Genomic DNA, 66,752 nt, shown 5'->3' with positions numbered 1-66,752 from the left:
AGGAAGCCGGAGTACCCGGAGAGAACCCACGCAAACACGGGGAGAACATGCAAACTCCACACAGAAAGACCCCGGCCTGATGGTGGAATTGAACTCAGGACCTTCTTACTGTGCGGCAACAGTGCTAACCACCGTGCCACCGTGCTGCCCTTGACAATCTTTATATTTAATTCTAATAAATACATGTATGTATTTTGGATTGCTGGTAAATGCCAACACCAGTAGGCGAAGTGTCTTGCCCAAGGACACAACGACCGAAACTGTCCAAGCTGGGGCTCGAACCGGCAACCTTCCGATTACAAGACGAACTGCCAACTCTTGAGCCAAGATCGCCCTTATTCTTAAAAACTAAAAAAAATCTCATATCTAAAGACTTTTAAACAACTGATAGCCAAAAAAAAGTACTGTACCATTAGAAACTGGGAAAAATTTGAAGTACTTGGATGACCAACTGTAAAATATGAATTAAACTAAACAGTGATTGATGACGTGTTGAATGTATAACAGTTGAAACCTAATCTTCAGGTATTAAAGCAACATACTGTGTGAACCTGATCTCTAAAAGTAGCAGAGCCACATCACATCCTGCAGCTCTCATAGACACGTTTATAAATGAGGCACTAAGTGGACTTCTCATTAGTGACATCAGTGACCATCTTCCAGTTTTTACAGTCTGTGAAGGTAATTACAAGATTAATAATTTGTACAGAAATAAAGATCACAGACGAGTAAGGACAGAGGAAACAATAAATGCTTTTAAAACGATTAAATAAATCAAAACTGGGTGAAATATATCAGAAACAAGATGTCAGTGTGTATGATGAATTCCTTAGAATATTTACATTATGATATAACACAAACTGCCCAATAAAGCAATATATTAGAAAACATAAATATATAGTGTGTCTATACATAATAAATGCATGTAAAAAGAAAAATGCACCAAACAGAAATGTCTTAAGACAGAAAACTGAAGAAGCTTAAAATGTTTATAAAAGATCCATCCATCCATCTTCATCCGCTTTATCCGGGGCCAGGTCGCGGGGGCAGCAGCCTAAGCAGAGAAGCCCAGACCTCCCTCTCCCCAGCCACCTCCTCCAGCTTATCCGGGGGAACACCAAGGCGTTCCCAGGCCAGCCGAGACATGTAATCTCTCCAGGGTGTCCTGGGTCTGCCCCAGGGCCTCCTCCAGGTGGGACATGCCCGGAACACCAACCCCAGGAGGCGCCCAGGAGGCATCCTTGTCAAATGCCCGAACCACCTCAGCTGGCTCCTTTCGATGTGGAGGAGCAGCGGCTCTACTTTGAGCCCCTCCCGGATGGCCGAACTTCTCACCCTATCTCTAAGGGAGAGGTCAGCCACCCTTCGGAGGAAGCTCATTTCCGCCGCTTGTATCCGCGATCTCGTTCTTTCGGTCACTACCCACAGCTCGTGACCATAGGTGAGGGTAGGGACATAGATCGACCGGTAAATTGAAAGCTTCGCTTTTACACTCAGCTCCCTCTTCACCACGACAGACCAGTGCAGCGTCCGCATCACTCCCGCCGCCGCACCATTCCGTCTGTCGATCTTCGGCTCCCTTCTCCCATCACTCGCGAACAAGACCCCGAGATACTTGAACTCCTCCACTTGAGGCAGGAACTCATCCCCGACCCGCAGTAGGCACTCCACCCTTTTCCGGCTGAGAACCATGGCCTCAGATTTGGAGGTGCTGATCCTCATTCCTGCTGCTTCACACTCGGCTGCGAACCGTTCCAGTGCGAGCTGGAGGCCTCCACCCGATGAAGCCAACAGAACCACATCATCTGCGAAAAGCAGAGATGAGATTCTGAGGCCACCGAAGTGAAAGCCCTCCGCCACTTGGCTGCGCCTAGAAATCCTGTCCATAAAAATTATCAACAGAATCGGTGACAAAGGGCAGCCCTGGCGGAGCCCATCACCCACCGGGAACGAGTCCGATTTATTGCCGGCAATGCGAACCAAGCTCTTGCAACGGTTGTATAGGGATCAAATGGCCTGTAGCAATGGGCCAGACACCCCATATTCCTGCAACACCTCCCACAGGACACCCCGAGGGACACGGTCGAATGCCTTCTCCAAGTCCACAAAACACATGTAGACTGGTTGGGCAAACTCCCATGCACCTTCAAGTATCCTCAAGAGGATAAAGAGCTGGTCCAGTGTTCCGCGACCGGGATGAAAACTGCATTGTTCCTCCTGTATCCGAGGTTCGACTAACGGACGAACTCTCCTTTCCAGCACCCTGGCATAGACTTTCCCAGGGAGGCTGAGGAGTGTGATCCCCCTGTAGTTGGAACACACCCTCCGGTCCCCCTTCTTAAAGATGGGGACCACCACCCCGGTCTGCTAGTCCAGGGGTACTGCCCCTGATCTCTACGCAAGATTGCAGAGGCGTGTCAACCAGGACAGCCCTACAACGTCCAGAGCCTTCAGGAACTCGGGGCGGACCTCATCAACACCAGGGGCTCTGCCACCAAGGAGTTGTTTAACTGCCTCAGTGACATTAAGGTGCAGGGAACAAACCCTCTCATCCACCGGGAAAAACCCCAACGTACCGGCAGCAAGCCGAGGGGATATTAGAATACCCACCCCAGCCCGCCGCCTCTCACCAGGGGCAACTCCAGACTGAGACAGAGTCCAGCCCCTCTCCAGGAGACTGGTTCCAGAGCCCAAGCCATGCGTAGAGGTGAGCCTGACTATATCTAGCCGGTACTTCTCAACCTCACGCACCAACTCAGGCTCCTTCCCCACCAGAGAGGTGACATTCCATGTCCCTATTGCCAGTCTTGGTAGCCGGGGATCAGTCCGCCAGGGCCTCCGCTCCTGGCCGCCGCCTGACACACAATGCACCCAACCCCTATGGCGCCTCCTGCGGGTGGTGGGCCTGCGGGAGGATGGGCCCATGTCTCCTCTTCTGGCTGTGCCCAGCCGGGCCCCATGGACTAAGGCCCGGCCACCAGATGCTCGCCCTCGGGCACCCTCCCCGGGCACCCTCCCCCGGCCTGGCTCCAGGGCGCGGCCCCGGTAACCCTATCCCGGACAGGGTAAACTGTTCCCTCGATGTTCTCTTCATAAGGGTCTTCCAACAGTGAATCTTCCTTCTTATATTCCAACAAAATGTGGTTCACTATAAAATAGGTGGGGTCTAAGACCCTTTAAAATATAATATTATATTTAGAAGATGCACATGTGCTGTTAAAAGAGGTCAGTGAAGAAGCAAATATACACTGAAAAAAATGCAATAGGGTGGTTGTTGAATTTGCATATAATTACTTCATATATCCAGCATGACTAATTTAAATTTTACATCTAAACATATTTTTGTCTTTTAATTTCCACATATTCTTTAAGGATATTCATTCTTTTAGAATAAATCATGTTGAGAAGAAACAAATTAGTCGTCTTTAATCCTCAAGCTTCGCCCCCTGGAAAGGTTATGGAGGAAAAATCGGCTGCACTCCCTCTCGCTTTGGAAAATCTACTACCATCTGGAGTTTTAAACTTGAAAGTAAATACGATTTTAAAGCATAAACACCAGTAAAAAAGAGTGTAGACCCTTTATATATGTGGACTTTTACTAGGGTGTTGTTATTTTACAGGTATGTTATTTAGCTCGTCAAATTCCAGCCACATAAATTCTTTTGTCCATGAAACCAAAGAAGCTGCGCTTTCTTTTTCCCTCATAGTCTGATTTGTCATAACTTTTCCGTTTTGTGGTAGGCTTTTCTTTGGCTGCCCCTTCTTCACCTTTACCTGTCTTGTTTGGCTCGGCAGAACTAAAATACCTGCATAAATCCATCTGCTCTTACACACATACTTACATAACGATCAGCAATTCTCTGCGCAATCAACCTCTATCACGTTTAAGCTTGCTGCAGGAGATGTTTGTCATGTCTGATAGTAAGCTAACGATTGATAAGACGATGCCAGAGGAATTGGTGCGCAATTAATCGTCACTCACCAATCAGTGCTGCCGCTCTCTACACACAGTTCGCACGATCGCAAAGTGAAAGTGAAAGCAAAAAACAAGCGCAAATTCAAACGCGATTTCAATGTGTCGCATATTGACAGTGGCTGATCGATGCCGATGACATAGTTACTCAGCTACATTTGCGAAAGAATGCAAAAGCATTGACATATCTTTCTTTCCTATGATAGCCCGACGGGCAGGGCTGAAATGGAAAAATCGCTAGAATCCATTTTTGTTCACCTAATGTGTTAATATTAACATTTTTTGGAATAGTGACACAGATTAAAATAAGATTTGGTATAATGTTCTTTGACCAGTGTTCTGTTGAATTAAATTTTGGAATTCTGCATTTTCTAGGCCACAGATGAAGCCATTATCCAACGATCTAATAAGGAAACAACCATGGGAATTTACATCATAAAGTCAAGAGATGCCAGCGGCAGCCCTGAGGACATTGGGATAGTCCTTGGAGGCCAGAGAGTCTTGCAGGATTTGGATAACTATACCCTAGCAGCTGCAATGCTGTTTGGATTAATGTACACTTTGAACCTCACCTACCCACTGGAAAAGTATACTTTCGAGGTATTATAGAAACTGGTTATGGAGCTCAAACGGAACAGCCTTTCAAAGAAGGCCCAGGTTTTCAGGACCAGACTGTACGATTGAACAGTTTTCCAGTTATGATGTGGGAAAAACTTTACAACAACCAAAGTAAAACAAATGACAGTATTAAAATATAAAACAAAGCTTAGACTTGTAGTTAAGTTTATCCAGTCTTTATTATAAGCACCGTGCTCATTCTTAACCAGCCTGCAAGTCCTGCATTTGGGTCCTCTTTCTCCATTTTCCACACAGTACACTGACAGAAGAACAACACCTGCTGCAAAGACACGAACTGGACCTAGTTGATGTCGACTTGTATGAGCGGCAGCAGACAGCACTCTTCTTTTTGGAAAAAGAGCTGAGGTGGAAGCCGTGGATCATCCTGTGCTCTAATGGGGTGATATGGTCATTAAGATAAGATGGGGCCTGATTATTTACGACCTTGTATGTGATGAGCAGGATTTTGAATTCAATTCTGGATTTAACAGGAAGCCAATGAGGGCCTGTCAGTACTCTTGCTGCAGCATTTTGGATTAACTGAAGACTTTCCTTCATGTAAATATTTAAAAAATTGTGTATGTTTCTGTTCTGTGTCTTGTGTACTGTTTGTATGTGTTTTTCTTGCTGCTGTTACACCCAAATTTCCCCCTGTGAGACAATTAAAGGATTTTTCTATTCTATTCTATTCTTTTCAGGGAATTTTTAGGACTTCCTGATAATAATGAATTACAGTCGTCCAGCCTGGAAGTAATAAATGCATGAACTAGTTTTTCAGCGTCACTCTGAGACAGGATATTTCTAATTTTAGAGATGTTGCGCTAATGGAAGAACGCAGTCTTACATATTTGCTTAATATGTGCATTGAAGGACATGTCCTGGTCAAAAATGACTCCAAGGTTCCTCACAGTGTTACCGGAGGCCAAGGTAATGCCATCCAGAGTAAGAATCTGGTTAGATACCATATTTCTAACATTTTCAGGGCCGAGTACAATGACCTCAATTTTATCTGAATTAAGAAGCAGAAAGTTAGCGGCCATCCAGGTCTTTATGTCTTTAAGACATTCCTGCAGTTTAACTAATTAGTGTGTGTTATCTGGCTCCATGGACAGATAGAGCTGGGTGTCATCCGCATAGCTGTGAAAATGTATGCTTTTGTCTTCTAATGATGCTGCCTAAGGGAAGCATGTATAATGTAAACAGAATTGGTCCTAGCACTGAACACTGTGGAACTAATTGACCACTGCAGTGCAGTACCTGTAATACCTACAGCATGTTTTAATCACTCTAATAGGATATTATGGTCAACAGTATCAAATGCAGCACTAAGGTCTAGCAGGCTGTTTCTGTGCTGTGATGAGCTCTGAAACCTGAGTGAAACTCTTCAAATAAACCATTCCTCTGCAGATGATCTGTTAGCTGTTTGACAACTATTCTTTCAAGGATGTTTGATATGAAAGGAAGGTTGGAGATTGGCCTATAATTAGCTAAGACTGCTGGGTCTAGAGATGGCTTTTTGAGTAAAGGTTTAACTACAGCTAGCTTGAAGGCCTGTGGTACATAGCCGATCATTAGAGATAGGTTGATCATATTTAAGATTGAAGAATTAATTAATGGCAGGACTTCTTTGGAGCAGTTTTGTGGGAATTTGGTCTAAAAGACACGATGATTTGGAGGAAAGTAATTATTGAAGTTAACTCAGAAAGATCAATTGGAGAAATTGGAGATAATATTACATCTGTGAGATTTCTCACAAAAGAGCTCTGACTTTTTGTCAGCCTGGCTACAGTGCTGAAGAGAAATCTAGGATGGTTCTTATTTTCTTCAATCAATGATGAATAGTGGGATGTTCTGGCTTTGCAGAGGGCTTTCTTATACAACAACAAACTTTTTCTCCAGGCTAAATGTGTCATGGTCCTGGGTCGTTTGACCCAGCATTTTGTGTTTAATATTATTATCTCATGTCCTACTTAATTCTGGTTTTGGTTTCCTGTGTCCTCCCCTTGTGCTCTCTTCGTGTCCCTGAGTTTGTGTTTGTGAATTTCCTATTTTCCTTTGAAGGTCCCGTGTCATGTTAGCGTATTCTGTTTTACTTCCTTGTCTTGCCTAATTAGGTTCAGCTGTGTTTCCCTCTGGTGTGTCATTCCCTCGTTATCTCATGTGTATTTATAGCGTGTGCCTGCCTATGTTCCTTGTCGCGTTGTCTGTGTAACTCTGCCTTCTCTATTCTCCATCCCATGTTCGTCCTGGGATATTATGGTTTCAGGTTTGTTCTCTAGTTTTCCCAGTTTAGGTTATGTTTTAGTTCTGTACTCGACACCCTCGCTTTTGTTGTTTTCACCTCTCATAACACTTAGAGCCCCGGAGAGCAGCCAGTTGGCTTTTCTACCATTAAAACCCTCCTACCAGCCAAATGGCTTTTAGCTAGGCTTTAGCTTCAGCCAAGTGGAAGCTAAATTGGCTAGTCATTCATATGTAAATTAGGTTGTTACCTGGGAATTCTGGAGGGAGGGGAGTGGGGGGTGTGAATGAGGGGGTGGGGGAGCTGCTAAAAGCTGTGAACTTCCTTTTGTGTTCGTCTTGATGCATTCTCAATCATCCAGGGAAATAAATCTCCAAAAGTCACCAACTTGGAGTGTTTCAGTTTGCCATCTTAGGGAGAAATCAACACACATGGGTGTATGTCCTTTGTTGCTGACATTTATTGATAAAAACAGTACAAAAAACCAACCATTTGTACACATATTTACAAATAATAATAAAAAGTGAGTGAGTACATTTCAACATTTTCAGCAATCACTCACAATCCTCAAACAATCCTCACAAGCGCCCCTCCAACGGCCAAACACATCTGTTCTCGATTGGATTATTACATTTGTGATTGACATGACATTGACCAATCAGATGAAAGGAAGAAAAATAGGGTCAAACTTCGTACTTGTAACTTGCAGGGTTTTTTTTTTTTTTTTTTTTTGGCTAAGTCCACACACAAATCTTTTTTACACATACAAATCCTGATTTAGTGTAGAAAATATTTATGACCACATTTTGAGCCCATACTTAAAGGGTTAAAGTACGCAGCCTTAACGGTCCACAAGGGCTGTGTACTCAAAGACCCCTAAGGCTGGGAGTGAGAGGCTTGTGAAATGGGACGGTCTAGCCTCCATCGCGCTGCCCAGGTTGCCTAGCAACCATTATACTAACAGCTGGAAACGTTTCATACAGCTTTGTTTGACAGAAATGAAGGAGAACATATCTTGTTCATTTGTTTGTTTCAACATGAGCTTTGTGTGATTAGCTGAGTATCTGAGGCTGAGACCTCGGGACTGTAATGGGATGAATGGGATGAATGTGCCTGATCCCATCTGCCGGTGGATCACTGACTTCCTGACGGACAGGAATTAGCATGTGAGGCTGGGAAAGAATGTCTCGGACTCCCGGACCATCAGCACCGGCTCCCCTCAGGGCTGTGTTCTTTCTCCTCTGCTCTTCTCCCTGTATACCAACTGGTGCACCTCCACCCACCAGTCTGTCAAGCTAATCAAGTTTGCAGATGACACCACCGTTATTGGACTCATCTCGGACGGGGATGAGTCTGCCTACAGGAGGGAGGTTGAACGTCTGGTGTCCTGGTGCAGCCACAACAACCTGGTGCTGAATGCCCAGAAGACAGTGGAGATTATTGTGGACTTCAGGAAGCACACAGCCCCACTCCCCCCCATCATCCTGACTGACACCCCCATCACCTCTGTGGACTCATTCCGCTTCCTGGGTACCACCATCACCCAGGACCTGAAGTGGGAGCCCACCATCACCTCCGTCATCAAGAAAGCCCAGCAGAGGATGTACTTCCTGAGGCAGCTGAAGAAATTCAACCTGCCAACACGGACGATGATGCAGTTCTACACTGCAATCATCGAGTCCATCCTCACCTCCTCCATCACCGTGTGGTACGCTGGAGCCACTATCAGGGACAAACAGAGACTGCAGCGTGTTGTGCGCTCTGCTGAGAAGGTGATTGGCTGCAGACTCCCATCTCTGCAGGACCTGCACACCTCCAGGACACTGGGGCGTGCAGCTCGGATCTCAGCTGACCCTTCTCACCCTGGACACAGTCTGTTTGACCTGCTCCCCTCAGGCAGGAGGCTCCGGTCCATTCGCACCAGAACCTCTCGCCATAAGAACAGTTTCTTCCCCTCTGCTGTCGGACACATGAACAATAACCATATGACTGTCCCCGCCACTAACACATGACCCTACGCTGTGTCACTGCATCATTCCATGTTTGGCACTGATCACCACCTGCACTCGTATATATCTTTCAACGTAGCACTTTTAATTCTTATTCTTACTTTTATTTTTTTTTCATGTCTATTTAAGTGCTATTTATGACACTATGTTTGCACTGAAGCACCGCAGCAATTTCCTAATGTTGTAAACCTGCTCAACATTTGGCAATAAACCCCTTTCTGATTCTGATTCTGATTCTGATTCTAAAACATGATTGTTGGGCTTCATTTCTGTGCTGAACAGGCATTTTAAGATCAGTTAGTAAATAACAATTAGCTAATGTTGTTCATGAGTTCAAAGTCATCTCACTTTGGTAATGAAAATATAATATGGCCAATATTATAGTTATTATAATAGTCATTATTAGTTATTGCAGCAGTGAACATGAACTCTGTGTCAAACACTGAGCTTCAGTAAAGATTCAAGTTGCAGCTATTTATATGTCTTATCACCTTAAATCTTCACTCAAAGACAAGTATCTTTGACAGTGTATATATAGGTGTATCATATATAAGAGACAAATGTTGTTCCTTCAGTATGTTGGCATTACTAAATTTGGCTCATTGCGTACATATATTTATAAAAAGAAAATGTACAAGCTGTGATAACTGTTTCTGATAGAATGAAGAGTAGACTGATAAACAAAATATTCCTTTATTGGGTGAGAAAATCAGACCATGTCATAACTGCTTTAAGTCACACAGAATAGACATCAGAGCCTTAAAAGCAAGAAATCAGATGGTTTACAGGAAGCCAAAGCTGAAGCTTTATGAGGGTCATTTACATGATTTATTAAGATAAGATAAGATAAGATAACCTTTATTAGTCCCACACGTGGGAAATTTGTTTTGTCACAGCAGGAAGTGGACAGTGCGAAAGTTATGAGGCAAAAATTAGAATACAGCAAAAATTAGAATACAATTATCACTTTATTTTACTGGAACTTTAACCTCCTAAGACCTGAACTCTTCCACAGCATATATTTTTAATTTCTCTTTGATATTTGGGCTGATTGGGACCCAATGAATATAAAAACAAAGAATTACCAAATTTGTTTTACCTGATTTTTCTTTCTAAAAAAATGAGAGCCAAATATCAATCAATCAATCTTTATTTATAAAGCACTTTTCATACAAAGATGTAGCACAAAGTGCTTTACATGGTTAAAAGCAGCCCACCCCACCCTCCAACTCACTCCCCACACTCTCATCAACATAAACATGAGGATATTCATTTAAAATTTCAGTAGCAGTATAATGTATTTTAGTCTAAATAACCCAAAATGTGATGTCCACATATGTGGACGGCAGGTCCTAGGAGGTTAAGATCAGTAAAGCTTTGCTTTATATCACTTTATCTTACACTCAGCGCTGTCATTGCTTCCTTCCTTCAAAACACAGCAGCTCAGAGATCATCCAGATCTGCGTGTCATGTATTTGTAACAACACACAGGCTGTTTGGAAGTCTTTTTGCCTAAAATTTGTGGGAAAGTGGAAAACTCTACAATAGTTTTTATCAACAATCTTTAAAGGTTCTGAAATGAATATGTAAAACATGATATTAACACCAACCGCCCCCAACATGTCCGGCTGGATAACCGCTGCTCATCTACCATCACAATGAACACCGGTGTACCACAAGGCTGTGTGATGAGCCCTTTCCTCTACTCCCTCTTCACCCACGACTGCAGACCTGCTGATGGTTCCAACACCATCATTAAGTTTGCAGATGACACCACGGTGATTGGCCTCATCAGTGACAACGATGAGGCCGCCTACAGGGAGGAGGTGGATCGTCTGGCTGAGTGGTGCGACACAAACAACCTGCTGCTTAACACCGAGAAGACCAAGGAGCTCATCGTGGACTACAGGAGGAATGCTGACCCACATCCACCCATCCACATTAAGGGGACGGCTGTGGAGCGTGTGAGCAGCTTCAAGTTCCTGGGAGTCCACATCTCCGAGGATCTCACCTGGACGACCAACTGCTCCAAGCTGGTCAAGAAGGCTCACCGGCGCCTCTTCTTCTTGAGGACTCTGAGGAAGAACCACCTGTCCTCAGACATCCTGGTGAACTTCTATCGCTGCACCATCGAGAGCATCCTGACCAACTGTATAACAGTCTGGTACGGGAACTGCTCTGCCTCGGACCGGAAGGCGTTGCAGAGGGTCGTGAAAACTGCCCAGCGCATCGCCGGAGCACCACTTCCTGCCATAAAAGACATCTACAGGAAGCAGTGTCTGAAAAGGGCTGGGAAAATCATCAGAGACCCCAGTCACCCATCACATGGACTCTTCACCCTCCTGCCCTCTGGGAGGCGCTACAGGAGCCTCCGGACTAAGACCACCAGGTACCGGAACAGCTTCTTCCCCACAGCTGTCAGACTCCTGAACTCTGCCTCCTGACATCTGATCCACGTTAACTCATGGACTGAACATACACACACACACACAATGGACAACTGTACCCTCAAACACACAATAATAACATGGAGTGAACCACCACTCACAACCACTAGCACTTTATATAGCCTCTGTAGAAATTATCCACACCCTCACTTACCTTAACTGCACTACTGTATAGCTCTGTGTAAATAATCATTCTGTACATTCGATAATCTTTAATCCTACAACTGTTTACAACTTGCATAGTTCCCATTTCTGTATAGCTGTATATCTCAGATTCCTGTAAAGTTATTTATTTCATATTCTGTATAGTTTTTCATATTTATATCCTGTTCATATCCTGTACATAGCTTGTACTCACTACAGCCTGTACATACTTATAGTTATAGAATATTCACAACATACTTCATACCGTGTACATTATAACATAATAGACCCATTTCTGTAATATACTTACATATCTATATTATTGCTAATATATATTGTAATATATCTATATCACTAAAGCACTTCTGGATGGATGCAAACTGCATTTCGTTGCCTTGTACCTGTGCATGTGCAATGACAATAAAGTTGAATTCTATTCTATTCTATTCTATTAACACATGTAACATGAAACTGCAGCTCTGCAGAACAGCAACCATTGCTGTTTACTCCCAAGAGGGAGTGGATGGGGAGCCGTTAGGAAGTCTGATGTTAGGAAGCCTCACATACAGATCTGGAAATCTCCTCCTACTGTAAAAAACACTTGAGACTCATCTGAAAGTTTAGTCAGATAATGATTTTCCACCCTGGGCTGGAGGGAAATGAGCACAGTCTTATCTTTTAAATGTACATATTTGTAATTAATTAAAAATCAAACGCTGTGCCAGTTTCTGGCTTTGCTTGAGAGTGTGTCCAGCAAACCTGATGGTACAGACTCTTAAAATCAAACACATCCAAACTCTGAGGCTGTGAGCAAAACACGAAGCACTGAGGCCAAGAACAGCTGTAATCCTGTGTGATTATTACAGGAAGCACAGCAGTCTGTTCTCTCTTTGACTTTAGAAACTGATTTATTGGGATCAACATGAATGTTAACAGAGGGAGAATTTTACTGATTGTCTTAAAAACAATGCACCAATTTAATAACTCGGTGTAGAAAGTACTTTGTTACACTACTTGTTACATTACATTTACGTTACTGTGTAATACAACCTGGTTGTCTTAGAGTTATCACATAACAATATAAACCTGAGGCTGCAGTCTGACACACCCACACAAATCTGGTAACATTTTATATTACTGATGATTTAACAGTTTTTACTGAGCCAATTTTAATGGCTTTAAACTGGAGAAGGCACCAGTATACCACAGGTTTTTGGTTTGACTCTACTAGCACACTAGTGAGTACATGTCATATGTTTTCAGATTCTAGACAAGATATTGTTTTTGATATAATTCATTTAATCTATAGACTCAAACATCGAGGGATAGAAATACATTCTTATGGATTCCTGCACATATCTGTGTAGATGGAAATGAACAGGCTGATACGTTTGTTAAAGGTGCAATAAGAAATAATCATGTAGATATGAATATAAACACAGTAAAGATGAGGTTAAAAATGGCCTGTATTTATATAGTCCTTTATAATAGTCCCTAAGCACTTTACACAACCAGTCATCCACCCATTCACACACTGGTGATGGCAGCTACATTGTAGCCACAGACAGAGGTGAGGCTGCTGGACACTGGCGCCACCAGTAGGCAGCGGGTGAAGTGTCTTGCCCAAGGACACAACAACTGAGACTGTCCGAGCCGGGGCTCAAACCGGCAACCTTCCGATTACAAGGCGAACTCCCAACTCCTGAGCCACGATCGCCACCTTAAAAGTATAATTAAGGTGAAGTTAATGGAAAAGTGGCAGGCATGATGGGACAGAGAAGGTAAAGGTAGATAGTGGGACAGTAGAAGAAGTCAGAGAAGTAAAAAAAAAACGAGGATATAATTTCGAGAGTAAGATTTGGTCACACAGGGTTAAATAGCACACTTAAAAAGATGAATAAGCACGAGACAGGAGACATTTGATCATGTAACGTTAGAATGTGGTAAATATAGGTGGGAAAGGCAAATACAGAAATCTGAATCACAGAAAAATAGAGTTCAATTAAGGGTAACATAAATATTTCAAATGAGTGCCGGTCATGGAGTTTATAGAGCGATATTTGTGTTTTTAAGAGCAACAGGTGTTTATATGAAAACAAAGGTGTAACGATGTCCAGAAGGTGGCGGTAATGCACCTGAAGCTGTTTGCCAACCGCTACACAAGGATAGAAGAAGCAGCAGCAGCTGCAGGCTGTGGTGGCATCGAGCAATAACGGAATTTTCTCCCGGAGAATGAAGACGTTGCTGACGTCACTGCTCCTCGTGCTCGGTAGGAAAGTCGCTCTGACCCTGTTTGAAGGCGCACGCGCTCACTCAGGTGTGTGCCTTCCAACAATAAGACGTGTAACGTGAGTTTACTGTGAATCCGCGCACTGTCCTGAACTTCACCATGTGATGAACCGTGTGTGTCTGCGGCCTGGTGGGGGCGCTGTTTCTCTGTATCCGCTCTTCATGACGCACTGGAGCAAATATTTAACCCTCACGTCACCCGGCTGAGGGCACCGACCTGTTTGTCGGACAGTGATGGTGCGGAGCTGGACTCTTAGCTGGGCTGTTGCTGCTGCAGAGTTTGTGTCATGTTGTGTTTTTAACTGGCAGCGAGTGAAGCTGTAGATCATTTAAACATAGGATATAATTCATCTTCTCTATAAATCCTCTTTTTCCAGCAACACTGAAAACAACCAACTGTTAAAACAAACAAGCAGCACAAAACAATATGAAGCAGTATAGTGGAAGCCATTGTTGACAGTCACCTCATGCACTGTTTGTATATCCATGTCCACACATGCTTCAGTGGATGGCTGCACATATTTTGCACAGTTAGCTGCTGTTGTGTAAAAGCAGCAGGTGTCCACAGAGATCTGACTTAAGATGAGGATAAAAAGTAAAAAGCAGCTTTTCTTCTGTTTTCTGCTTCATGTGTGCTGAGTCAACAATGTTGTGTTGATTAGACGTCTAAGCAGCGTCTAAATGTCAGGGTTTAAATGTGAGGCTGTCAAGACGTTGAGCAGGAATTTGCAAAGTGCTGAAAGCTCACAAAATCTCTTCCTTCTCTTTTCAACAAGCTCAGAAGATGTTTTTCACCTCAGTGTAAGGAAGTCGTCACTAACCTCTGATGCCTTTGAAACATCCGTTGGTTTTGTGTAATTACTCATTGTGTGGTTGTGATGGACGTTGTATGTTTGTAACTTTCTGAAGCCAACTGAAACACTCAGTTTGTGTTCTTGTTTGTGTCTCCTGCCAGTTTCCCAGCATGCCCTGACTGCAGTGGTGGAGGTGTATGAGGGCGTAATGTCTGTCCTGTTGCCCTGCAAGCACTCAGGTTTTATCCCTGAGGATGACCCCACAGTGCTGTGGACTCGTAGTGATCTCAATCCTAAATCTGTCCATGTGAGACGAGAAGAAGCAGATGATCTCAGAGGGCAAAACCAGCGTTACAGCGGGCGCACGTCGATGAGGCCTGATGCTTTGGACTCTCTAGACTTCAGCCTCACTCTGAGAAACCCAACAAAGACTGACAGCAGCATCTACACCTGCTCCATCAGTGATGGGACAGAAGATCAGAGACTGAGAGACATCCAGCTGCAGGTCAAAGGTCGGTAATTAACCTGACCTGAACAGAATGAACGTTTTGGGATCTCTTAAAGTAAGACGTCTGTTAGTGGACTGGTGGTGCTGAGAGAAGCTTTAATGAAGTCAGTCAGGAAAAGAACCTGAAGATCCCAGTGTGTGATCCAAACATCTCTGCTTTGAAGATTAGACATCAGACTTTCATTTTGATAAAGCTCCCTGTGATCTGGATCTTAGTGCTGCTGCTACAGGCTGAGGCTGCTTGGTTTATGATCTGTCTGAGCTCCTCTTTCTCCTTGTTCTTCCCCATCACCAAGTCATGCTCATAGATCTTTGAATTCTTTTCTGTGTAAAACACTCCAAACTCGAGTGCTCTCACAGATGGATGAAGGTGAAATCAACGTGGTAAGAAAATAGTTGGAGGAACCTAATTAGAAAGGGAGAGATTCAAGGATTCAGGTCAACAAGCTGCTGTGACTATCAGTCATTGCTAACAGCTAAAGTGTAGCTTTTACATGTTTCAGTGCAAGTAGGGCTGCACGATTTTGCATAAAATGAGAATCACGATTTTTTGGCTTAGAATTGAGATCACGATTCTCTCACGATTTTCTTTTCCAGTATAAATATTTATTGCACTTATTTACTGCACATCAACTTCGTAACAGGTGAAACTGAACATAAAAACAATAAATAAACATAAAAACAACAAAGTGTTGTACTGCTTGAAATTCCGTCTCCACTGTTGCTCGACGCTGCGTGTATAGAGCAGGTAGTGCAACAATAGAAAAATAGTTGCAGGACGGCACTGTGTAGCGTTTGTCTAGGGTGTTGATCATTTTCCTAAATCCCTCGTTTTGCACAGTGTTGATGGGAGCCATATCTTTGGTCAGGTGATAAGTGATAGCCTCCGTGATTTCTTTGTGCCTGCGGGAGTTCGACGGGTATAGGGAAGCGCTGTATAAGGTTCCCGTTATTGATGTTTGGGTGGTTGACCGGGACGGATTTTCTCCTGTCACTTTCTCGTCATCCCTGACGTGCTCTCCGTTGTTTTTTCCTGCTAATGTTAGCATCACACGGCACAGCTTCTGTATCACGTGGTATAAGGCTCCGCCCTCGTCATTTGTTGAGCAGGAAGAGAGAGCGCTTGTTTTCATGCAGAGTACGTCCCGGATCAAAATGCGGTACAATCGTCTTTTTTTTTTCTTTTTTTTTTTTTTTTTTAATCGTTATCATTTGGAAATGAGATCGCACATAAGTATGAATCGAGATCGCGATTTTCTAACGATTAATCGTGCAGCCCTAAGTGCAAGTAAGGAATAATCCAACAATAGCTCTTCCAGCCTGATTAAAACCCATGTTAATACACACTGTATGTGTTTGCATCATATATAGTCAGGGCTACTGAGCGATGGTGGTGGACCACCTAGAACAGAAATGCCAGGGACGATGTTTTTGTCCCAGCCCATTAAAGTCAGTCTGTCGGCATCTCTCAGGTTTCATTACAACTGTTCATTTTAAAGCTCAGTTTTTAAGAGCCTAGTTTCTTTTGCAGGATGTTTCACAATATAAATATATATAATTTATCAAACACATCATATACAAAACTAATATGTGATTAAAACTATGACATTACATGTAAGCATTAAGTCTAACGTCTCTTCTTCTCCTGTCCTCTTTCTTATCTTTGTCCATCTTCTTTCCTCTCTGTCTGAATTACAGCAGCTGGACCTTTAGCTGCGACACACTGTGAGACAAACTGCACACAAACAGTTTGTGTGTTTGCTGATGTTTGTTAACACTGCATTTGAAATTAGCTGACACTTAAACATCACGCGGTGTCCGCTCGCTTCTCCAGTGCGAGCTAGATTCTGTAGACACGACTTACGGACACGTGCACTCCCACTTCATCCCTGAGTAGAAACACTAAACCTAAAGTAACCAGCCTGTTTTGAAAATGTAAGAAGTAGAAAGTTCTGATACCTGAAAAATTTACTTACGTAACAAAGTATTTGTACTTTGTTACTTGTGACTCAGTAACATTGATACCCAGATCTAGTAGGTCACGGCTATGCTATTACTTAAAGTGTGTCTGCTGATTCTTCTTCTACAGTTGATATTGTGGTTTCTCGTCCTCTCAGACCAGCAGGTGGAGGTGAAGGTTGTTGGAGGCTCAGACTCCGTCATCCTGCCGTGCCAAATCAAACCTGACCTGCCTGAGGACACCACAGTGGAGTGGACTCGCTCTGACCAAGAACTGGTCCATGTGTATTCAAACAGAAGTGACGACCTGACGAAACAGGACGGACTTTACAGAGACCGAACAAAGATGAACGAAGACCTGCTGAGAACTGGAGACCTCAGCCTGACCCTGAAACACCCCACAGAGAGGGACAGTGGAGGATACATCTGCACCATCTACAGGGACAAAAACATCCTGAGACAGAAAGTAGTGCTGCAGGTCAAAGGTCAGAGCTGCAGATTAAGACCAAAGGTCAATGCAGGAGGTTAAGGTCAGAGTTCAGAGGTCATGTGTTTGTTTAATGTTTCTCCACAGAACCGTTTCCATCCTGGGCCACAGCTCTCCTGGTTTTCCTGCTTCTTGTTCTGGTTGTTTCTGCGGTTCTTTTATTTAATTTCTGGCATCACATCATGTCATGTGAGTGTCTCCTACTACACTACCCATAATGCCACAGCATGACTTTACTAAACAGTGTGTGTGCTTCACTGCATTGATCTGACACAGAGGCTGCATGTGGACAAGCTGTTCTTCTTCTGTGGTGGTAAACAGCAGCTGACATGGAAACATGCTGACAGTAAATGTTCCTCCTTGAGTTGTGCTCAGTCATGTGGTGGAGAGCTTCAGATGTTCAGACACATGAGAGCTTCATGGTTTCTGTGCTGATGTGTGTGAGACATGGCCGACTGTGGAGTCACCGATTATTTCATGAAGTCTTATCTCGGCTTCCTAGAACCTCTCCTGCTCAAGCCTGTGAGCATCACCCTGTTGTCTCGTCACACAGCAAACTAAAGATCCAGGAAACACAAGAAATTGAAAATAATCAAATCTAAAATGAAACACATATTTAAAAAGAGCTAATGTATTAGCTCTTTTTAAATATTAGTCTTTTTTAAACAACAAATAATGTGCAAATAGGAAACTAAATATATTTTCTGTCCACAAGTTCAATAAAGATTCAAATGAAATCAAAGCGATTTTATTTTCCCGTCCAAAATAAAGTTTCCAACTTTTACAGATGAGTCATTTTATAAATTCACGACAGCAGTGGACGTGCTCTGGAGTGAGGCTCACGCTTATCTTTGTTCCCAGCTGCTGATAACCTGCTGAAGAAGCTCTGTCATGACTTCAGCCATGTGGGAGGTGCATGAGCCTCTTTACAGGACGAACTCATTCATGTACCTGTGCTTTTATTTGTTTTATGTTTAGAATTAACCTCTAAAAACCTGCTGTTACCGTCTGTACAGCTCATGTTGTGTTCATTGTCTTCTCAGTCATTCCGGTGGAGGTGGAGGTGGTGGAGGGGGCGGAGTCTGTCCAGCTGCCCTTCAAAACCACAAAAAACCTGCCTGAAGATGTTAAAGTGTTGTGGGAACGCTATGATCCCAGAATGAAGGCCCACGTGTATCACAACGGCTCCGACCTGCCTGAAGAACAGAGCGAGGTTTACAGAGGCCGGACGAGGATGAGGGGAGACCCACTGAGGACTGGAGACCTGAGCCTGACTGTGGAACGGCCCACAGAGGGAGACGGTGGGGAGTACAAGTGTTTGGTGTGGAGGAGGGGAGACTTCATCAGAAAGAAAACCGTGAGGATCAGAGTCAAAGGTGTGTAGTGGTGTGTGTGTGTGTGTGTGTGTGTGTGTGTGTGTGTGTGTGTGTGTGTGTCTCTCTGACTGTCTTGTGTCTCCTCTGCAGGAAGAGTTCAGGTCCAGGATCAAACTGCTGGTGAGCAGCTCTGACATGAACCATCACTCCTCCACGTCCAGCACTGTGGGGAAAGCTGTGGATTGTAAACTTTCAGTCACATATCAGCTTCCTGTCACACACGAGGACTTCCTGTTAAGGTCAAAAGTTCATCTATCAGCAGCTTCTTTATTGTAAAAACTCCACCTGAGTGTTTCAGAGGATGATGATTCTCGATGGTGGTCTTTTCAGAGCTCAGTGTTTGGGCATAAAATCCCAGATATGACACACAATGATGGACAGCAGCACCACTGCAGTATCAGCGGTGCTGGTTATTCATCATGTGTGTACTTTAAAGGAAGGAACGAGCAGCAGCATGAGAATGAGCTCCATGTGTGCACTTCCAGAGAGGATGCGGCTTCATCAGATGCACAAATCAGCAGTTGCATTTGAGCTTTATTAGCAGAGCCTGTCGCTGAGCTCTCTATTTAAACTTCAATCAGTCTTTTGCAGTAATTTGAACATGTTGGTGCTCAGTCAGAGCCCTGCATATATCAGTGAGTTACTGCAACCATACGTAACGTCTGGCTCTCTGAGGTCAGCTGATCAGTGCTTGTTGGCTTTCTATTCATTATAAAGTGATCGAGCTTCATTACATTTAATAAAATCACGTGAAGAGTGAAAGGATGGAGGAACAGAGCTGCTGAAGTGCAGTCTGTTTACATATTCAGTAGGGCTGCAACGATACACAAAATTCACGGTTCGGTTCGGTTCGATATTTTTTCGATACAAAAGAATGTTCATGCTTTTTTAATTTGTCATTTATTAAAATGATAAATATATATTTTAACTCAAAAGTAGTTTTTAAATGTAATGTTGCTGAAACAACAAAGTAATAAAGAAAATAAATATATCTGATTGAGGAATCACTCATCTTTTGAAAAGAGAGTTTATTACAGAGAAATGGCTCTTTCCAAAATAAAAGCCAATAAATAAAACCAAAATAGTTCCAAACGCCAGATCTGAATGAGGGTGGGGGAGGTTCAATTTGCCATGTTGCAAGGAGAGCTTAACTTCTGTCTCGCTAAACTAAGTCGAGCTTAGCTTCTGTCTGCTAGCTTGCCCTGCGCTCAGTGAATCTGCGTTCGACTGCTCCGCCTAGGCTGCACTGTCGAGCGCAGATCCACTGAGCGCTCCACACAGACAGCATCGTCAGAAGGAAAGTTGATAAAATAAATTACAAATTTTGTATTGTTCGATACATATGCGTACCGAACCGAAAGCACTGTATCGAACGGTTCAATATCGATACGAGTATCGTTGCACCCCTAATATTTAGGGATAACTATCGTGCCAATGACAGAATATGTTTCTAATTATGGAAGAAATGTCTTTATTAATAATAGAAGAATTGGAGCTGGTGCACGCCTGTTTCACTGACTGTTACAATCACTGTTTACACGTATGAATATCTATAACTATGCAAATATTATTAAAGTTATTTTATCCTTTCTTTAAAAAATATCTGTTTGTTGCAAAAAAACATATAATTAAAAGTCAATTGACCTTTTTTTTTAACAACTGTTGGATTATTCAAACAGGGGTGGATCTATGGGGACAAGGGGAGGCAACTGTGTCCCTCCTGTAGAGCCCGCCCCCCACCACCCACCACCACAACTTCTGTATTCTCAAAATACTTTTCACCTGTTCTTGTTTTTCCGGTGCACAGTGGGAGGTTTTCCCCTCTAAAGCTTGTTAAAATCCTCTTGTTCTTGTTTTTTACAGCACATGATGACACAATAAGTACAGGGTGGGCCATTTATATGGATACAGCGTAATAACATGGGAATGGTTGGTGATATTAAAGTCCTGTTTGTGGCACATTAGTATATGTGAGGGGGCAAACTCCTCAAGATGGGTGGTGACCATGGTGGCCATTTAGAAGTCGGCCATCTTGGAAAACAACATTTGCTTTTTCAATAGGCAGAGGGCCATGTGACACATCAAACTTATTGAAATGTCACAAGACAAACAAGGGTGTGCTTGGTTTCAACGTAACTTTATTCTGTCATGTCATCACAGCTGGTACAAATTAGACTTACAGACGACCGCTTCTGGTCCCCAGGCCGTATGTTTGAAAGTCAATAAACAACACTGAGAGGCAGTCGACGGTTTGATCTCCTACAAAAATAAAATTAAGTAGAGCCTGAAATCTGTTCTAATAGAAACTGTGTGAATCCTCTGTGGGGCTTTGTTTTGTTACAAAAACATCACAAATATGAATACTGCATAAATCCTGGAACACAGCATTTATATTAGCTGTTGGAGTCCAGTCACTCTGACATGTGTGACTGTAGATCTTGGCTGTGTGCTGGCCAGCTGTCGCGTCTCACTCCAGCTCAGAGGATCCAAGCGATGCTGCTCCATCTGCACTCTGCTGGCCTGTCTCCTCCTCCTCCTTCAGTCTCTCCTCCTCCTTCCATATGGTTCAGTGAAGCCTGTAGCTCCACCTGCCTGACAGCAGCTACCAGCAGACAACATGCACCTCCTGTCACATCTCCAGGATGTCTGAACACGAGCCCACGTCCACGTGAAGAGACCTCATTAAAACAGCAGAGCTGCGATCAGCTGAGTTATGATCAGAGAGATGTCTGTGAAGGTTCTCAGTCATCCAGGTCATCGTAGTTCTTTGCAAGCTCCTTTGACTATGATCAGAGATGAAAAAGCACCTCTCATATTTAAAACTGTTTCCTGAACAAATCGAATTTATCTTTGTGTTTATTGATTCATGATTGGTTTTGCCCTCCAGAGTCAACAGCTCATTTAACAGCCTGTTTATCGTATGTAACATTGTCACCATGACTACGAGTCGTTACTCATTGTTAGACAGCTGATAATAACACGGCTGTAGTTCTCATTATTTAAATCATGATATAATCAGAGGTGGGTCGACTATCCAAAAATTGTACTCAAGTAAGAGTAAAGAAGTACTTGGCGAAAAGACTACTCAAGTAGCGAGTAACTGTTTGAAATGTCCGATTTATTTTTTAAATAAATGTAATCAGACAAACAAAAATAAATAAATATACAAATTTTAGTATTTTCAAAAGGAATACATGTAAAAACATCAACAAAATAAGGCACAACTATTCTAATTTCAGATTTCAGTTTTTCACAACATAAAGCTTTTTCACCAATACCGACAGTAAATAATATAAATATATAAACAGTGCAAACTATTTCCAGTCACAAGATATGCTGTAAACTTTATATTCATTTTCGCTCCACGTGGCACATCAGCCTCAGAGGAAACAGAACGAGGCATCCTCATTATTTAAATCATGATGCAATAATAATACTTTAATTAATAATAATCACAGTGTGCCTGTAGGCTGTACTGTGAGCTCTACACAGAAGGGGGAGTTCCACATAACCCGTGGCAGCTTGTTGTCACGTGACACCTCATTACTCAACAGCTAGGAAGGTGTGGGGGCGTGGCTTGTGCCTGACAGCATGCGAGCGGCCTCCCACAGGCCCGACCTTTCTGCTCCTTACAACAGGCTCGTTACTGTGGACTTATTTCGTTTATGTGGAATTATTATTTCACGTCACGGCCTTGGAAACACTGCTTTAAAACACCGCGTGGCTGTTTTTGATGTTACCGCTTCTTTTCATTACACGCGCCTGTTTAAAAGAAAATAACATCCTCTCGTGATTATTCCTGCTGTGGATCGTGGAGACTTTAATCACATTAACATTATGTATATTTATAAATAATATATGAACATCTTACTGGAAGAATTACTCCATGCAGACTGGTGGGTGAGCCTCGTTCACGCCCACCAGCAGAGAAAGAGAGCGAGCTCGTCTCTGCTGTCAGGGAGGAGAGAAAACAGGAAGAGGCTTCAGCTCTGACCCCCACGGGCTCTACTTTCTTCTACTTTTAACAGAAAATGTCATTTACAGCGCTAAGTGACGTCATCCTCACTCCGTTACTCACATGAAGAAAATATTCATACCGAAAAAGAAAAACAAGAAAAAGACATTTATTCATTAATAACGTTTATGAAAGAGGAGCCTTTTCTTTCTTTATTCCCACCGAAGCTTCTGTTGTGAATATCTCACAAAAGATTTAAAGATGTATGAAATGAGCTCTCGGGATTGGTCAGAATTAACCAATAAAAAGGTGCTAAATTTTAACCTCTTATAAAGATGGAAAACAAATGTAGTATTTTTATTTAATATATATGTATGTAGATATATAGATATTTTACTGAATTAAAATCCATGTCTAACGCTATCCCAGCTTCTAGCCGTGTGTAGAACAAACGTGATGATACAAAATCAGACAAACACGTCCAAACTCTGAGGCTGTTAAACACAAGCATGAGGCCAGAAACATCGGTGACCAGTGCGGGTATTAGAGGAGACACAGCCGTCTGTCCTCTCTGTGCTATTTATTCTGGACAACACGGATGCCAACAGGGTCAGTGTTCATCTGATTATTAATATTTAATATTAATAATTATTATAATTATGTTATCATTAAAATAATGAGCACTACAGCCATGCTGCTTTCAGCTGTCCAATAACGTTTGTAAGAACTCGTAGTCATAGTGATGATAATAAATATGATAAACACCGCTGACTCACTCTGGGAATTATTTATGGGAAATTATTACTTATGGGAAAAAACATAAATAATTCAGTTAATACATTAATCAGTAAATACAAACATGTTTCGATTCGTGCAGGAAACCGTTTGAAAAATTGAAGGTAACTCAGCTGAGTGACGTGTGGTCTGCTGGTAGCTGCTGTCACGTAGGTGGAGCTACAGGCTTCACTGCGACATATGGAAGGGGGAGGGGCAGAGACAGACCAGCAGAGTGCAGGCGGAGCAGCATCACTTGGATCCTCCGAGTCCTGCTGTGAGACAGCGACAGCTGGCCAACACACAGCCAGCATGTACAGTCACACATGTCAGAGTGACTGGGCTCCAACAGGAAGAGCAATAAATAACAGGACGCAGCATTTATATCAGAGTAGAAACATCACCTGTGTATAAATGATGGTGTCAAACATATGGCCTGGGGGCCAGAAGCGGTCGCCTGTAATTCTAATTTGTACCAGCTGTGAAAAATAGAACAAGTGTAAAAAAAAAAAAGGTTTAATTCAAATTTATCTGTGCAGAATTTTATTTTATTTTATCTTTTGCAGCAAGCACAAGACTGTGCCATGATTTTTTATTTCTTTTTTTTATTATTATAAAATAACATTATTAATATATCCATATTCATCCATGTAAACAGGGATTGTAACAGTATAACAGGCGTGCACCATCTCCAGTCATCTATTATTAATAAAGTGATTTCTTCCATTAAACGTATAGAAACATATTCTGTCATTGGAACAATTTTATCCCTAAACATGTAAACAGACTGCGACACTTCGCTCTGTTCCTCCATCCTTTCACTCTTCACATGTTCTTATTAAGTGTAATCAAGCTCGATCACCTCATAAGAGATGAAATTTCAAGACAAACAGTCACAAAGTGATTAAAATTGTGTAAATGAAAAAAGTCAAAGGACGCCTGCACAGTTGGGACGTCAGCGTCTTTATTCAATCTCCTGTGTTATGTTCGGTACCCAGAAGCATCACCATCTGAAACACTCGGGTGGAGGCTCGCGATGCACAAACTGCTGATAGAGGAACTTTTGACCTTAACAGGAAGTCCTCGTGTGTGACAGGAAGCTGATACGTGACTGAAAGTCCACAGTCCACAGCTTTCACCACAGTGCTGGACGTGGAGGAGTGATGGTTCATGTCAGAGCTGCTCATCACACTCACACATACTAAATGTTGTTTAACCACTGAAGCTCCAGGCTTATGTGTTTTTATTTCTCTGAGGTTTTTGGTAATGAGTATAAAAGCTCAGCATCATCAATGAAGAGAGAGTTATTCTAAAATGACGTTCTTGTATTTAGACTTTAGTTTTATTTTACATCATAACACAGTAAAGCTGTGATTATTAAGCAAAGAAAAAACACTTTATTCCTTTTTGTTACGAGGGTAAAAAATACGGTTGATGCTGCATTTGAGTTAATTGTTAACTGAGAAGCATGAGGGCACGTTTATCGTAGAGCTCGTAATCTTTACAGAGGTAGAAATGCAGGAGAGGACAGCAGTGGGAACAACCTCCACCTGAGAGGAGACGGGACCATCATATCATTGCCTACACATCTGATCTGAACACGCTCCGTCTTAGTGACTCAGTGTTTGTGTCTGTTTGATGTCAGTGGGGATAAAAACCAGAGGCTCTGATGTTCATGTGGACGCCTTTATTTCAGGTTCTGAGTGAACAGGAAGTTTCTGGACCAACAACGTTAACAAAGGACGGCGTTGTAGCCGCTGTAGTCAGTTTACTCACAGAAAAACCTCTAAATTCACCTGACTGCTGTAGTATCTGATTGTTGCTGTCAAAAGTAAACACACTCCGTCTACAGAGAGGCAGAAAGCTTCAGCTGCTGTGAGGTGTGTGCCTGTGTCCACGCCTGTGGTTCCTACCAGAGGTCAGTCAGTCGTATCCTGTGCTCTCATTGGTCGCTTGAAGACTTCTTGACGCTGCAAATCACATCCCGTGTGCGTGATGATGCACTAAGAGCAGTTTGTCAGGCAGGTGTGTCTGTGTGTGGATCCTTGTGTGTTTGTAGAGCGTCTCCTCTGTGACGTCCTGATGAAGGTCAGCTGTGCTTTACAGGACGTCAGCATCCCCGTCTTCACGTTCACAGCCTGAAGAAGTGAGAGGAAAACAGAGAGGTCAAACACACAGATGTCAGTGAGTCCACTCTGCTGTGTGAGCAGCTCTTCACTCATGTTTCCACTGAGTCCTCTGACTTCAGTGATGACAGAGAGGACCAGACTGTGTCCTCTGGATCACTGTGGGACACCTGTAGCTGCTTCACTCTGCCCTGGATCAGCTGACAGCTTTGTAAACGTGTTTTCATGGGTTGGTTTGTTCCAAGTGAACTACAAACCATGTGACCAACTTCAGCGCCACAAAGAGGATTTACATGAATGTCGCGCTTAGTTTGCAGCTGGTACTGACTGTGCACGTCTATGCTGTTAGCTACCTCAGACTTACAGCATAGATGTGGTAGCTGATCACACTTACACACCATCAAGGAAGTTTTTTTATATCTGGAGTTTGTTTAGAAGCAGATCTGGACCACGCCTCTTTCAGCAGCGCTCTTATCGTAGGTCAAACCCTGAATCTGACGCTTCGTAGTCGGAATGAGGAAATCGGATTCTGACACTCAGGAGAAAGCTCAGGGATATTTGCCTGTTCACTTCATAACTCACAACTCTTTCAGCTTCTGGAACAAATTTGTGTGAGTCACAGTCAAGGAGCCACCAAAGGACACCTGCTAACCATCGGCATTATGGGTAGTATAGTAGGAGACACTCACCTGACATGAAATAGTGACAGAAATGAAATAAAAGAACCCCGGAAACTATAAGGACGAGAACCAGGAGAAACACGAGAGGCTCCCAGTATGACCACTGCTCTGTAAAGACAGACAACAAACAGTGTGACCTTTGACCTCTGAGTCCATGTAATATAAGCTGTATTGAGCCAACAAAGTCCTTTGATTGTAAAGTAAAGACTACTTTCAGTGATGTAATCTTTATCAACAGCAGTCGCTGAAGCTTCTTGCTGACCTTTGACCTGCAGCTGCACATCACTCCGACTCAGTTCATCTCCAAAGTCTCTGACGGAGCAGGTGTAGGTGGCGCTGTCAGACAGTTGGAGGTTGGTCAGGTTCAGGCTGAGCTCTCCAGTTTCCAGAGCGTCAGTCTTCATGGATGTTCGGCCGCTGTAACGCTGGTTTTGATCTTTCAGTTCGTCTCCTTGACGCTGACGCTGGTGGACGGTTGGAGGACTGAGGTCGGAGCGACTCCACACCACCGAGGGGTCAGTCAGATTGAAAGTGTCAAACTGACAGGGCAGCATGAACGAGTCCCCCTCATACAGCTCCACACCAGAGGCATGCTGGGAAACTGTGAGGACATATAGAGAGACACCGTGTGTCATGTTTGAGGTAATAATCATGATCAGACCTGCTTACAGACGTCAGAGCAGACAGAATGATGATTACAAATGTTGAATTCATTTTCATTCATGCAACATGAATTAAACTGGAGAGGAAGCCCATCATCCAAAGATGCTAAACACAAAGCACATCAAACAGGAAAGCACAGGAAAGGAACAGAAATCTTCAAAGTAAAACAGGAAGTAAAGTGTAAAAGGGCCAGAGGATAAAAGGAAACCATTTACAAGCACAAGCAGAGTGATACAGGATTAAAAGTGAAAATGCTAAAATGCTAAACAAAGGAATCGGGACGGGGGGTATCTTGTAGGCTGGTTTACAGGCACCGTCAGGCCTAGTGAGGGTGTCCCGCTACCCTCACTAATGAGGGTGATGGATGATGACACACGCCTGCTGCTGATCAGCCTCGTCTGGGGGAGCTAATTAGGAGAGTCGCTGAGCACCCATCGTTCCGTGACAAACCGTCGGCTCAATCAGTACACAAAGCCGTTGTGAAGTGTGTGGTCTGCAGCTTGTGTAAGGTTTCTTACGGCTGCATTTGTTGTTTCACGCAGGATCGCGGAAACAGGAGGACAAGCAAGCGCCAGGAAACAGAACATATTTTCAGTATAGTAATTATGAATTACTTTCAGTAATTAGCATAATGCAACACTTTTATGAACACTAAGGAATAATGTAAGTAATGTAAGTAATAGATTACTTTTTGGAGTAACAACCTCACCACTGACTGTGACCTGATACAGTCTGATGCTGTTCATGCAACCACCGTGCCAGCTAACAGAGCATATCCACCAGTACCTATGAAGACTCGTGCTAACCACTTTCAGATTCATTTGCATCTAAATTCTGTTTTTTCTTTCACTGTTGCAAAGTGCAAACATGACAATTTTCATGAAGTTAAAAAGTAATCTATTACAGCTTTAAAACAGGAGACAGTTGATTTAGCCTGAAATCTTGTGTTGCCTCAAGTCAGTCGCTGCGTTGATGTTTGACAGATTTCAATGAAAGTTTCTGGTTGGAGCAACAAACAGAGCTCAGATTGAGCTCTAACCAGACTTCAGGCTGACTCATGGCTCTTTAAACCTCTGTTCAGGTGCAAAAGTGTTTCTCCTGTTCCTAGTTTCCCTGTTTTTGTATGTTTTTAAATGTTTCACATCATCAAACTAATTCAGATATTAGAGAAAGATAACACAAGTAAACACAAAGTGCAGCTTCTAAGTGATTAAGGGGGGAAAACGGTGCCTCAGTTAAATCACTTTAAGTTTAGATTTAAAGCACTAAACAATCCGCTCATACAGGACAAAGAATCTGTTTAAACAGCTGAAGCACAAAGAGCCACGTAACAGCTGAACAAGGTTTACTTAACGCTGTTTCAGTATATGTAGGTCAGCAGGATGTGTGAGCCGAACTCACACAGAGAGGGTTACACACCAATATCAACCACAAACTTCTTCACACATGGACCTGTGAGCCACGTTTCCATCTTTTCTCCAAAACTTTCAAGACTTCCATGTTTCTAATGAGCGTACAAACCTTGTAATAAACATGATCACGTCTGTGACGATGATCAACCTGCAGTGAGTGCAAACAACCTGCATTCAGACTTCAGAGCATTTCTTACCGTCGATGAGGAGAAGCAGGAACAGCAGCAGCATCTTCATCCTCCTGTGAAGTCGACACCAGCACAGATGCCGTTAAACACTCGGACGCTCCTCTGCAGCTGCTGACGCACAAATCAAACGTTCCTCTCGGCCTCTGCTGTCTGTCTGTGGCAGGAAACCACCGAGAGCTGATATGAGATAAAGAAGCACCAGTTTCAGTGTTCGCTGCTCTTCATCAGTCTGAGCTGCTGTGGTGATTCTCCTGAACTCTCATCTATGTTTTAATCGTTTCATCTTTATGCATATTTATATGCAGCACATGTTTTAGCCTTCAAGTTTCATTTTTTATTTTCATTTTAACTTCATCAGCTTATCTCAGCTCCCAGCAGCAAAGCTTTGGTCTGACACAGGTTCTCTTCATGCAGATGTAAAATTTTACTGTGTTTGTTAAACTTCAGTCTGAGTCTTTCCACTGCAGGAGCTACATCTATTTGTATTTTAGAAAAATAGAGTCCATGAGTGACTCAGACATCAGCGCTGTGAAGCATCTTCAGCACACAGTCGAAACCAGCGACTCACACTGGAGGTGAATGTAATCTTGCATCTATGCGGGTCAGCGATCCTCGAGAGGAGTGAAGACAAAATGTACAAACTGACCTCAGTTCCTGGATCAACAAGGTCTGTGTTCATTATGCAGTAAGTAGCAGCTCAGCCTGATGCTGCTGTTGCACTTTGAATTTATCCTGTGGACAGTTTTGGGATCGGCCTCGTTGTGAGTTCACATCAGTGCAGTGACAGACTTTAAACTTTCACTCACCTCCACCACCACAACCAGGGCATGCTGGGAAACCGTGAAGACACACAAACAGCAGCATGCTGTGGATTTCTTCCACAGAGCACACAGTGGACTGAAGGTCAAAGGACCTGCAGAGCCCAGAGAGCTTTTAGAGAATGAAGGTCACAAATTGTGTGTTTAACCTGAAAGACAGGACTGAACTCTGAGGGACCTCAAAGTCCAGAACACGCTGTCTTCTTTTTCTTCTCTGTTATATAAAATATTGAAGTGTGTGTAAAACCACAGCAGTTAACGGGACCCATCGATGCATCGACACTACATTCATGCTGAACCTTGATGTGTGTTAGAAACCAGAGAGAAATCCTGGATATGATGAACCTGCTCCATAGTTCAGGCTCTGGATCAGCTACAGTTTTATTTACTTATTTGTTTTTATTTATTTATTATCAGCTGAGTGATGAGGTGTCATGTGACCACCGTGTGCTGTGTTGACAGCGCAGCCTACAGGAGACCCAGTTAAACCTTTATTTATGAAATCATTATTATCATAATGGTGCAGATTATAATTACACATGTCAATAATAATAATAATAATAATAATAATAATAATAATAATAATAATAATAATATAATATAATAATAATATAATATAATATAATATAATAATAATATAATAATAATAATAATAATAATAATAATAATAATAATAATATAATAATAATGTCTACAGCCATCCTATCGTTACCTGTAACACTGTGTATAACGTCTCTGCCTGTTACACAGATGGTTTTCTTCAGGAGACAGTTTTAAATATGAGTTGTTGTTTTTTTAATCTCAGATCATAACTCAGCTGATCGCAGCTGTCACTGACATGCACACTGAGCGCAACATTTTAATGCAGCTCTGCTGGAGATGTGAGAGGATGTGCGTGTTGTCTGCTGGTAGCTGCTGTCACGCAGGTGGAGTCACCGCGAGCTGCCGTGAGAGGACACAGACTGCACATATAGGAGAAGATGGGAGCTGCAGCAGTAGAAACAGCCCAGCAGAGTGCAGACGGAGCAGCATCAGTTGGATCCTCCGAGCTGGAGTCAGAGCTCAGACACGGACATGTGCAGAGACCGGAGCAGCCAGCTCCAGCAGGTGTCCAATTCATGTAATAAAGCCACAGCAGCGCTCTGACTTTATTTTTAGATTCTTTGATTCATGATGTGGAAAATCTGAGATTAATCTTGGATTTGTTTTCTTCACACACATCCTGGAACAATCTGGAGCTGTGTTCGTGGGCTTTGACAGGATCCTGTCTGTAATGATAATAAGCGGCTGTGGGGCTGTGACACACATGTTTCCATGGCAACACACAAAGCAAAACATCAAAGCTTCCCTGTTATCGCCTCACAGCGTGTTCGTGTTCACACGTTGTGTTTTTAATGTAGTCACAGTATTCCCACGGACACATCGCGGTGCACCTTCCACGGACTCGCTAGATCACAGGTTCATATAATCATAATATAAAATCGTAATTTTCCGACCTAAAAAATAATAATAGAGTTATAATGTGGTTTATGAGCGCATAGGAGGTGACATTTTTATTTTCTTTAGAATATGTTGCATAAAGAAAAATAGCTCTGTGACTTCATAAGAAATCTCTCTGGTCAACAACTTCCAGACTGAGTATTTGGTGGATATGCTCTGAGTATTCAGGATACAGGATACAGGATATATATATATATATATATATATATATATATATATATATATACATATATATATATATATATATATATATATTAGAGATGGCACAATACCACTTTTTTATGTCCGATACCGATATCATAAATTTGGATATCTGCCGATACCGATATGAATCCGATATAGTGTTTTTTAATCAACAAAACTGTTTTTTAAATATCTTGCTGCATTTTGTATAAGTTCATACTCAAGTTTAAAACAACAACTACACTAAAGCTATTCTGTTATACCTGTATGCAAAAAAATATATTTCATAGTTCAGCAATACTGATCAATCTAATAAACTTAAACCTACACCATCCTCCCTATTCTGGTATTTTAAAGAGTACTTAGCGTAAATAGTAAGCAACTTAACTAATAGGGTTCCAACTCCCAGCAACAACAAAAATAAATAAATAAAAAATAGGGAACCACCCCTCACGCTCCACCTCATGATGCTTAATCGACGTAATCAACCTTAATTTGATGCAGTGTGAAAAAAAATGCACAGAAATCAATTATTTTTCAAGAAATATTAAATAGATTCAACATCTTTCTTCAACAGAACTGCAGACTGCACAGATGGTACCTTCCCAAAGGAAAAAGTACTATAGCTTACTAGAGTATATATATTAGACTTAATAGTTACTATATACAGTAATGGACTTCTATTCATTTTACATCAAATTAAAACTTTGGGTGTCAGATAATTATTTACTAAAAGCTCGACATTTTAAATGAGAATAAGAAAGAAAAGTATGTCTTTGTGCCCCCTTTTCCCTGTTCATGCCCTATCGGCCCCCCTGGCTAAACTTTGCTAGATCCGCCCCTGCACAGTTACCAGCGTCAGCTACGTAGAAAAAGATCCTGGAGTAGAAAGTAATATTAAATAAGTTCTAACAACAGCTTATCAAGCTTAAACGTGCTGCTGTTGTTCAGCCGCTGGTTTCCTCTTTCTGGTGCAAAGTGGGCCAAAAGCAAACAAGAGAGACGGACTCGCGACAGAAAAGCCGATCAGCTGATCGTTAAGCAGTTTCATGATTGAAGTAGCAGCAAGAAGAGGCAGTCGCTCCATATATCAGTTGTTAAGCTTAACGCAGGAATGCTTTACAAACATTCAGAGATGGACTTACACACTTGCTTTACTTCTCTCGGGGATAACTTTGTCGGAGATGAAATGCCAGGTTGCTAGCGAAGCTCCAAATGCTATCCAGACCACCGACAGGTCCCACATGCCACAGCCGCTCTATCACGTGAGGCATACTGCTCCGACGTGCTAACGTTCTGAGGTGAGTTACAGCGTGTTGCAAGTTTTGTGAGGTGCTTTCGTGATATTTAATGGATCGGATTACATTTTTTATTTTTCTCCGATATCCGATCCAGTAATTTAGGTCAGTATCGGACCGATACCGATACGTAATATCGCATCGGTCCATCTCTAATATATATATATATATATATATATATATATATATATATATATCGAAAAAATATCGAACCGTGACACCAAAAGTATCGAACCGAACCGTGAATTTTGTGTATCGTTGCACCCCTAATATATATATATATATATATTTGTTGTGGGCAGTCTGAGGTACACCTGTGCACTCCTCATGATGTCAGATCAGCATCCTGATGTGGCACACCTGTGAGGTGGGATGGATTATCTCAATATAGCAGATGTGCCCACTACCACACATTTGGACTGATTTGTGACCACTGTTTGGGAGGGATGGTTATATTGTGTATCTGGAATGAATTTTAGGTCTCTACGTCCATCCCATGGGGAATGGGAGCAAAAACAAAAGTGTTGCGTTTATATTTTTGTTCAGTGTAGATATATATATATATATATATAGAGAGAGAGATATATATCTATATATATAGATCTAGATATCTAGATATCTTTATATAAAATAAAAAAAAACACCCAGCACGCCCCTGCGGGCGGTTTATCCTTCAAGCTCGGGTCCTCTACCAGAGGCCTGGGAGCTTGAGGGTCCTGCGCAGTATCTTAGCTGTTCCCAGGACTGCGCTCTTCTGGACAGAGATCTCCGATGTTGTTCCCGGGATCTGCTGGAGCCACTCGCCTAGCTTGGGAGTCACCGCACCTAGTGCTCCGATTACCACGGGGACCACCGTTACCTTCACCCTCCACATCCTCTCGAGCTCTTCTCTGAGCCCTTGGTATTTCTCCAGCTTCTCGTGTTCCTTCTTCCTGATATTGCTGTCATTCGGAACCGCTACATCGATCACTACGGCCGTCTTCTTCTGTTTGTCTACCACCACTATGTCCGGTTGGTTAGCCACCACCATTTTGTCCGTCTGTATCTGGAAGTCCCACAGGATCTTAGCTCGGTCATTCTCCACCACCCTTGGGGGCATCTCCCATTTTGACCTCGGGACTTCCAGGTTATACTCGGCACAGATGTTCCTGTACACTATGCCGGCCACTTGGTTATGGCGTTCCATGTATGCCTTGCCTGCTAGCATCTTGCACCCTGCTGTTATGTGCTGGATTGTCTCTGGGGCATCTTTACACAGCCTGCACCTGGGGTCTTGCCTGGTGTGATAGACCCCAGCCTCTATGGATCTTGTGCTCAGAGCTTGTTCTTGTGCTGCCATGATTAGTGCCTCTGTGCTGTCTTTCAGTCCAGCTTTGTCCAGCCACTGGTAGGATTTCTGGATATCAGCCACCTCCTCTATCTGCCGGTGGTACATACCGTGCAGGGGCCTGTCCTTCCATGATGGTTCCTCGTCTCCCTCCTCTTTCTTGGGTTTCTGCTGCCTGAGGTATTCACTGAGCACTCGGTCAGTTGGGGCCATCTTCCCAATGTATTCTTGGATGTTCGTTGTCTCATCCTGGACTGTGGTGCTGACACTCACCAGTCCCCGGCCCCCTTCCTTCCGCTTAGCGTACAGCCTCAGGGTGCTGGACTTGGGGTGAAACCCTCCATGCATGGTAAGGAGCTTTCTTGTCTTTATGTCAGTGGCTTCTATCTCCTCCTTTGGCCAGCCTATTACCCCAGCAGGGTACCTGATCACGGGCAGGGCGTACGTGTTGATGGCCCGGATCTTGTTCTTACCATTCAGCTGACTCCTCAGGACTTGCCTGACCCTCTGCAGGTACTTGGTGGTTGCAGCTTTTCTAGCGGCCTCTTCATGGTTCCCATTCGCCTGCGGGATCCCCAGGTACTTGTAACTGTCCTCTATGTCTGCAATGTTGCCTTCTGGTAGTTCAATCCCCTCAGTTCTGACTACCTTCCCTCTCTTTGTTACCATCCGACTACACTTCTCCAGTCCGAATGACATTCCAATGTCATTGCTGTATAGCCTGGTAATGTGGATCAGTGAATCGATGTCTCGTTCACTCTTGGCATACAGCTTGATGTCATCCATGTACAGGAGGTGGCTGACAACTGCTCCGTTCCGTAGTCGGTATCCGTAGCCAGTCTTGTTAATGATCTCACTGAGGGGGTTTTATATATATATATATATATATATATATATATATATATATATATATATATATATATATATACATATATATATCAATCAGAAAGGACACCATCAGCGCGTGAATCACAACATCAAGGTGGATGTGAAATAAATGCCGCTGGGCTCCAGGTGCAGCTGGGTGGAGTGAAGTGCTCAGGGACCGCCTACAAAGTGCAACACCACAAAGACGTTGCTGCTCCAATCATGTACAGTGGCATTTCTCCCAGATGACTTTATACTGCAGGGCCATCTTGTCCATCATTCTGCCGTAATAAATACAAATGTGATCTTTTTAAATTAGAATTATTAAATAACTTCTTCTCACAGTGAAAAATCTAAAAATTCCTCATGATCTGCTTTTATCAAACCATTTTTACTAATATGTACATTTACAGTGATGAACTCGACACACTTTGAGGAAGTAATTTAAAGTAGACGTCCATTAAAAACACAGTCACCAAACTTTATTGGTTTTTTTTGTTGGTGTTGCACTTTGTAGGCGGTCCCTGAGCTCTCCTCTCACTCTGAATCTCAGTCCAGGTCTGAGGACACTTTTAATGGAGATGAGCTCACACTCTGCCGTCGACCTTCATAATGAAGATGAGTGTGGACTTTTATTGGTGCTAATACCACGATGGTGTCAGGGCCACAGCACTCAGGTGTATGGAAGGGAGCAATAGACACCTGTAATATCTCACAGTAAAACCATTGAATGTGGGGTGTCAAAGGATCGATATTATCACATTTCTTTATTTCACTTTCACTCAATTTCTAAAGCACTTTTAAACAATATAACAGCTGACCAAAGTGCTGCACAAAAACAATCAAAAACTAATTTGATATTCTAACCAAAAAAATACACACACTTGCTGATAATACAAGTTCATGTTGGTTACTGAGTAAATAATGTTAAGACACTCAGTGAGGGGACAGCATGGACTGATGTGATATACTTTAATACTATGTGATAATGTCCTTTGTTTTTTCATGTTGTAACATTACTGTGAGAACACTCCTCTTCCTCAGAGGATCCACCTGTGCTTCCTCTCCTCTCTCCTCCACCTGTTACAGTGAGGGAACGTCCTCCATGATGGAGGAGCTGCTGGAAAGTGCTGAGAGTTTCCTCCAGAGTGAGACCTCTGTCACAGTTCAGAGGATCTACGGCAGCAGAGACCTTCATGGACACTAAAAGTCTCAAACACACAACAACAACATCACACTGACTCCACTCTGACCTCACTGATCAATAATCAAAGAACACACAGATCAAACTGATTGATCAGCCATCAGAGGAGTCGGATCAATGGAGCTGCTTCTGTTCCTGATGTCCCCTGTTTGATCCTGGACCTGAACTCTCCCTGCAGAGGAGACACAAGACAGTCAGAGACACACACACACACACACGCACACACACACACACACACACACTCAAGACAGTCAGAGACACACACACACACACACACACACACACACACACACACACACACACACACACACACACACACACACACTAACCTTTTAGAAACAACATTTTCCTTCTGAGAAGTTTACAACCAGACTTGACTTCACATCTGTATCTCCCACTGTCTCTCTCTGTGGGGTGTTTCAGGGTCAGACTGAGGTCTCCAGTTTTTAGAGGGTCTTCATTCATTGATGTTCGGTCCCTGTATTCCTCGTCCTGTTTGTCAGGCTGGTCAGATCTTTTCTCATACACATGGACCTTCCTGCATTCAGGTTCACAGTATCCCCACTTTACTGTGGCATCTTCAGGCAGGTTTCCTGTGGTTTCAAAGGGCAGCTGGATAGACTCCGCCCCCTCCTTCACCTCCACCAGACAGTCTGTGAGGACAACAAACAACATTAAATTTATAGACAGCAGCAGCTGATTTTCAGAGTTGTAGATAAGGCTGAAGGACAGAAGCAGATCAGAACAGGAGGAAACAGGACAGAGATCAAGTGAAAGCAGCTCTTTAAGCTTGTGGAGACCAGAGATGGGCAGTAATGTGTTACTTGTAACTTGTAATCCGATTACTTTTTTCAAGTAACGAGTAAAGTAAGGGATTACTATTGCAAAAGCGGTAATTAGATTACTGTTACTTTCCCGTAGGAACGCTGCGTTACTGTGTTACTAAAACTGTGGGTTTTTTTGCGAGAATGTCTCACGACAGTGACGTAAGCGAGTGCGACGTTAGTGACAACAGCTGTGTGCAGATCAACAATGGATCACATATCGATTGCGGGAGAGAGTATGAGCGTGCAGCGTTTAAAGCGTGGAAGTACTGACCTTACTTTGAGTTTGATTCCATAAAAAGTGACAAAAACATTAGTGTCCGTTGTGCGCGGGAAGAAAACTTCTTTTTACAGCGAAAAAACCCCTAAACTTCCAACAAGCACCGAGTAGCTACCACGTAATGGGAAACTCACAGAGCAACTCGTGGATTCTTCAACTGACCGCGGCACACCTGCACCAGGGTAAACCTCCGCCTACGCCACTCCTGCTTTACAGGTGAAAATAGAGCAACAGGACCGCTGAGTCTTTGACTTTATTTATTTTCTGCTGTGTTTTACTTGCATCTATTTGAAAGACTGAGTGTAAACACACAAAATATTTTATTTTATGTGCTGGAATGTGCAGAAAATAGGTTTAAATGTTAAACTAATTTCTTCCAGTCAGAGAATGTTGCATATAATTAAATTTTTGCTTGATGCATAAAGTTAAAAGACTAAAACTAATAAAACAAGTTTTAAAAAGAGACTTTTCCATTTGATTACATTTTTTATGATGGATTATGTAGAAAAAGTAGAATTGGGCTGAAAGATCTATCGCTTTATCACCTCTTCAGGTTGTAAATCGTGTTTTTAAAAAGTAACTAAGTAATTAATTACTTTTGAAAATAAGAACTGGTTCATCCCAAAGACAAAACGCCAAAACACAAACTTAACAATGTGGTGTACGCTGTACAGTGCAGCGAGGAATGCTCAGACCTCTACATTGGAGAGACCAAACAGCCACTTCACAAGCGCATGGCACAACACAGAAGAGCCACCTCCACAGGACAAGACTCAGCAGTCCATCTGCATCTAAAGGTCAAAGGTCACTCTTTCGAGGATGCCAATGTTCACATTTTGGACAGAGAGGACAGATGGTTTGAAAGAGGAGTGAAAGAAGCCATCTATGTCCACTGTGAGCGACCATCTTTGAACAGAGGCGGTGGTTTACGACCCAGACGCCTTAACGCCCACTCGCACGTGTGCTCCCGACGCAGGGGAAACAAATTCTGTCGGGGAGACCTACCTACCTTGGCACGACAGCTGCTGTTCTAGTCTTTGGCTTGCAAGCATATTTTGCGATGCTTCAACCTCTGCATTGCGATTGTGTGGAAGCCCCGTGAAAACAAAACAAAACAAAAAACCCTGTCCACTATGCTAGCAGTGTCCAAGCATTCTTTTTTTGTTGTTGTTGTTTGTTTTTTTAGTCATAACGCGCCCCCCTGTAATGGCTTTGTACCAGTTTGCTACAGCTGAAGGGAGCTACATAGTTAGTGAACTAATTGCAGAGGCAGGAAAACCATTAACCGAGGGCAGTTTGTGAAGGATTGCATGTTTCATGTAAAGACGATCCTGTTCACCAAACATTGCTCTGTCAGCAACACTGTGGCAGAGATTAATCCATGATCAGGTAACATCTAGGAACGGTTACCAGACAAAGGCCAAAGACCTCGTTATCTTTGTGTTCATTTATGTCAACGTTAGTGATGGTAAATTTGATTCTTTTTACTGAATCGAGTTTTAATGAGTCACTCACCAAAGTGAATTGGTTTTTTTGAGTCATTTGATTCACTGAGTCAGTTCAAATTCAAATTCAAATTTTATTTGTCACACACACACAACCATACACAGTATGACATGGGGGTGAAATGCTTGTAGCTGTACAATGCCCGACCATTAAATGACAGAAGAAAAGTTTTACAATATTTACAATTTACTACAAAAATTTACAAATTAACTTAGGAATTTACAGTAAAGAATGTGCAAATAGCAGAAGAGATTATAAAGATAAGGATTATAAATTATAGGAATTATAGGATTATAGGAAATGTGTGGTGGTGCGTGTGGTGACGTGTGTGAGAGTTGACCAGAGAGTGCAAAAAATGTACATCTTCACTCAAACTTAATTTGTTTCTCTTTTCATGTACATCCTACTGCTAAGATGAATGATTCTAAAAGAAAACAACTATTTTATAGAGCAAAAAGGAGCAAAAACATTTCTAAAATTAAGCAATTTCCTATCAAAATTTCTTAATAAACATTTATTTTGTTAGTATTTTCCTTAAATGTGTCAAATATATATTTTCTCATCTAAATGTCCACTGAGCTGTGAGCCAGGGGGCGGTAATGCGCCTTAACATTGGTTGCCAACCAAGAAGAAGAAGAAGCTGTGAACCAGGAGGGAGGGGGTGAGTGGCTGTATCCCAATTCAGGGTCTGCAGCCTTAAAGTACGCAGCCTCAACGATCCTCAAGGGCCGCGTACTCAAAGACCGCTAAGGCCGGAAGTGCGAGGCTTGTGAAATGGGACGGTCTAGCCTCCGTTGCGCTGCCCAGGTTGCCTAGCAACCATGATACTAACAGCTGGAAACGTGTCATACAGCTTTGTTTGAAAGAAATGAAGGAGAAAATCTTTTGTTCATTTGTTTGTTTGTTGCTACATGAGCTTTGATCATTCTCTGTAAGATTAAGCTCAGCTATTGAACGGTGTATATTTTAAAGTAAAGGCTTTAAAACCAAGTTAGTACAAACGTCACTAATGTCACATAACTTTGCCGACATGTGGCCAACAGTAATGTTTTAATGTTCTTTGTTATTTAACATTTGCACATAAACAAGTGACATAATATTCAGTACTTAAAGTTTACTCTTCGGGCGCCCCTCATCCGCCGTTTTTTTCGGCAAAATTATCCACACCCACCGCTGCGCTATGCATTCTGGGATATGTTGGGCCACGAAGTCTACACCGCCACATCCTTAAAATTCAGGGAAATGAAGGACGCATTTGAGGGCCGCATTTCGAGCAGCCTTCGAATTGGGACAGCCTTCGTCGCGTCGCGGTGACGTAATCGGCCTTAAAATGCGGCTTTTAAGGCTGCAGACCCTGAATTGGGATACAGCCAGTGAGTGAGTGAGTGATTCGTTCGCTCTATGATTCAGCACAGGAGGGAGGGGGTGAATAGCTCAAATGTGCTGTTAGCATGTTAGCAGAGCGATGATACTGTGAACCGAGGAGCTATTGTCTTGATGTGAGCTTCTACTCAGGGCTTTTTCTTCCAGTTCAGAACAGAAATGCTTTTGTTAAGATACTGGATGTTGTGTTAAAATTGTGTCCACAATTTTAATTATAAGCTAGATACATTGCTGCTAACAGCAACAGAGATGAGTCAGTGAGTTAGTTGGACTTGTGAATCATGATTCATGAGTCAGTAAAGTGATTCTCGATATTTAACGATTCGTTCATGATTCGCGCATCACTAGTCAGCGTCTCCTTCCGTGTCGCGTCCTCCCTCATGGCCGTGTACCCCTCCGTGTTTCTTTGCGAGTCAGTTTCATAAGAATTTCCCAGTCTAGTTTTGTTTTGTATCGCCTTTTCCTCCGTTCAGAAAATAAAGCTGCATTTTGAGTTTAAGCTTCCTTTCGGTGAGTTTGCGTTTTGGTCCAATTCCAGCCTGCACATAATGTTCATGACACCCTGCTTTATATGATGAATGATATAAGCAGTACCAGCTAGCATTTTGGATGTTGTGTTTTTTTCATGTTGTGCGCATGAGATCCCAGCAAATTCCAAGAGTAAGTTGAGGCGTAAGATTGTCCAATTATTGTCCAATTTAAGAAAAATAGTACATTTTCACTTGAAGGCTTCTCTCTTGTTTTGTTGCTGAACACATTGCACCATGTTTAGCATGATTAGCATTCTGTGTATGGTCACCAGCGTGTTCATTTATTTAGCTTGTTTGACTTGTAGAAACCACTGTGGTTTCTTTTCTTTTGAGTTTTGATTAGTTGGCTGGCATCTGTCAGCTCACTTTTGTTTTTATTTATTTTCGGTTTTTAATCATTTTCTGAACTCTGATCTTTGAGCTGTATCTACAGCACTGACCTTTGACTCTCAGCTCCACCTTTTTCTTCAGCAGGATGTTTTTCTTGGTGTCGTAGACGATGCAGGTGTAGATACCCGTGTTTCCATCTGTGGGGTATTTCAGGGTCAGACTGAAGTCTCCAGTGTTCAGCGGGTCTTCATCCATCCTCGTTCGTTCTGTGTAGATCTTGTCCTGTTCTTCAGGCTGGTCAGAGCCTTTTTCATACACGTGGACCTTTGTGTTGTATGTGTTTGTCCACTCAATGGTTGCTATGTCAAGCAGGGGAACTTTTGAAGAGATTTTGCAAGGCAGCTCGACAAACCCCACCCCTGAATCCACCTCCACCTGGGGGACTGAGAGGAGAACAGAACACAGCATGACCTCTACAGACATCAGCAGCAGCAGTGTGTACATTTTCTTTGACTGAATGAAGTCAAATATTTGTAGTGATGTTTGTTTGGAGTCTGAAATATGTCCCATTACTCTACTGTGTTGTGTTTATCTGTCCAATCAGCAGCAGAGCTGATGTGTCCAGAGTCAAACCTTTATTTGATATTAATGACGAAACAAGGCACTGGCTCAAAAACTGAATCACTACTCACAGCTTCATTCACTACACACATGGTTCAAAATGATAAACTATGTTTCAGTCACCTTTAATACATCGAGTTTTACGCCAACGTTTCAAAGCTCCACCTGAAGCACTGGGCCTACATCCACACGTACCCGGGTATTTTTGAAAACTGAGATTTTTCTATGCATTTGCACTTTTCGTCCACACGTAAACTGCGTTTTCAGTCGCTGAAAACAGAGATTTCTAAAAACGCCTGCCAGAGTGGATATTTTCGAAAACTCAGTTTTTGCATTTATGTGTGGACTAGTGATGTGTCGGTCTCGAACGAAATGGCTCTTAGAGCCGGAGCTTTGACGTGATCGACGCGAGCTGGTATTGTGCCAAAAAGTGATTGTCTGCCAAAAACGGATTTCCAATGTTTCTGTGTATTAATATCTTTGCGTATGTTCGTAAATAGACTTCAGTGAACAGGGTTTACAAAGGGGTTATATATAAAATTAAAAAAATATTATTATTATTATTGTTATTGTACTTACATTATAACCAATCCGGTTCTTTATCCCCACTTAAAATATTTTTGCAGAACTATTGTAATATTTGCTGGTATTTCTGCTCTTGGCCAACTTATTCTTATGAAAGACATTTTTAATGTTAATGAGATTTTTTAACTGCATAAATAAAGGTTATACAGTGGGGCAAAAAAGTATTTAGTCAGCCACCGATTGTGCAAGTTCCCCCACCTAAAATAATGACAGAGGTCAGTAATTTGCACCAGAGGTACACTTCAACTGTGAGAGACAGAATGTGAGAAAAAAATCCATGAATCCACATGGTAGGATTTGTAAAGAATTTATTCGTAAATTAGGGTGGAAAATAAGTATTTGGTCAATAACAAAAATACAACTCAATACTTTGTAACATAACCTTTGTTGGCAATAACAGAGGTCAAACGTTTACTATAGGTCTTTACCAGGTTTGCACACACAGTAGCTGGTATTTTGGCTCATTCCTCCATGCAGATCTTCTCGAGAGCAGTGATGTTTTGGGGCTGTCGCCGAGCAACACGGACTTTCAACTCCCGCCACAGATTTTCTATGGGGTTGAGGTCTGGAGACTGGCTAGGCCACTCCAGGACTTTCAAATGCTTCTTACAGAGCCACTCCTTTGTTGCCCGGGCGGTGTGTTTTGGATCATTGTCATGTTGGAAGACCCAGCCTCGTTTCATCTTCAAAGTTCTCACTGATGGAAGGAGGTTTTGGCTCAAAATCTCACGATACATGGCCCCATTCATTCTGTCCTTAACACGGATCAGTCGTCCTGTCCCCTTGGCAGAAAAACAGCCCCATAGCATGATGTTTCCACCCCCATGCTTCACAGTAGGTATGGTGTTCTTGGGATGCAACTCAGTATTCTTCTTCCTCCAAACACGACGAGTTGAGTTTATACCAAAAAGTTCTACTTTGGTTTCATCTGACCACATGACATTCTCCCAATCCTCTGCTGTATCATCCATGTGCTCTCTGGCAAACTTCAGACGGGCCTGGACATGCACTGGCTTCAGCAGCGGAACACGTCTGGCACTGCGGGATTTGATTCCCTGCCGTTGTAGTGTGTTACTGATGGTGACCTTTGTTACTTTGGTCCCAGCTCTCTGCAGGTCATTCACCAGGTCCCCCGTGTGGTTCTGGGATCTTTGCTCACCGTTCTCATGATCATTTTGACCCCACGGGATGAGATCTTGCGTGGAGCCCCAGATCGAGGGAGATTATCAGTGGTCTTGTATGTCTTCCATTTTCTGATGATTGCTCCCACAGTTGATTTTTTCACACCAAGCTGCTTGCCTATTGTAGATTCACTCTTCCCAGTCTGGTGCAGGTCTACGGTGTCTTTTATACAGATGATGAGTTCAAACAGGTGCCATTCATACAGGTAACGAGTGGGGGACAGAAAAGCTTCTTACAGAAGACGTTACAGGTCTGTGAGAGCCAGAGATTTTCCTTGTTTGAGGTGACCAAATACTTATTTTCCACCCTAATTTACGAATAAATTCTTTACAAATCCTACCATGTGAATTCATGGATTTTTTTTTTTTCACATTCTGTCTCTCACAGTTGAAGTGTACCTCTGGTGCAAATTACTGACCTCTGTCATCATTTTAAGTGGGGGAACTTGCACAATCGGTGGCTGACTAAATACTTTTTTGCCCCACTGTAAATAAAACCAAGTTTTTTTTACATTAGTAATTCCTTTTGTGCATAATTTTATATTATTGTTAATAATAAATTAATTAAAGCAACAAAACAACCTGAAGAGCCGGTTCGGAGCCGAAAGAGCCGGTTCTCTAAAAAGAGCCGGAAATAAAATAAATAAAAACGGAGAAAACGCAGTGTCAAAGGTGTGCGCCTATTTTGACGTCACACTGTGCGCCACATTATTTTTTCGGTGAAATGAATTTCTACAATACTGTTGCTGTTAATTGTACTCTCTGCAGTGTTTAAATGCTTACATATACACACACAGTTACTGTCCCTCCACACATACGACTCGGTTCTGCTTCTATTAGTGATGTTCGATTCGTGAACGAATCGTTCAATACTCGAGAATCACTTTACTGACTCGTGAATCATGATTCACAAGCCCAACTGACTCACTGACTCATCCCTGTTGCTGTTAGCAAACTAATTCCATTAGTAGAAATATATCTAGGTTATAATTAAAATTGTGGGGGGGGGGGAAACAACAGCCAGTTTCATAACAAAAGCATTTCTGCTCTGAACTGGAAGAAAAAACCCTGAGTAGAAGCTCACATCAAGAAGATAGCTCCCCGGTTCAGAGTAGCATCGCGCTGCTAACATGCTAACAACACATTTGAGCTACTCACCCCCTCGCTTCCTGTGCGGAATCGTAAGCATAAGCGAATCACTCAGGACTCGCTCACCCCCTCCCTCCTGTGCTGAATCAAAGAGCGGGCGAACGAATCACTCACTCACCCCCTCCCTCCTGTGCTGAATCATAGAGCGAGCGAACGAATCACTCACTCACCCCCTCCCTCCTGGCTCACAGCTTCTTCTTCTTCTTGGTTGGCAACCAATGTTAAGGCGCATTACCGCCCCCTGGCTCACAGCGCAGTGGACATTTAGATGAGAAAATATATATTTGACACACTTAAGGAAAATACTAACAAAATAAATGTTTATTAAGCAATTTTGATAGGAAATTGCTTAATTTTAGAAATGTTTTTGCTCTTTTTTTCTCTATAAAATCCAGAGACAAAGAGGAGTTGAAAAGGGTGCAGAGAGAGCTGAGGGGACTGATAAGGAATGGGAAGGAGAGCTACAGGCAGAAGATGGAGAACCAGCTTCAACAAAACAACGTTGGTGAAGTCTGGAGAGGCCTCAGAACCATCTCGGGCCACAAACAGCAGAACTCTCTGCCTGGGAGGGATGTGAGATGGGCAAATGAACTGAATCATTTCTTCAACAGATTTGATTCAGCCATGAGGCAGTCTGCAACATCGGCTGCAGACTCACCCACCCCCACTGCTGCTGTTCCACCTCAGACACTTCACACCTCCTCTATTCACCCTGCTCACTCCCCCCCACCCCCAACAACAGCATCCAATACACACTCAACACAAGGCTCCAGCCTGTCTCTCTCAACCACCCAGGTTAGGAGGGAACTGAGGAGGATTAATGGCAAGAAGGCAGCGGGTCCAGATGGCATCAGCTCGAGGGTCGTCAGGTCCTGCGCGGACCAACTGTGTGGGGTGATGGAGCACCTCTTCAACCTGAGCCTGAGGTTGGGAAGAGTCCCACAGCTCTGGAAAACCTCCTGTGTTGTACCAGTGCCAAAGACTTCACGCCCCAAGGACCTCAACAGCTACAGGCCGGTGGCTCTGACATCCCACCTGATGAAGACCCTGGAGCGGTTGGTCCTGGCTCAGCTTCGGCGCCTAATAAGCTCATCACTGGACCCACTTCAGTTTGCCTACCAGCCTGGCATTGGAGCGGATGATGCCGTCATTCACCTCCTACATCGTTCCCTCGCTCACCTGGAGACCGCTGGAAGCACTGTGAGAATCATGTTCTTTGATTTCTCCAGTGCCTTCAACACCATTCTTCCCTCGGTTCTAAAGGACAAGCTGGTGAACTCTGGAGTGGACCATCACCTCACTACCTGGATCCTGGACTACCTCACCGACCGACCACAGTATGTGAGGACTCAGGGCTGTGTGTCGGACAGGGTTGTCTGCAGTACGAGGGCCCCACAGGGAACGGTTCTGGCTCCGTTCCTCTTCACCATCTACACTGCAGACTTCTCCCACAATTCCACCCAGTGCTTCCTGCAGAAGTTCTCTGATGACTCTGCAATAGTCGGCCTCATCACTGATGGGGACGACAAGGAGTACAGAGGACTGACCCAAGACTTTGTGGACTGGTGCCAGCTGAACTACCTCCAGATCAACGCCAGTAAAACCAAGGAACTGGTGGTAGACTTCCGCAGGCACAAGCATTCTCCACTGCAACCACTGAACATCCAAGGTATGGACATTGAGGCTGTGGACAGCTACAGGTACCTTGGTGTCCATCTGAACAATAGACTGGACTGGACTCATAACTCAGACGCCCTCTACAGGAAAGGGCAGAGCAGGCTGTACCTGCTGCGGAGACTCAGGTCGTTTGGAGTGGAGGGCCCACTCCTGAAGAAATTCTATGACTCTGTTGTGGCTTCTGCTATCTTTTATGGCGTGGTCTGCTGGGGCGGCAGCATCTCTGCTGGGGACAGGAAGAGACTGAACAGGGTGATCCGAAGGGCCAGCTCTGTTCTAGGATGCCCTCTGGACCCAGTGGAGGTGGTGAGTGACAGGAGAACGGCGGCTAAGCTGTCATCCCTGATGGACAACATCTCCCACCCCATGCAGCAGACTGTGACAGCACTGAGCAGCTCCTTCAGTGGGAGACTGCGGCACCCACGGTGTGGGACGGAGAGATTTCGCAGGTCTTTCCTCCCCACTGCTGTCAGACTCCATAATAAAGACTTTAACTGATCAAGCACACACATCCATACATATGCAATAATACTAAGTGCAATAATCCTTTCTGTCATCGTTGTATTTTTACTCAGTTGTATATAGCATTCGTATTCTATTTTTATCTTATTGTATATTTTTATTCTATTTTATTCTACTGTATATAGTATTTGTATTTGTATTCTATTTTTATCTTATTGTATATTTATTTTATTTTATTCTACTGTATATAGTATTTTATTTTATTCTATTCTGTACAGTTGTGTACTGTATTTATTCTTATTGTATTCTAATTTTTGCCTCATAACTTTTGCACTGTCCACTTCCTGCTGTGACAAAACAAATTTCCCACGTGTGGGACTAATAAAGGTTATCTTATCTTATCTTATCTTAAAATAGTTTGTTTGTTTTTTAAGCATTCATCTTAGCAGTGGGATTTACATGAAAAGGGAAACAAATTAAGTTTGAGTGAAAATGTAAAATTTTTGCACTCTCTGGTCAACTGACTCAGTGAATCAAATGACTCAAAAAAACCGATTCACTTTGGTGAGTGACTCATTAACACTCGATTCAGTAAAAAGAATCAAATTTACCATCACTAGCTTCTATGCCCCAGCTTTGTTTACTTTTTCCCAACGAGGCTTCTAGACTTCTGATTGGCCAAAATTTCTACACGGTTAGGAATATATTGCCCCCTGCTGCTTTGGCATGTTCCTAGCAGCGTTTTCCTTCATTTCTGCGTTTACGCGTTTTTTTTTTAAACGAAAACTGAAAATCTCCATTTTCAAAAATACGTGTGGACGTAGCGTGAAGCTCTTCAAACACAATCAGTGATTTCAATTGAAGCAAACTCCGCCCACAGTTTCACAACAATAAATAAAGTGTAGTTCAAAGCCTCGGTGTTAGAGGTAACATCACTATTTGGTGTCTTTAAAAAAAGAAAATCAGGATGTTCACTGCAGGAAACTCTGAACTTGTTTCCAGAGGGATGTCATTCTCTGTCAGCCTTCATCATCAGGATGGAAAGTGAAAGTTATCAGAAAGTTAGACACATCATTGGATCTACCTGAAACAGCTGAGGCATACCGTGTCTTACATGAAAATGTGAAATGAAATAATATTTACCATTTAACTTTATTTTATCTGAAATATACAGAATGATCACATCTTTTCATCCTTTCATCTTCTTCAGCTTATTTGGGGGGAGGTCGTGGGGGCAGCAGCCTAAGCAGAGAAGCCCAGACCACCCTCACCCTGGCCACCTCCTCCAGCCTGGGAACAACTTGTTTCATAATTTGAGAGCTTCACTCAACTCTCTCTTCACCACTATGGAGAGGTACTGATCAAATATGGTAAATAACCTACAAGAATGTTGTTGTCTGAAAATCCAAACGATTTAACAAACTGACTAAGACATCAGTTTATTCCACCTTTTTGTTTCCTTTATTGGAAATGTTCGGTTTTATGCGTTTTGTTTTTTTTCTTAATCTTGTTGTTCTGAAGACGATGTTACAAACTGAAAGTGTCTGTTAGCTGCAGAGCTCTGAAACTTCACACAGCTTTGGATGATAACATGGAGAAAGGATGTGGAGATGTTCACACTTCTGCTAGAAATCATCTTCTAGTTATTGTGAAAAGGACTGTATAAGGACCAGTCTGTTTACCATTTACTGACTTCTGATCTTTGACGTGTATCTACAGCACTAACCTTTGACAGTCAGCTTCACGTGTTTCTTCATCAGGATGTTTCCCTCCCTGCTGTAGATGGTGCAGGTGTAGGTGTTTGTGATTGTCGGGTATTTCAGGGTCAGACTGAAGTCTCCAAGCATCAGCAGATTTTTCCTCATCTTGGTTCTGGCTTTAAAATCTGGGTGCTGGTATTCAGGTTTGTCAGAGCCGTTCTCATACACGTGGACCTTTCCATTTTTATCCGTCCACTCCACTTTACCATCTTCAGGCAGACGAACTGTGGTTTTACAGGGCAGCAGGACAGACTCCATCCCTGAATCTACCTCCACCTTGTAACCTTTGAGGACAACAAAGCACAGCATGATGACATCAGCTGGCAGCAGCTGTGATGGTCACATGACCTCTCTGTCCCTCCTTGTCTTCTAGTCTCAGTCAGATTGTGTCTCAGTTTGTTCCTGATGTGTTCCTGACTCGTTCTTTGGTAACTAGTCTGCAGCGTCCTGTAAAGTGCTGCAGACATGTTGGATGAAGAAGCACAGACAGCCTGAGCCTCCACAGTCGGCCATGTCTCACACACATCAGCACAAAAACCATGAAGATCTCATGTGTCTGAACATCTGAAGCTCTCCACCACATGACTGAGCACAACTCAAGGAGGAACATTTACTGAAGCTGCTGCAACATTTACTGTCAGCACATGTTTCCATGTCAGCTGCTGTTTACCACCACAGAAGAAGAACAGCTTGTCCACATGCAGCCTCTGAGTCAGATCAATGCAGTGAAGCACACACACTGTTTAGTAAAGTCATGTTGTGGAGCTGTTTCACTGATCAATGACTGAGTCTGAAGGAGGTTTTCTGACTTCTGGAACAAACCTGGAAGTTTCTCTTCAGCTCTCTGTATCAGCTGTTTGTAACTCTCAACTCTTTCAGCTTCTGGAACAAGTTTGTGTGAGCCGCAGTCAAGGAGCCACCAGAGGACACCTGCTGACCATCGGCATTATGGGTAGTGTAGTAGGAGACACTCACCTGACATGAAATAGTGACGTAAATAAGATATGAGACCTCCAGAAATCCCAATAAGAACCAGGAGGCCCAAGAGAACCAGGAGAACTGTGGCCCAGGATGGAAATGGTTCTGTGGAGAAACAGAAACTATAACGACATGAACACTGAACTCTGACCAAAATCTACAACACTGACCTCTGACCTGTATTTACATCTCTGACCTTTGACCTGCAGCACTACTTTCTGTCTCAGGATGTCTTTGTCCCTGTAGATGGTGCAGATGTATCCTCCACTGTCTCTCTCTGTGGGGTATTTCAGGGTCAGGCTGAGGTCTCCAGTTCTCAGCAGGTCTTTGTTCATCTTCGTGCGGCCACAGTAAATGTCGTCCTGGTTCTTAAGGTGGTCGCTTCTGTTTGAATACACATGGACCACTCGGTCAGAGCGAGTCCACTCCACTCTGGAACCCTCAGGCAGCTCAGGTTTTGCTTTGCAGGGCAGGATGATGAAGTCTGACGTTTTCCACATTGTCACCTCCTCTTGGTCGTCTATGAGGACAAGAAACACATTATCAACCACAAAGACAGTGCAGTATAATACTGGTGGTAACTGGAGCATGATGGAGCAAGTACTGCTTCTAACTTTTCAACAGACTCTCTCCACTCTATAAGTATATTCCCATCTACAGGGAGTGCAGAATTATTAGGCAAATGAGTATTTTGTCCACATCATCCTCTTCATGCATGTTGTCTTACTCCAAGCTGTATAGGCTTGAAAGCCTACTACCAATTAAGCATATTAGGTGATGTGCATCTCTGTAATGAGAAGGGGTGTGGTCTAATGACATCAACACCCTATATCAGGTGTGCATAATTATTAGGCAACGTCCTTTCCTTTGGCAAAATGGGTCAAAATGTACTACAGCCTGTACATACTTATAGTTATAGAATATTCACAACATACTTCATACCGTGTACATTATAACATACCATAATAGACCCATTTCTGTAATATACTCACATATCTATATTATTGCTAATATATATTGTAATATATCTATATCACTAAAGCACTTCTGGATGGATGCAAACTGCATTTCGTTGCCCTGTACCTGTGCATGTGCAAAGACAATAAAGTTGAATTCTATTCTATTCTAATTCTATTCTATTCTAAAAGAAGGACTTGACAGGCTCAGAAAAGTCAAAAATAGTGAGATATCTTGCAGAGGGATGCAGCAGTCTCAAAATTGCAAAGCTTCTGAAGCGTGATCATCGAAAAATCAAGTGCTTCATTCAAAATAGTCAACAGGGTCGCAAGAAGCGTGTGGAAAAACCAAGGCGCAAAATAACTGCCCATGAACTGAGAAAAGTCAAGCGTGCAGCTGCCAAGATGCCACTTGCCAGCAGTTTGGCCATATTTCAGAACTGCAACATCACTGGAGTGCCCAAAAGCACAAGGTGTGCAATACTCAGAGACATGGCCAAGGTAAGAAAGGCTGAAAGACGACCACCACTGAACAAGACACACAAGCTGAAACGTCAAGACTGGGCCAAGAAATATCTCAAGACTGATTTTTCTAAGGTTTTATGGACTGATGAAATGAGAGTGAGTCTTGATGGGCCAGATGGATGGGCCCGTGGCTGGATTGGTAAAGGGCAGAGAGCTCCAGTCCCACTCAGACGCCAGCAAGGTGGAGGTGGAGTACTGGTTTGGGCTGGTATCATCAAAGATGAGCTTGTGGGGCCTTTTCGGGTTGAGGATGGAGTCAAGCTCAACTCCCAGTCCTACTGCCAGTTTCTGGAAGACACCTTCTTCAAGCAGTGGTACAGGAAGAAGTCTGCATCCTTCAAGAAAAACATGATTTTCATGCAGGACAATGCTCCATCACACGCGTCCAAGTACTCCACAGCGTGGCTGGCAAGAAAGGGTATAAAAGAAGAAAAACTAATGACATGGCCACCTTGTTCACCTGATCTGAACCCCATTGAGAACCTGTGGTCCATCATCAAATGTGAGATTTACAAGGAGGGAAAACAGTACACCTCTCTGAACAGTGTCTGGGAGGCTGTGGTTGCTGCTGCACGCAATGTTGATGTTGAACAGATCAAAACACTGACAGAATCCATGGATGGCAGGCTTTTGAGTGTCCTTGCAAAGAAAGGTGGCTATATTGGTCGCTGATTTGTTTTTGTTTTGTTTTTGAATGTCAGAAATGTATATTTGTGAATGTGGAGATGTTATATTGGTTTCACTGGTAAAAATAAATAATTGAAATGGGTATATATTTGTTTTTGTTAAGTTGCCTAATAATTATGCACAGTAATAGTCACCTGCACACACAGATATCCCCCTAAAATAGCTAAAACTGAAAACAAACTAAAAACTACTTCCACAAACATTCAGCTTTGATATTAATGAGTTTTTTGGGTTCATTGAGAACATGGTTGTTGTTCAATAATAAAATTATTCCTCAAAAATACAACTTGCCTAATAATTCTGCACTCCCTGTATATCCTTAATTACCTTAGTTACCCAAACAGACAGTACATCCTTTCAACTCTCCCAACTACAGTGGGATGCAAAAGTTTGGGCAACCTTGTTAATAGTCATTAGTTTCCTGTATAAATCGCTGGTTGTTACAATAAAAAAATGTCAGTTAAATGTATCATATAGGAGACACACACAGTGAGTCTGACAGCCTCGTCTGTCGGTCTCCATCTACCATGTACCCTCACTCATGAATGACACCCCAAGATGCTTAAACTCGACCACCTTGGAGGTCCTTGAATCAGAGTGGGTTCCTTAGAACTGAAGAAGCTCCTTGGATGAGAGGTGAAACGTCTTCAAGCAACTTAAAGAAGTCCAGACGCTTTTCTTTCCAAGCTCCTTAGACCAGAGTGGGAACTTTGAACTCTTTTCTGGATGCCCATGCGGGTCCATGAGGACCATTGCATCAGACTTGGAGGAGCTGATTCTCATTTTTGCTGCTTCACGGCTGTGATTTACTCCAGTGCGAGCTGACATGGACATATCCAAAGGCAATGGATCCCAACCTGGGAATTCTTTTCACATTGGGACTAACTGGATGAAACTTTTAAGTGACCCAGCTATTTCTAGCATTAAAAACACCGTTTTCTCACCATTACCTACAATTTCAAATCCCCATTCAAATTCTTTTCTCAAGCCTATTGAACTTCAGGTTTTACTGTGTATACGTTCTGGTTTTGTTGCTGACCTTTGACCTGCAGCTGTATATCTGTCACTTTCAGTTCATCTCCTCCATCACTGATGGAGCAGGTGTATGCTCCACTGTCAGTCTTTGTTGGTTTTCTCAGAGTGAGGCTAAAGTCTCCAGTGTCCAGAGCATCAGGTCTCATCGACGTGCGCCCGCTGTAACGCTGGTTTTGTCCTCCAAGATCATCTCTTCCTTCACGCTGTAGGTGGAGAGATTTAGGATGAAGATCACTGCAAGTCCACATCACTGCAGGGTGCTCAGGTATAAAACCTGAGAACTGACAGGACAGCAGGACAGATCTCTCACCCTCATACACCTCCACCACCACAGCCAGGGCATGCTGGGAAACTGAGCAAACATAGAAGCAAAAACACAAATTAACTGCATGCTGCAGTTTTGTCTCATAGTCCATTTTTACCTACAGGATTTTGTAGTCAGCCAATCACAAAAAAGCTAAATATAATCAAAGACATTGAACACATACTCGCCTCAGCTTAATCACTTGCAAACTGTAGATGTTCATTTATTGAGCTTTTCCAGCCATAGTTGAAAAAGTTAAAGTCTTGCACCTTTTTACTTGATCCCATCTCCAACAACTGTTCTAATTTGTATTTTGTTGTTCGCAAAAATTAATTATTTTTGTTTTATTTAGAAAATATTATGAACAGTTCTCTACAGTCTGGCATTTTCCCATTTCTCTTAAATGTCCTGTAATCACACCACTACTCGAGAAATATAGCTATAGACACATTTATAATCTTTCACTCCAAAGCAAAATATTTTAAAATATTGTTTATAAACAACAGAATACCTTTAATCTCACAGTCTCTATGATGAGTAGCAGTATGGGTTCAGAACCAATCACAGCACAGAAACAACTCTTACTAACGTCATCAATTCAATTCAATTTTATATAGCACCAAATCACAACAACAGTCGCCTCAAGGCGCTTTATATTGTAAGGTAGACCCTACAATGATACATACAAAGAAAAAAAACAACAATCATATGACCCCCTATGAGCAAACACTTTGGTGACAGTGGGAAGGAAAAACTCCCTTTTAACAGGAAGAAACCTCTGGCAGAATCAGGCTCAGGGAGGGGCGGGGCCATCAGCTGCGACCGGTTGGGGTGAGAGAAGGAAAACATCATACGGCTGCACTGGTGATTTGGATGTAAAGGAATGTGTGTTGGACGCACCTGAAATGTGTGTGGAAAAGGGGCAGTGTTGGGCAGGTTGCTTTGAAAAAGTAATTAATTATAGTTATTAGTTACTTCTTCAAAAAAGTAACTGAGTTACCAACTGATTTACAAGAAAGTAATTAATTAGTAGGAAAAGTAACTATTGCATTACTGTAAAAAAAATTTTTAATCAGCGTATAATTGGCCATTTTTGACTAGTTTTGATTTGACCTCTATATTTCACCTTTGAAAACTATTTCCTTTGCCTTGTTTGGTATCATCCTTTTCAGCACAACCTCACGTGTCTGAATTTACAGTCATGTTTTCATTTTGACATACTGTATTAACACAACTAAAATCAGACAAAAAACAAACTCAGATTAGAAAAAGTTATATTTTTTACTGTAACAAACACAAACATGTTTCTTGAATCATAATTTATAACTTTAAATGGAAATATAAATTGTACATTTTAAAATCCCATACACAAGTTTATTCAAGGTATTCACATCCATTTACCTTTTACCCGTTTTTAAATGACCATTTCAAACTATTTATATAAAAATCAGGTGTTCTGCATTCAATAAGATGCCACACAAATTATTTGTGCCACTCCAAAACATAATTTCTGTCCACCATAAAGGAGAACATCACAGCCTGATACCTGCAGGTCTGACAGCAGAGCTCTTTCACTCCTCCTGTTTTCTACCTGGAGACACCGTTTATACTGTAATCTGCCTTTGATGGCATTATGGCAGCACCTGTAACATTCAGCAGTTGCCTCATTATTCTGACACACAAAACAAAACTATCCACTACACTACACACTAACTACACACTCCAAACACGCTACATATCACAAATCGAAACCTATGGTTGTTCTTATTTTCTTCAATCAGTGATGAATAGTAAGATGTTCTGGCTTTGCGGAGGGCTTTCTTATAAAGCAGCAAACTATTTCTCCAGGCTAAATGATGATCCTCTAAATTTGTGACACGCCATTTCCTCTCCAGATTATGAGTCATCTGCTTTAGGCTACGTGTTTGAGAATTATACCACGGAGTCAGGTACTTCTGATTTGAGGCCTTAGTTTTCACAGGAGCTACAGTATCCAGAGTCCCACGTATTGAGGAGGTGAAATTATTAACAAGATAATCGACCTCTGTTGGGGTAGCGTTCAGATAGCTGCTCTGCTCTATATTGGTACAGGGCATTGAAGATGATAACAGTGGGTGGATTATATTCTTAATCTTAGTTACAGAGCTTTCAGAAAGACATCTACTGTGATGAAGTCTGGGTGGGTGGGTTTTTATGTCTTCCAGCTAGGGTTGGACAGGGTTACGCATCAGGCTTTCAAATGAATTAAAACTCTGTGTTGGTCTTTGGTTAATTAATAAGCTGAAGTGGAAAATTAAATTTCCCTCAATGTCACCTGCTCTGGCACCTGGAAGACACTTGACTATGGTTGCTAGCCAGTTGCGATGCTGCTAGCGATTCGGCTATGAGCTAAGCTAAGCTAGCAAAACCCTAAAGACAGTGAGTGAATACTGTGAAAATAATTACCAGGTAAATCAACATAGAGTGTGCTTTGGATGAAGCACATGAAGATGACACCATAAAATAAGAAGTTGTCGAAAAGCTTTTAATTAAATTGGCTACACGGGGAAGCTACTCAAGAACACCACTGTGGGTTGTAACAGGAAGTGATACTCTAACACAGAAAGAGTGAACACCAAGTGCCTGACAATCAACAGTGACTCAGACACAGTTTCAGTTTTAGGTTCTGCTTTAGCTGGTACAATGACCTCTAACCTCTAAAGGTTGGTAGAAACAAGAAAGAAACTGTGTGTTTTTAAAAGCACAGCAGGCATCCATCTCAGTTACTATAAAAACATTCACGTGAACCAGTCGAATGTGAAAGAAAAAGAAATTTCAATGGCGTTAAACTTTGTCCAGAAGATGCAAATTATGCTGCCTTTCTAGACTATGGAGAAAAGTGTTAGGTGCAAAAAATGAAATCTTTTTTGGCAGCCACTCTTCACGTGTACTATAGGTGGCTGCTTCCTGTCATTCTGCATTTCTGCATTTGGAATATATGTACACTGTGCTAACTGTGTTGAACTTTGCAGAACATGCAAATGCTCCCTGAGCAGCACCTTTGTGCTTTGCTTATGGCAGCAGGAAATTGTTTTTGTGTGGTGGAAGCAGTAGAAAACAATGGACTTCAATATTTAAGACAAAAAAAAAAAAAAAAAAGAAGAAGAAAGAAATGGGAAAAGAGTAGAAAGAAATGCAAGCACTGTTCATCTCATAGTTATATTTATACTGGTTCAATTATATTTTTTCGACAGTGGTTCCTATAACAGCTTTCTTATCGCATTCTGTTAAATGCAGAAATAGGGATTTTTTTTACTGTTGTAAATACTCTTCCTAAAAATACAGTTTTTTAAGAAATTATTATTATTAGTAGTAGTATAGTTATCACTAATAATAGTAATATATATATATAATAATATATTTTCCATATGGGTCTGTTTACGAACTAATAAGGTGTGCTGATGATATACTGGATATTTCAAAACACTTAAGAAGTGAACAGAGACAAGACAGAAATACTGTTTGTTGGTCCAAAAGTCAGCATAATGAAATGTGCTATATGAATAAACTTTTCATAGCTAGTGCACTGCAGATGAAGGCGCAGGCGGCACTAAAGGAAAATTGAAACTGCTGGCTAAGGATAAACATTATCTATGGCTTTAGAGATAAATGGAAAACTTAGTGGGGAATTGAACAGTAAACCTAGAGCATCTGTATCACTAGTAAGACTGCACTAATTCCCTGATCCAATGTTGTGACTGACAAACAACTACCAACATAATATCAATCAGTGGCTCCTCCCTGTCTGACCCTGGGCCACCTTACTGGGAAAACAAGTAAAAGTCATTTTAGCAGTGAGTCTGCACCACACTACATGCTGTCACTTCTCTTCTTTTTTAAAGAAGAAGAAACTGCACTTCAACACATTAAAGAGAGAGAGATGAAAGAAAAGCTGATGATGAGAGCAGAGAGAGGAAGGTGTACTTACCGTGCAGGAGGATCACAAACACCACAAACATCTTCATGTTCCTGTCAAACTCAGAGACTCTTTAAAAGCCCTTCAGGACATCAGCTCACAGCAGCTTCACTTTCCTCTGCTGATCATCTACTGACACTCTCACACTGCTTCAGACGGCACATGAGGCTGACTGCTACAGTACCCACCGTGACCATGTTACTGTTGATCCACAGAGTTAAATCAAAGCCTGTGAGGAAAAGTGTGAGCAGACGGCTCATTAAGGTGTGTCTGTGTCGCAGATCATTTACAGCCCGACTCGACCAAACTTCAGCAAAGCAGCAATAAAATGTGAACTTTGCTAAGAAACAAAACAAACTCCTTAATGTGTAAATTTGGTTCCTGAGTGAAGTTAAAGTTTCAGGTCTGTGTTACAGTCTGTATGTAGAGAATAATACAGACATAAAGCCTGCTTCTATGTTATAGATCAGTGTTTGTACGAGTATCCTGGTGACTTTTATGACATGTTAGATACTCATGTGATGACTGAACTTCGACCTTCACACAGAAACTCAAACTCTGATAAACTGAACCTGCAGCCGAGCAGGTCAGGACTTCCTGTAAGATCTTAGTTTTTACTCTCTGATGGTTTAACTTCAGCTTTTCAGCACATTTATTTAAAATCACAGTCAAAGCCAATAAAACACTTTAAACCAGCTGCAGGTTTGATGTGTTTCATTCATTTAGTGTCATTAAATAAGTGAACAGCCTCACCCTGAGTAAACATGTCTTTAATTCCAGATCAGTTAATGTGATGCTGTTAATGTAACACTTTGAATCAAAGCTAAAAGTCACATGTTGGTCGTGCAGCTCCACACAGGATCTAAATAAAGGCTTTACTGAAGCACCGATGCCTCGTTTTACATGTAAAGCTTCACAAAGACAAACAAAGAAGAAGAAGCAGTCACTTTATGTGACACAGACACATGAAGAAGTCAGACAGGTGGAGTAAAGCTGAGCTCTGATCCTGGCAGAGGGTAAAATCAATGGTTAACTTCTACAGTTCAGGACAGAAGGACTCTGGGCTTTGTTTCAAAAACCGTGTTAACGACAGAGACGTTTTACAGGCTCAGGATGGACTTCAGTCTTTTCTGGGTGTGACAGAAAGATGCTGCTCGAACAGCCCACATGCTAACACAGATTTATTGTAAATTAATTGTGTCTGTAAATAAACTGTAAATCAGGAGAGAATAACAACTCTCCTTCATTTGTGTAAATAAAATTTCATTTTTTCTGCAATATTCAGATTTATCATATTTCCAATGCTGCGATTTTACTGTGTTTGCTCAGACCCAGCAGACTGAAGGATCAATGTATTTTTGAATAGATCAAAAAGTGCCCAACAGCGCCCCCATGTGGTCACTCATGACCCTGTATTTATTTGGAACTTTCCCACGCTCACAGAGCAGCAGCTTCCACATCCACACTCATTATGGTCACTGGTCTCTGTGTTCCCTCCCTATTGCCTCCCTACATGTCTCGTATTAAGCTCATGCATTCCTGTTGTATTTCCTGGTTTACTTTGATAGAACCCTGTCCTGTGTGTTGTCATGTTTTGCTTCCTTGTCTCGTCAGCTCTGATTTCTGCCAGCTGTGTTTCCCTCCTGTCTTCCATTCTTTGATTGCTCCTGTGTGTATTTAAGCCCTATGTTTTCTTTTGATTGTTACTTCTCCATCTGCGTCATTAATGTCTAATTTTTTGCATGTTGGGCTCCATGTCATTGCTGCTTGCAGGCCCTGTGTTCTGTCTGCGTTTTAGAATTGTTTAGTTAGTCATTCCAGTTTAGGTTTTTTAGTGTAGCTGATGTTATGTTTATCTCTTGTTTGTATTTAGATTTGCCCCTCTGTAAGTAAAGTTAAATCATAACAAATCCTTCATCTGCGCTTGCATTTGGTATCGTCTCTCCACACGACTGCCGTCGCAGCTGTGACATTGATGAAACATTTTCATGATCCCCAGTTAGGGCTGCTCGATTATGGCAAAAATGATAATCACGATTATTTTCACTGAAATTGAGATCACGATTATTTGACGATATTTATTTAACCCTTTAAGACCTACTATAGAACCAAGTCCACCAGAGCTTATATTATTTTTTTACATGCTGTAGTGCCATTTGTGGGAGCATTTCAAGTTGCTATACATCAATACAACTGTTATAGCCCATATTTTAATAATATGTATGCATTAAGTCCATAGTAATTACATAAATTGCAAAAAAGTGCAATAAACTACAAAAAAAATTGAAAATCGCTTTTGTTTTGTTTACATATATTTCTACTTGGAGAAATTTAAGAGGCTTATCCCTCAAAACTTTAAATACAATAAAGTTGCAAAAAATAGTTTACAACAACAGGAAATTTATTTTGAGTGTCTTCATAGTTTTATTTTGGAGATACAGCAATTTTTATATACTGCAGGAAAAACAAAAAACAATCCTATGATGCAAATTTGCAAAGAAAACAGCATGTGCATCATTTTACTGTGGGAAGTGTTACGAACAGCTGATCAGATCGGCAAAGCGTGTTTCTGGAATATTATGTTTTTGTTCCTGCAAGCGCTTTTTATGCAATTTTTGCAAAGCTATATGTGGAACGAAACCGTGACCGAGGACAAGCTGATGGCATCAGATGTAAGTACAACTCCTCCGGTTTCATATGCAAAACAAATTATTGCGCTAGCTTACACGGTTCAGGTTCTACAGGGATTTAAAAATAGTTACGCAAAACGGAGCGTGCTGCTCTGACAGGCTTTAAAGGGTTAACAATGACTTTAAAAAAATAATATAAAATAGTGTGCAACACCACTGAAGTTTTTTTTTTTTTTAACTCTCTTTTCAACCAACAGCAGTCACTCTCCAAATAACTTCTGCTTAGCTTTCCGAGCTTCCCTCGGGTCCTCTTAAACAGCGGTCTCCAACCTTTTTTGCGCCACGGACTGGTTTATGCCCGACAATATTTTCACGGACCGGCCTTTAAGGTGTTGCGGATAAATGAGGGAGGGGCTAATAATCGGCTCAGTCATTTTTAATGATCGTTGAAAGCCCAGATCGTAATCGTGATTAAAATTCGATTAATTGAGCGGCCCTATCCCCAGTTAGACTGTTACTCTGACGTGTGATAAAAACATACTGGTGGAACAAATGTGCTTCACTGATGTTTAAAACACATGAGGCGGCTGTAACTCGGGAGGTAGAGCAGATCATCGAAAAATCAGAAGGTTGATAGTTTGACCCCCGTCTGCAAGTCAAATGTGTGGGCGGCATATTGATCAATCCATCAAAGTGTGAATATTGGATAGAAAGCAATTTGGTGTCCAGGGCCCTGTTTCAGGAAGCCGGTTTAGTGCAAACTCTGAGTAAGTATACCCTGAGTGAACGAAAACTCTGGGTTTTCGGTTTCACAAAGCGAGTTTAGATTAATCTTGAGCGAGTTACTATGACGACACACTCCGTGAAGCTAACCTGCCCCCTAGCAGGTTTACTTCAACTAACCCTGACTTTCTCCACCTCTTTGTCAGAAACCTGACTGTAGGAAGTGTCAGACATGGCGTGCTCCTTCCTTGAAGAGCCAGTAGATGTTGAAGCCCAAATTCTCCGCAGAGCTCTCCGCCGGGAGAGAGTGATTAGAGCGCGTTTGGACATTTTATCATTTCTTGATGATTTCCTGTGTGATCGTTACCGTTTTTCAGCACAATCTATAATTTATTTGAATAACATCCTCAGGCCTAATATTGCTCATGTGACACATCGCGGACATCCTCTCAGTTCTGTACATATTATTTGTATTGCACTTCGTTTTTCTGCAAACGGGAGCTTTCTGTATAATATTGGTGACGCTGAGCACGTTTCCAAGGCTACCGTCTGTCGGGCAGTCAGGAATGTTACAGTTGCACTGAAACGTCTCCTGCACTCGTCTGTGGTGTTCCCCGGTCACAGACCCACAAGATTTATCAAAGAGGGATGCCACAAAATTGCAGGTATCAGGATGAACGAAACTTAATTCATGATGTGGTGATACTTGGACTACTACTTAAATTTTACATTTATTTTCACGGTTCCCAGGTGTGATTGGCTGTACAGATGGCACTCACATTCCAATCATTGCTCCTTCAGTAAATGAAGGAGACTATGTGAACAGGAAGTCTTTCCACAGCATTAATGTACAGGTACATAGTTCCCTGTAGCATTTCAAACTAACAAATCATTTCATTATAGTAATGGATGCTAATTTGTGTTCTCTGCACTGTGAAGATCATATGTGATGCTGCCAACATTATCACAAATGTGGAAGCCAAGTGGCCAGGCTCTGTGAGTGGTGGTGGTGGAGGACCCCCACCTGTTTTTCGGGCCTCCGCTTTTTTCTGTTGGCTATAACAGGTCACATTTGAGCATACAGAGTAAGCAAATATGTACTTGTAATGTGCTCAGATAATTTCAATAAGTGCTTACAGAGGGGAAATTAATGTAGCCTCTAACTGCAATTGATTTACATCGGACAAACAGACCAAGCACTATGGCTCATAATACAATTACACCTTACCTGTTTGGACTATATTTTTATATTTCATTTTTACTTGCTGCCAGGAACGTTTGGGGCCTGTTGGGTTGCACCTGCGCTCACATAACATCACAAAATAAAATGTATGAAATATGAAATAAAATAAAATATAATAAAATAACGTGTTAAATGGGTGGAAATCCCTCGATCAATGTTTAAATTAACACTCACGCATTGACTCTGTCGGCTATGTTTTGCCATGCATGCTCCCTTTCTTTTGCAGCTGAGGCTGTGTTACTTTTTTTCCGCGGAATTTGCATGTTATCGGCATATGCTGCCATCAGAATTTTGGCCTCAAGCGCTGTAAGATACATTGACCGCGCCTTCTTTCCCTCCGTCTCCATGGTGACTCGCTTAATCTGTGCTCCACTAATCAGGGCTTTATGTATCCTCGTGCGCGCGCTTAACTTGGGGTTAAAGCAACTCCGCGTTGATTGAACTACTTGTTATCAGCCTTTCTGAAACCGAATATTCCGAGTTGGACAGTTCGGGGTTACTCAACCCTGCGTATCGTTTTTCACTCTGAGTTTTCTAAACCGACTTCCTGAAATAGGGCCCTGTTCAGAGTGTGATATCCAATATTAAGGACCCCTGACCTCAAATATCAGTTATGAAGCATTAGCTATATATTTAGGTTAACAGAACTGAATCATTTTCACTTTTTGCATGCCAGCTAAACCATCTGGTGTGGACAGCGATGTTTGTAGTTTGAGCATCTCAAGTCCACTGTAGTTTCCTGAGGCAGGCCAGCTGTGTAGCAGAACAGAAAGCTTCTTACATTTCCTAAAGAACAGAGAGGAAAGCATCAGAATGTGTGTGTCTGTTTGTCTCAATTGAGATCTTCCATACCTTTTGTTTTGATAACACCCATAAACATAAATGCAGTCATATACAAAAACAATAACCAGCAAGACACAGACTCACATACCTTCTCTGCTCTGTGTTGTAATGCTTCATTCCTGTGAGCACCGTAGACATAGGCTATGCAAACAAGGATGGCCACAACACAGAATAAAATTATGATAAACCACTCCATGAACATAGATCCTGTTGTGAAAAAACAAACAGAAAATTAATATCATCCAACACATTTTAACGTATTATACACAAACTGAAGTCTGCACTGCCTTTACCTTTTACCTTAATCTAGAGCACATGTGTCAAACTCAAGGCCCGCGGGCCACATCCGCCCCAGCGTAGATTTATATCCGGCCCGCAAGATCATTTTATATAGATTTATTATTATTGTTATGCATGGCCCGGCGACATGAGGTGCTAATAACACACAAACTACAGATCCCATAATGCAGCGCTGCAGCCTCCTTGCCAAACGCTAGCTAGCTGGCAACATTTCCGCATCAACCAAGTCAAACCTCTGTTATCACGAAGCTAGCCGCTCACAATGGCGAAGAGAGAAGTTGATTCTGAAAACAGAGCCTTTCAGCACCACTGGGAGGCTGAATATATGTTTACAGACATTGCTGGTAAAGCCACGTGGAGCTAATGTGGCTGTAATTAAGGAATTTAATTTAAGACGGCACTACGAGACAAAACATCAGGATAAGCGGAAAAACCTAAATGCAGGGCAAAAACAAATGTATACTTGTTAGGTGAACTTCCATGCATCGTCAAGTCTTGTCAAAAGTGTAACCAACACCATTAGTAGACAAGCAGAAGAAGACGGCCATAGTGATAGATGGGATCACTACACCGAATTACAACAATAACGGGAAGAAGGAACAGAAGAAGCTGCAGAAATACCAAGGGCTCAGAGAAGAGTTTGAGAAGATGTGGAGGATGAAGGTAACAGTGGTCACAGTGGTAACTGCACTAGGTGCGGTGACTCCCAAGCTAGGCGAGTGGCTCCAGCAGATCCCGGGAACAACATCGGAGATCTCTGTCCAGAAGAGCGCAGTCCTGGGAACAGCTAAGATACTGCGCAGGACCCTCAAGCTCCCAGGCCTCTGGTAGAGGACCTGAGCTTGGGGATTTTTTTTTTAACTCCCACCTTTACACCACACACAGTGTTGTTGCTTCTGGTTATGGCAACATACACAAATCGGGAGCCATGATCAGATGATGGAGGTCACCTCTAACAAAACCCCCGGAACCCAATCCTCCAACCCCTCGTCTGCAGGTAAGTAACAAAACACCCCACCACATTCTTATGGATGCATGAACTTCATGACCTCTGACCTGTATCTACAGCAGCGGTGTCGAACTCCAGGCCTCGAGGGCCGGTGTCTTGCAGGTTTTAGATCTCACCCTGGGTCAACACACCTGAATCAAATGATTAGTTCATTACCAGGCCTCTGGAGAACTTCAAGACATGCTGAGGAGGTAATTTAGCTATTTAAATAGACTATGTGCACCTTAGCATATGCTACTTCTAATGGGGAAACTCCTGTAGGGCGCTTCGTTTCCGGTGGGATATTTGCGTCTTGTTTACAGTGGGCTTTTCCAAAAAAAAGTCAACCAAATGGACGACTCAAGTGGCAATTTACATTTCTCAGGATGTCTTGGGCATTTACCAAATATATCTGTACATGATTTTCATCAACACGTTCATATTTTTCCCTTGCGCCTCAGAGCAAAAGAGACAAAGTATTCTAATTTCTCGGTATTTGAGAAGGAGACTTTTCTCAGACAGGCATGAACAGAACAGAACAGCTTCACACCTTTCTCTCTTGTTTAAACTCTCAAAGTTCAAACCTTCCATTATAGAATGAATACCAAAGAAAAAAACCTGGTTTCAGTCCTAAACATTTAGTTGAGAAATAAACATACAGCATATTTGTTTTTCTATAAACCACAATGACAGATTTTTAGAACTAATGAATTTAACTTTAACCTTAATTGCTTAATTTAAGCTTAATGCACCTTATAATCCGGTGCGCAGTATAGTTTAAAAAAATACGGTAACTTCCACCTTCCTTTAGCATGTCCAGAAGTCCAACTTTTTGTGCGATGGTTAGGATCTTCCTCTGCCTTTTGGGTGCTACTGCAGGTGCCTTTGACGGTGCAAAATGTTTCGTCGACATTGTTGTTTGTTGGGGAGAAAACTTTGAAACATACAGTACAGCACTTCAGTGTCACACTGCTAGTGATCGATGTAGCGATTCCTCCGGCACGGCACGGAGGAGATCGACAATGATCTACTGTCGATCAGGACGCAGAACACAATGCGCTTTAAAAAGCATGCAAAATTGCACTAAAAGTCACAACATACCCTTCGTAAATACTAGCACACAGAGACCCTTACCCGCAATCATTCATGTATTTTTTTGCACGGTTTGTTGACATGCTGTGTAGGTGTGTACTGATATCGACATAACTGGGAAACATCTGGTTTGACTATTCTCCACCTGTAGTTTGAACGCTGAACATTTGCCTGTTTAAATCATGAGACCAGTCACTATATAGAGATACTTCTGAATGTGGACGATGTGTCTTCTGCTGCAGTGATGCAGTTCTGCTTGTGTTGAGTGATGTAAACAAACAATCGATCTATGCACTTCAAACATCAAATTGATCATTTGATATTTTTTTTATGACACAGCCATGGTGAGTATTCCCACCCTCTGCTCTTTGTAACCTAACGTAATCTTTCCGTTTTCGTATTTTGGACATGATTTTTGAGTCCACCTTTGCAGTAGCAATTGACTGCAAAATAAAGCTAACGGAAATGTACAGCCCTACATCCAGTCTTAAAACAGGAAGTTAGCATTTTCTTGTGCACAGGGTCTATCAGCTGTTGTATCAAGGACGCATCTAAAACCTGCAGGACACCGGCCCTTGAGGCCTGGAGTTCGACACCTGTGATCTACAGTATTAGCCTCTGATCTGTGGTTACAGCAGGTGTAATTTATTTATGACCTTTGACTTGCAGCCATACGCGTCTCACTATTAGTTCTTCTTGTCCATCAGTGATGGAGCAGGTGTATTTTCCACTGTCAGTCTTCGTTGGCTTTCTCAGAGTGAGGCTGAAGTCTCCAGAGTCCAGAGCATCAGGTCTCATTGATGTGCGCTCGCTGTAACGCTGGTTTTGTTCTTTAAGATCATCTCCTCCTTCTCGTTGTAGGTGGACAGATTTGGGATTAAGATCATTGCGAGTCCACATCACTGTGTGGTTCTTAAATATAACTCTTGAGTACTGGCAGGGTAATAGGACAAACATTTTCCCCTCATTCACCTCCACCACCACAGCCTGGGAAACTGTGAGCACATAGAAAAACACAAATTAGCTTCATATTTTGAGTTTGTTTGCAGGTAATTTATTTATAGGGGCAAGAAATACTGAAATCAAAGAGCATTCAATCTGCATATGTCGAACTTCTCTGAAAAATGCACACTATGTGAGGGAAATGAGAATAGTCCAGTCTGAGTGCACCAGTTCAACCAAGGAAACATACAGATTCATTTCAGGTTCCAAAACTAAAAGTTATGAAAAGTGATACTTTTTCATCTCCAGTTAATGACTTTAATGTCATTCTAACTTGTAAAATCAAACTCAAACAGCGTGAATGTATTCAAATAATGGTTTTAGATTTCACAAGCCTGGAGCACTGGGAATATAACATGGACCATAGAACCAAGTCCGCCAGAGCTTATCTTTATATTTTTACACGCTGTAGTGCCATTGTTGGGAGCATTTCAAGTTGCTATACATAAATACAACCATTATCTCCCAAATTGTAATAATATGTATGCATTAAGTCCATAGTAACCACATAAATTGCAAAAAAGGGCAATAAACTAGAAAAAAAAATTATAATTGCTTTCTTTTTTAATGTATATATTTGTAGTTAGAGAAATTTCTGAAAGATATCCCTCAAAACTGTAAAAAAAAAAAAAAGTTGCACAAAATAGTTTCCAACCACAGGAAATTTATTTTGAGTGTCTTCATAGTTTTATTTTTGAGATACACCAATTTTTATATACTGCAGGAAAAAGGAAAACAAATATTATAATACAAATTTGCAAAAAACCTCCCGCCCTATGACAGCTGGGATAGGCTCCAGCGCCCCCCGCGACCCTGAAAAGGATAAGCGGAAGCGAATGGATGGATGGATGGAAATTTGCCCAAATAAATAAACTGACACAAAGGGATACACAGCCACAAGAGAGACTACAACACTGACAAAGAGAAACACAGGGCTTAAATACACTGAGTGATAACGACGGAATGAGACACAGAAGGAGAGCACAGCTGGACGAGACAAGGGAAGCAAAACTAGAATCACTGACATGAGACACAGACCTTCAAAGTAAAACAGGAAACACACTGACTGAACTCTAGACATGCAACTGAGGAGACAGAACATAGGGACCTGAAACATGGGACAGAAAGGCACAGTAGACACAACATGAACATAACGCCACAGGGAAAGAGTAAAACAAAACACAGGACCTCTTACAAAATAAAATAGGTAACATAATGAAATGCAGACATGACTACATGAACTTAACAGGGGTTGAAAACACAAGGGGAAACTAATAAGCAAATGAACTTAGATAACCTAAAGAACATAAACATCAGAATAAACTAAAACTCAGAACGCTGGGTCAACAGACCCAGGAACAT

The 66,752-nt window shown here is 42.2% G+C and overlaps 3 protein-coding genes across 6 annotated transcripts; 1 reads left to right on the top strand and 2 right to left on the bottom strand.

The window, feature by feature from the left end:
- Nucleotides 1-13,580: 13,580 nt before the first annotated feature.
- Nucleotides 13,581-19,713, top strand: LOC113016090 (butyrophilin-like protein 2). 3 transcript variants are annotated; one of them, XM_026158629.1, is made up of 6 exons: nt 13,581-13,750; nt 14,678-15,028; nt 17,142-17,468; nt 17,558-17,659; nt 18,514-18,846; nt 18,937-19,713. In XM_026158629.1, the coding sequence occupies exons 1-6, from the start codon at nt 13,666-13,668 to the stop codon at nt 18,978-18,980; spliced, it is 1,242 nt and encodes a 413-aa protein (XP_026014414.1). In that variant the 5' UTR covers nt 13,581-13,665; the 3' UTR covers nt 18,981-19,713. The 3 variants fall into 3 exon arrangements, with proteins under 3 accessions (XP_026014414.1, XP_026014424.1, XP_026014430.1); XM_026158639.1 differs by having other exon boundaries at nt 13,582-13,702; XM_026158645.1 differs by lacking the exon at nt 13,581-13,750 and adding an exon at nt 13,760-13,781.
- Nucleotides 19,714-25,263: 5,550 nt separating this feature from the next.
- LOC113016279 (myelin-oligodendrocyte glycoprotein-like) lies at nt 25,264-28,731 on the bottom strand. 2 transcript variants are annotated; one of them, XM_026159001.1, is made up of 4 exons: nt 28,654-28,731; nt 26,644-26,982; nt 26,391-26,489; nt 25,264-25,713 (listed from the first exon to the last, which is right to left on the bottom strand). In XM_026159001.1, exons 1-4 carry the CDS (start codon nt 28,691-28,693, stop codon nt 25,676-25,678), a joined length of 516 nt encoding a protein of 171 aa, XP_026014786.1. In that variant the 5' UTR covers nt 28,694-28,731; the 3' UTR covers nt 25,264-25,675. The 2 variants fall into 2 exon arrangements, with proteins under 2 accessions (XP_026014786.1, XP_026014775.1); XM_026158990.1 differs by lacking the exon at nt 28,654-28,731 and having other exon boundaries at nt 26,644-27,074.
- A 6,077-nt stretch (nt 28,732-34,808) lies between these two features.
- On the bottom strand, nt 34,809-56,785 carry LOC113011414 (uncharacterized). The gene is made up of 8 exons (XM_026150986.1): nt 56,582-56,785; nt 52,315-52,662; nt 49,304-49,627; nt 49,105-49,212; nt 48,096-48,413; nt 40,805-41,137; nt 36,273-36,494; nt 34,809-34,819 (listed from the first exon to the last, which is right to left on the bottom strand). The coding sequence occupies exons 1-8, from the start codon at nt 56,616-56,618 to the stop codon at nt 34,809-34,811; spliced, it is 1,701 nt and encodes a 566-aa protein (XP_026006771.1). The 5' UTR covers nt 56,619-56,785.
- Between the last annotated feature and the right edge of the window lie 9,967 nt (nt 56,786-66,752).

The sequence above is a fragment of the Astatotilapia calliptera genome, chromosome 3 (assembly GCF_900246225.1).
Source record: "Astatotilapia calliptera chromosome 3, fAstCal1.2, whole genome shotgun sequence".
NCBI classification, from domain to species: domain Eukaryota; kingdom Metazoa; phylum Chordata; class Actinopteri; order Cichliformes; family Cichlidae; genus Astatotilapia; species Astatotilapia calliptera.
The sequence above is the reverse complement of the archived record's forward strand: the minus strand, read 5'-3'. Positions and strand labels throughout refer to the sequence as shown.

Bases quoted from the DNA above. Each gene is read 5' to 3' on its own strand.
- LOC113016090 (XM_026158629.1), top strand. From the start codon at position 13,666: ATGAAGACGTTGCTGACGTCACTGCTCCTCGTGCTCGGTAGGAAAGTC. The intron at 13,751-14,677 runs GTGTGTGCCTTC...GTCTCCTGCCAG, and splicing joins AGGCGCACGCGCTCACTCAG to TTTCCCAGCATGCCCTGACT. The intron at 17,660-18,513 runs GTGAGTGTCTCC...TTGTCTTCTCAG, and splicing joins CTGGCATCACATCATGTCAT to TCATTCCGGTGGAGGTGGAG.
- LOC113016279 (XM_026158990.1), bottom strand. From the start codon at position 27,034: ATGATTATTACCTCAAACATGACACACGGTGTCTCTCTATATGTCCTC. The intron at 26,490-26,643 runs GTCAGCAAGAAG...CTGTCTTTACAG, and splicing joins TGTGCAGCTGCAGGTCAAAG to AGCAGTGGTCATACTGGGAG. The intron at 25,714-26,390 runs GTGAGTGTCTCC...TCACTTCTTCAG, and splicing joins CTGTCACTATTTCATGTCAG to GCTGTGAACGTGAAGACGGG.
- LOC113011414 (XM_026150986.1), bottom strand. From the start codon at position 56,618: ATGAAGATGTTTGTGGTGTTTGTGATCCTCCTGCACG. The intron at 49,628-52,314 runs GTCAGCAACAAA...TTGTCCTCATAG, and splicing joins TATACAGCTGCAGGTCAAAG to ACGACCAAGAGGAGGTGACA. The intron at 36,495-40,804 runs GTCAGTGCTGTA...TTGTCCTCACAG, and splicing joins GGTGGAGCTGAGAGTCAAAG to ACTGTCTGGTGGAGGTGAAG.